General features: G+C 36.8%; 1 protein-coding gene across 1 annotated transcript; it reads right to left on the bottom strand.

Annotated features, from left to right (window-relative positions):
* Positions 1 to 34,521: 34,521 nt before the first annotated feature.
* On the bottom strand, positions 34,522 to 58,364 carry LOC149532530 (uncharacterized). The gene is made up of 17 exons (XM_089804588.1): positions 56,984 to 58,364; positions 56,512 to 56,843; positions 48,464 to 49,219; positions 48,213 to 48,279; positions 48,033 to 48,095; positions 47,860 to 47,923; positions 47,635 to 47,728; positions 47,464 to 47,547; positions 47,248 to 47,337; positions 37,048 to 37,075; positions 36,549 to 36,895; positions 36,125 to 36,410; positions 35,908 to 35,969; positions 35,676 to 35,788; positions 35,456 to 35,543; positions 34,996 to 35,349; positions 34,522 to 34,913 (listed from the first exon to the last, which is right to left on the bottom strand). The coding sequence occupies exons 1-16, from the start codon at positions 57,489 to 57,491 to the stop codon at positions 35,071 to 35,073; spliced, it is 3,261 nt and encodes a 1,086-aa protein (XP_089660714.1). The 5' UTR covers positions 57,492 to 58,364; the 3' UTR covers positions 34,522 to 34,913; positions 34,996 to 35,070.
* Between the last annotated feature and the right edge of the window lie 13,725 nt (positions 58,365 to 72,089).

The raw sequence follows: 72,089 nt of genomic DNA, 5'->3' as shown, positions 1-72,089 counted from the left end.
GACTCTTTCCGTTTTTTCCTTCTTCTCTTCTCACATAATAACTACCCTTGTGGCTACTTATATGGTAGCAAGTCCCACAAAACCACCGAGTGTATCACATAAAACATGTGCTACCTAACCCATTGATCCGACATTTAATATTGGACATTGATTTGTTTTCTCCAGTATTAAATAATTACATCAAATATTATCACAATGATACAATACAACTCATCAAGTATATCTCATGGGAATATTTACATGTTGCCCGTCCATCTAGGTGCAACATTACATAATAAAATAAAATAATACAATATAACAATGATATTATGCAATCCGTGCAACACCCATTATCTCAACAATCTCCCACTTGTTGTATACATTACATAGGTTCAATTTGTAACCACATAAATGAATAAGGGAACAATCCCTCCTAGCACATCCACCATTATAGACCAAAGTACATGAAGTGTTCCATCCTAGTACGCACAAAAAATCAAAGTATACAACATCTCAAACATGAATGATCTCACCTCCTATTATGCCACTGCCACCGAACGTACATAGAAGCCATCCAAAGAAAAAGCCACCCAACCTATCGCATTAAAGATCATGAAATCTTGTACCAACTAAAATACCAAGCATAAAAAATTGATCCAAAGGTAATCACATGTATCCATAGTTGTCAAAATATCCATAACTGAAATAGCACCCATAGCAAGTGCCAAACCCATCCAACTATCCATACCTCCAAAAGTACACCAAGTAAATCTCACATCATCAACATATCCAATCTGTAACCTGCAATCACAAGCCTCAAGAGAAATACCAACCACATATATACCAAGAAGCTCCCATTGCAAAAGATAATGTCAATTTATAACCAATCCACTCACAACATCTCAAAGAAGTGAATCCATGTAGTCTCAAGAACATCCAGAACACATTAACTAATAACCTGCAAGAACAACTCTCATAACAAATCTCCAACAGTCTCCCAAGTTCTCCACAACCAACAGTGGAAAGAGTTAAGAGAATAACCATGTCATCTCTCACATGACATACATGAGCACAAACTAGTGATCACAATCTCAAATCCAATGTAAGCAAAACTGAACATCCAAGAAGATAACCAAGACCAAAGAGAAACCATGCAAATCATAACATGTATCATGTCCTTCTACACATACCTCTAGATTTAAATTGTGTTAGTATGATCTCCTCCATAAAACCCCAACCAAGAAGCCAGAACAACACCCACACCATACCATATAACATATCATAGATGTAAGCCTCTCATAAGAAGATCAAACTCATAAACCATTCCTAATCTAAGGAATATGCCCAATATAAAACCATCTCCCAAACTCAACCAGCATAACAACATATGCAAATGGAGATAACCAATGCTAAACCATCTCTCAAATGAACCCTCTAGAACAAAATCATGTACAATAGCTCAAGATCCATATCCATGAAAGACAAGCATAAACATAATGCACCTAAGAGAAACAATGGACTATACTTCTCAAGTAGCAAACTAACGAGTAGACCAAGAGTGGAGAATGAGAATGCTCATCAAGATATCCAAGTCTCCAACCAAGACTCATCTAAGAACAATCTTCTCTCAAGTCTATATCAAGTGAATGCCCCTCAGAATTCCTATTGAAACCAAATAACTATCCCAACAAATACTTCTCTAATCAAGAGAAATCAGCATCACCACCATCTCCAAGTACCCATGAGCACCTGTAACCAATAAATTTATGCCAACTCTAAATGAAACATAGCAATATCATGAATTATCTAGCTTATGATCAATGTAATCAATACCAAGAAACTATCCAAGGTCAATGTCAAAGTTCCAATCATGGCCTCAGGAACATAAACATGACAACATAATGTAAACCATCTCAACAAAAGAGATAACATGCTCCATATGAACATAGTATAACATATCAAAACTCTAAACATGTATCAAGGGTAAACCATGACATAAAAATGAAACCATCCTATCACCAAGGATAACATGTCAAATGAAAGCATAAACCACACCTTTACCAAGAACTCTACAAGTCCTCAAGATGTAACCATCTCCACACACCATGAAGAAAAGTCATCTCCACATACCATGAAGAACTATCTCCACACAACATGAAGATAACCAAGAACCCCATTAGTCCTCAAGATCTAACCATCTTCACACACCATGAAGATAACCAAGTGCATTATGCAAATTTTAAAAATGCTTTTGTAGCAATAGGATCTAAGACAAATCTCCAACATCTACAAACACTCAATAAATATATCAATGTCAAAAAAATCTCACTCAACTGTGGTACCAAGTCACTTATGGCATCATTAAATCCATAACCTACATGAAGATCCTCCAATTCTATATACACAACCAAAGTCTCAATACCAAGTGAAACTAATATCTACAAACCCCCAAACCAGGAACTAATCCTACATTGTCACCTCACCACTGTCACAAACTCTCACTAAATTGTATATCCAAGCTATCCATAACATCATGATGAAAAACCATCCTCTAACCATGAGAATCAACCAAGGCATCAAACCATCAAAGAACTCAAAGTGCACATTATGAGCTCCTCAAACACAACCAAATAACTATGATCCTCAACCAAGAAGATATACCACCATAACCAAATTAGGAATCCAAACCAATGAACATCAAGGATGTACCTATATATCTAATCATGTCATACCAAAATCCATGGCACCATGATCACATCCATGAACCAAGCATCTGACTCTCAAAGTTTCCAACCTATCAGCATAAAATAGTCGACCACAATCCTCCATCGTGATTGTACCTGGTAACAACATCTCATCCCCTCTACATGAAGAAAAATAAGAAAATTGTGTGTCTTAGGGCATATAAAACCCAAATCCAAGCCACCAATTTGAATATGCATCAATAATGAAAGATCAATGGGCAAAGACAACCCATAACCAAGCTATAAATGCAACCTGTAAGTATAGACCGCTTACAACATTGCACAACTTACAGACCCAACAAGTCATCATACATATCCAAACCAAATACTAATAACCATATCATCATGAGACTAGTATTAAATATGAACTGAGTATACAATGACATCAAATCCAAATCTCAAAAATATACAATGTCATAAACTCACAATGTTACCATAGTCAATATATATCATACACTAATTAGATCAACATATCACCAAATAAATCATGCTAAACATGTACCAAATATGAACCAATGTGTAGAGATTTCTAAGAGCTTTATATTGACTACTCGAAATCCAAAATCTGACTTTGTATGCCCAAGTTATGCCCTAATCTGTACTCAAAATAAACAACTTTTTACTTTTGGGCTCTTAAAACCTTTTAAAAAGTCAAAGTCACAAAACCAAACCTACACCAAGTTGTAGTGCTCTAAATTAGCTTTCCAACATCTATAAGAAATTTAAAATTCGATATCTTGAGAGAAAGTTATGGTTATTTTACCTAAACAGTCTTTTTACCATTTTCGCTATGATTTTATTTTTTCTGTGATGAAAATTTTGACGGGATTAAATTTGATGACCATCACTAAAACCAAAAACTCTTTCATTTCCTCTCAACATGGTCAAACTATGGCATGTTATATATCAAAATTTATGAAAACATCGACCTAGATCCAATGGTGAGGTCTATTTTTTCCTAGGAGGTCATTACCACAAGCCACCCCCTAAAAACCCTCATTTAAATGAAACATCCATTTGTCCAACAATTTCACATTCCCAAAATCTACCAATATCCCATCATAACAGCAAACCCAAAACCCTCAAATCTGTAATTAAAAAAATCATATATCTTGCCTTTACTTTTATCCTCCCATGCATTCCCATGGATTCAATCTAGGGTTACAATAATAAACCATAACTCTGATACCATTTGTAAAGAAACTTGCAATAAAGAATATAATTGTTTCCACATAACCCATAATAGATCTAAAATAAATATGCAACTAAAATTCACATGCAAGAGAATAGACAACATACCCACAAAAATGTGACACAAGATATACCCTAGGAAACCCTCATTAAGGGAAAAACCCTAGCCTCCAAAAGCATCCATCACCATGTATTATTCAGTAAAAAACACCATTGGAATACAACCATAGAAGTCTTCAAAGCCATAGCCACAACGAAGCAATCCATGTGAACAAGCATGAATCCACACATCCCACATGATGCTTCCAACCTTCACAAATGCTCCTTTGGCTAACTTGTCAAGCCTTGTCCCGCCTGACTCTTTCCCTTTTGGCCTTCTCTTCTCACACAATAAATACCCTTGTGGCTGCTTATATAGGAGCAAGTCCCACAAAACCACCAAGTGGTATTACATAAACCATGTGCTACCTAACCCATTGACCCCACATTTAATATTGGACATTGATGTATTTTCCCCAATATTAAATAATTACATCAAATATTATCACAATGTTACAATACAACTCATCAAGTATATCTCATCGAAATCTTTACATGTTGCACGTCCATCTAGGTGCAACATTACATAATAAAATAAAATAATACAATATAACAATGCTATGCAATGTGTGCAACACCCATTATCTCAATAGTATTGGCTACAGATATCTTCGTATGTAGCATAATTTTTGGCAAAGTGTCATTCTATTTCCACTACTCTCTTGTTGCAAATATTATAGATTGTTTCCTTCCATCCTTCTTAAGGAGCCTTCCATCTACAAATTTTACATCGTAAATGATAAGAGTTGATCCTAAGTTGAACAATTAAAATTTTGGTCTTTCCTTTAATTTGCATAGTCTAAATATTATTTATCTCCATAATCGCATGTGTGATTAAATTATTTGATGTAATAAGTTTTTTTCTACCTATTTGATTTGTCTACATGACAGTCATGAATTCCTCTAACACCTATTTCTTTATTTCTATGTTGGTGTTCAGGTACTCCTAAGGATTAATGTTTCATTTGTTCAACCACTTTCTATTTTGTTCCATCCACCTTTTTTTCTACATTCTAGCTCCTCGTCAACCACCAACTTAGACCAACTATGATTATCCATATTTTCCACTTTTTTAAAAATAGTTGTTGAGGCCTCAACCGAAAACATTCCCACTGTGCCAAAGGATCTTGTAAAGAACCCTTTGCTTAACCTTGATTTTAATAATAATAAGATGTTTTTAGATTCTTTCTAGTTGCATACATTTCTGATTTGATATAAATAATAACCTAAACCACAAAAGACCAAAGGGAGTCTTCCTAGTCTTCCAACCCCACAACTCCACTTTCCTAGATCTATTTAGAAGAAGGTGAGAGGTCTTTCATCCCCTCATATTCTTTTTGATATACATGTCTCCCAATTTAATCTATAGATCTGCAATTATGAATTAAATATATAGATTAAGGCCCAAGTACAATTTCCAACTTCAACACCACAATGTCTAGAAAGGCCTATTTTGTGGATGTCCCCCGCTTTGTACTCATTTCATAAAGATATTTATGATTTGGAAAATGGTTGAAGATTCTACATTTATTGTGATAACCCTTCTCCAAAGTTGTAACTGTGTAAGCTATCTTAACCTATAGTTGATGAATGGAGTATTTCCATTGGGCATTAACCACTGAGAATGATGAGGTACAAATGAAATAAAGGTAATCAAAGTTATATTACAACATTTTGTACTCTCATAGTATATACAATAAAATCTTACTAATATATTTATTGGCAAATTTTAGCTAGTTTTTTTCTCATTCAGTGGCTATGGCCTCATCTCCCCACCCTAATAACTTCAAAGACAACTAAAATAAAATTGTTTACTTCAATGGACTAAGTAAATGAGAAAAAAAAATGATCTTAGCATGTTGGCATTAGTATTTTCATATATTGGTAATCCAAAGACATTTATGAAGATGTATGGAGATTGTATAGCAATAAAGAATGGATAAAGTCTGTCATTAATAGTTATGAAAACTTGTTAAATTTGTTAATGTAATAGAAGGTAGTATGCCTTCTAGGTCCTAATAGAAAGGGGTGATTAATAATGCAATGTATCTGAATCATTTTTCAATATTAATTAATAGAGGGAATGCCCTCTAAAAAATCCTAGAGTAAGCAAGGTAATTATACCTCTAATAGGATGACTAGTCATACTCTATATTAGGGATTTTCTTTCGCATTGTTTTTTCCTTGGTTTTTACACTTGAACGAGGTAAAAAAATATAAAAATTGTTTAAGATTATAAAAGATTGTAAACTAAAATGAATAAAATATTCCAAAAGCCTTTTATTGATCAAAACAAAAATAAAATGTTATAGACATCTAAAATCTTGACTTGCTTCAATGGCAAAAAGTATTTAAAAACTTGTGGATGATTTGTAGAATATGGAAACATCCATCAGCTACATTGAATGCATGATCAAATACAAAACTATTAATTCATTGTATGTTCCTTCTTCATAAAATATTAATTGCTACATTTTATTGAATGATATTTTTAGTCATAAAATTTACTTAGGAAATACATTTTTTGTTAATTGTTGAAATGTCTTCATTTGATCTTATGTTTGCAAAATGAAATTTTGGTTGTTAAGTCATTATACTATATATAATTAATTGTTTTTTTAATTGATTTCATGTAAATGAGTATGTGATAGCCCAAAGAAAAATTTGGAAAACAAAGTTGATACATCATGAACAATTACAGTATGAGCAAGATTGGACATAAAATTGTCTCTCAATGAAGACAAAAGTCTACCAATTTGTCAACAAGTAAATGATAGTTTTCTAATTTATGTATATAAAGGATAAAATAGAACTTATTAGTCCTTGAACTAATGTTCTTGTTAGCTCATTAGCATTAAACTAAAATAATAAAAAGATAAAAGATAAACATTAGAAGAAATTCTCAAGAGATAATTATTGAAACTGCTAAAGGTAACATGAGGGAAGGATGGGCCATTAAACGTGTGATAGAAGACATCAAACACTTATTAGTTATTTTAAACAGGTTCGATTTGAATTATATTTTTCAAGAGGGAAACAGTGTGGCAGATGGAATGGCAGTGTTAGGCCTAAAGGCAAAGGGACCGTTGGAGGGAATTAAATGCCTTGCCAAATTGGATAAGAGATTTAGTGATTCAAGATATTAAGCATGAGGAATCCTAGCTAGAGAACTATTTAAAAATTTTGTGACCTACTGCTAAGTTGGTGGATAGGACAACATTATGAAGGACAGATGGCAAGGAGTGATGTAAATGGTACTAGTAATAATAAATTTGCATGTCTCGAAAAAAATAAGAATTTTGAGGTTTGAGATGAAAAGTTTTTTAATGATTTTCTTATGCGTATTCTCATACGCTAGGATAAGAAAAGATTCAAATTTTAAATGGTTAGTGGGTATTGGGAATGATGGAAAAGATTGGGAGAAAGATAGAGGCGGTCGACACATGACATTAATTTCTACAAGGGATACCACTATAATTACTAACAATAATGGTCATTATGTTCGCTTAAGTGATATTATTTTTCTACCTAAGTGTGAAGTCATTCTTAGCAAGTGTTTCTAGGTTTGGAAGGTGAAGAGAGGTTTAGGGAAAATTGTAGAGATGGGTGCCGACCTTATGTGAATTGAGACATCCATGATAGAGGAGAATGCCAAGAAGTTGTTGGTGTGGTACATGCTGAAGGAAGGTGACTTCACTCCATTTATGGAGGTGCTAAATGGGCACAATGAAAACTATTCTTGCAATTTGTCAATTCCTTGGAGGACCGAAGAATTATGATAAATGGTATCTTGTTCCACATCTTTGAGGAAGTCATCTCCCTGGTGATGGGTTTGGCAATGAAGGGAAGGAAATGGAAAAAGGTGACTAGGGTGGCTGATGAAGTGAGTCTACAGTGCTTCCTTTTGGATGGGGAGGAACCAATTTGGCACAGAGGTGGTTTTATCCGAGAGAAGCTCCCTGAGCCATGGAATGAGGTCTTTTTGACGTTGATGAAGTACTTAACTCTGGAAGGGAGGTATGGTGTCTGTTATTACCACCTCTTTCCTCTCCTAAACCATTTTCGCCATCGTGATATTATTTCCATTTTGTTCTTTCTATTGCATGATTTAGTGGATATGATAATTGATGTAAAGGGGAAAATGAGGGTTTTAATGTTACCATTTTACACCAAGGGTTAATGTTTCAGTTGTTACCTTGGACATCTTATCCTCCTCTTCTTGTGTCTTGGGACACATCTCCTTAATCAACTTCAAATGACCAAGTAAAGTTGTGTTGACAGCTTTAGCATTCTCCATAGAGAAACATTGCAACACCTTCTCAACATAATCAGCCTAAGATAGTGTCAATTTTATGTTCATCCTATCTCTGTAAATCTTCATACCAAGGATTAGTTTTGCTGCCCCCAAATCCTTCATAGAAAATGCATGTACTAACTGACATTTGAGCCCCTTAATATGATCCATGTTAGACCCAGCTACAAGCATATAATCAACATATAAACATAAAATAATGTAACTGTCATCATCCAACCTCTTAAAATAAACACAATGATCTAAATGACACCTATTGTATCCATTCTCATGCATAAAACTATCAAATTTCAGATACCATTGCCAAGGTGTTTGCTTCAAGCCATATAAACTTTTCTTCAATTTGCACACTAAGTGCTCCTTACCTTTGACCTCAAATCCATGTGGCTAATCCATATATATCTCTTTATCCAAATCACCATGAAGGAAGGTTGTTTTAATGTCAAGCTACTCCAAATGAAAATCTTTAGTAGCCACAAGACTTAAAATAGTACAAAAAGAAGTCATTTTAACAACAGGAGAAAATATCTCATCAAATTGATTCCTTTTTTCTAGGCAAATCCTTTTAAAATTAACCTAGCTTTAAATCTTTTCTTACCTCCTTCCTCTTCTTTTAACCTGTAAACCCACTTATTTTGTAAACCTCTTTTACCTGCAGGCAACTTGCATAAATCCCATGTCTTATTCTTTACCAAAGAGTCCATTTCATCTTTCATTGCAGACTCCCACTGAATCTTAGTATCCACCTTCACAGCTTCATCATAACATTCAGGTTCACCAGCATCAGTAAGTAAAATAGAATACAAAGAGGGAGAAAATATTTTTGGAGGTCTAATTTGCCTTGTTGACCATCTAATATTCACTGGAGTGTGTCGTATTTGTTGTTGCGGTTGTTGCACATCATGAGGAATGGCTGGAACATCATCTTTTGGAGTATTATCCAGCACTACATAATCATCTTCTTTCTTCTCATGTTGCTGCAACAAATCTTTGTACAACACTTTCTCATTGAATATGACATCCCTAGTTCTTATAATTTTATGATATTCAAAATCCCAAAGCCTATAACCATTCATTAATGTCATATCCAACAAATACACATTTTTTTGACTTAGCTTCTAGCTTGGTTCTATTTTCAAAATCTATGTGAGCAAAAGTTTTACAACTGGAGGTTTTGAGAAAAGAATAGCTCGCCTTCTTACTAGTCCATGCTTCCTCTCAAATACCACAACCCAAAGGAGTAGAGGGACCTCTATTAATCAAATATACAATAGTATTGATAGCCTCCACCCATGTGTGTAAGGGCAACCTAGCATGCAACCTCGTGCTCCTTGCACACTCCATTATAGTCCTATTCATGTGTTCAGCCACTCCCTTTTCCTGTGGAGTTCTTGGAATAGTTTTCTGTCTACAAATACCATTAGTGGAGCAATAATCTTCAAATTCATGACTACAATACTCACCGTCATTATTAGATCTGAGACATTTTAATTGTTTACCAATCTCATTTTCGACCAAGCATTTCTATTTCTTAAAAGTTTGAAATACATCAGATTTCTGTCTAAGGAAATAAACCCATACTTTTCTAGTTGCATCATCAATGAATGTAACATATTAATGAGAGCCACCAAAAGAAGATACCTGAGCCAGTTCTCATACATCTGTATGCACAAGCTCTAATTTCTCCCTTTTGTTTCCTTCCCACTCTTCACAAAACTCACTCTCTTTTGTTTTCCATAAACACAAGTTTCACAAAAATCCATATTAACACATTTCAAACCTAGTAAAACTTTCTTTGAATGAAGTACTTTCATACCTTTCTCACTCATGTGCCCAAGTCTATTGTGCCACAGCACTAAATCAAAATCTATACCAGTTATTTGTTCTCCCTGCTCAAATACAACAATTGTTCCTAAACATTCATTTTTCTCTGAAACAATTAAAGTAGAAGGAACAATATGACCTGTACAAAGATATAAGGTGCCTACTTTCACACCTTTTGCTACTACAAGGGAACCTTTTGAAACCTTAAAAAAATTATCATTAAAAGTAACTACATAATCCTCATCGCCGAGTTACCCTGCTGAAATTGAATTCCTACTCAGCCTTGGAACATGTCTTACCTCATGTAATAGCCAATGATTCCCATTCTGCAACTTAATCTTAATTTTTCCCTTTCCAACAATCTGACAGGGTTCATTAACCCCCAAATAAACAAGTCCAAAATCCCCTTGGACATAATCAATGAAATAACCTCAATGAGCTGTAGCATGAAATGAAGCACCAAAATTTAAAACCCATGAACCATCAACACTTTCTAAAGACAAAAGAAAAGCATCCTCTTCGAATTTTTTACTTACCACATTTGCCTCCTTGTCTCCATTTGGTTTATCTCCTTCATTTCTCTTTTGATTCCAACAATCTTTCTTTTTATGCCTTGGTTTCCCATAGTACTAATAGTCGTTCAGTCCTCTCGATTGAGACCTCCTCCCCTTTCACTTTCCTCTTGATTTCCCATGATTTCTATAATTACTTCCTCTCTTAGTCGTTCTGCTTCTACTTTGTGCATTCAAAGAACTTACTGATGTAGATCCACCTAAGGTTTTCCTACGAGTTTCCTCACTCAAAACAACACTAATTACATCATCATATTTTAGGGCACTACATCCAGGAACAGAATTACTCACAGCCATTCTAGCTTTCAGGCAAAGAACACAAAATCAAGAGAGCCCTAATTTCTTCATCAAAATTGATTCCTACAGAAGATAACTGACTAGTAATAGTATTAAACTCATTTAAATGATCTACAACAGATCCACCTTTTTCCATTTTCATATTAAATAAATGCTTCATGAGAAATACCTTGTTTGAAGCGGAGGGCTTTTCATACAATTTTGCTAGGGTTTGCATCAATTCTCTTGTCATCTTTGTTTTTGTAATATTAAATTCCACTAATGGTTCTAGGCATAATCGAATGCTTCCAAGTGCCTTTCTGTCTAAAAGACCCCATTCATCATTTGACATAGATCCCTAATTCTTGATTTTTCCTTCCAACGGGTTCCATAAATCCTTCTGATATAGATAGTCTTCCATTTGCATCTTCCATAACTGAAAGTTTTTCCCATTAAACCTATCAACCCTCAGCTTACCTTCATTTTCCATCCCTCCCACTTAACTGTGAGACTCCCACTCAACCGTGAAACTTTCCTGCAAAGGATACCTAAAAAAAAACCTCGCTCTAATAACAATTGTTAGGGTTAAACCACAGACAGGAATAACAATTATATGCAAATATAACCAATATCAAAAATTAATAGATCACACAGAAAAGAACACAAGACACTAAGATTTAACGTGGTTCACCCAAACCCTGGGCTACGTCCACCAAATAGCAAGTCCAATATTTTTATGATCCAGCGATTACAACCTGATTACAATCCATAATCCCTTACAACTCAATACCGCCGCAAGGACCAATTTTCACATCACCTTATGAAACAATCCCTAACCCTAAGCCCTTTTATATAAGTATTTTTACCACTTTAGGGTTTTAATTAATAATTACATGTCGGCCCAAAATCTCGATAAAATAGTACTTTCCTAATTAGTCATCACAAACTAACAATCTCCCACGTGGGGACCGATTAGGCTCCACACTAAACAATAGGTCCTAGAGCCTCTACCCCACAGCCTTCACCTAACGGGTCCCTTGTTGAATTGAAGCCCACCCCCTTAGGAAAAAAAGGGAGACGAGATAAAGGGAAAGAGAAGGAACCAAAGGAGTCAAAGGAGGAGGGGAGAGGGGGTAGGAGAGGTCGGGGAGGTTAGCAAAGTCCAATGCTAAGAGGAAGCTGAAAGCTAAGGCCTTACAAGAGGAGGATTCGAATTCAGAGGACACGAGTTGTCCCAAATGAAGGATGAAAGAGAAGGCATCAAATTTTGGGGAGGGGAGAATGGAGGAGGAAGAGGGGGTTTAGGATTCCTCATGGTCTAGTTCAGGAGGAGGGATGAAGGAGAAGAAGGAGATGTCGCATGTTTCGGCCACCATTGGGTTAGGGTGTGTTGACTTAACATGTGACCAGTTCCCTGATACAATGGATAGAGTGCCCTCCCCCATAACGATTTCCTCCCATATTAGGGTTTCTCCCAAGGATAACGCTAACCCCCTGGATGTGCAGGATGTTACTATGGTGCAAGCGATTGGCATTTCTAGCGACATGCAAGAGGTCAACGTGGAGATCAAGAAGACAGTTGGCACTGAGGTGTGCAAAGAATTCGTGCACTAGAAGAAAGGATGTGTCTTTGACAAAGTTCAATGTCAAAGTGACACATGTAGCTACCACCACACTTCACCTGCTTAAAGATATGAAGGGAGATTTGCCAAAGGAGTACTCCAAAATGTTGTTTGACTTCCTTGCGGAGAATTGGGCAAACATCCTCCTGGGGAGGAAAGAGGCCAAGAAACCTTAATGGCTCTCTCCTTCTGGGCTTTTATGTTGTTTATCTATTGGTTGTTGAACTTGGCTGGTTTTAAGGCTATTATGCCTTTGTTTATATATTTGTGTAGCTTTTCTAGTTTTAATACAGCCAATTTGTAAGTTAGGCTTGTTGATACTCTTTTAGTTATGTTTCCGAACTACATGTTTTTGTTTTCCAAGTGGTAGGTGTAATACCCCAAAATTGGCTCATTGCCGTTATACCAATTCTAGTCTATTTTTGATAATTCCAAAGTCCTATTCTAATAGGCAATTCTCATTCTGCTATTCGCTACTTGACTTAATTGTCAGATGCAGAAAAACCCTAATCTGCATTCATCATATTTCTTATTTAATTCCTATAGTACGTACTCATATTAGTTGCATTAAACCTACTTGATTAATATTTAATTTAATTATTAAGTATTTATACTTTAATTTAATTAAATTATATCCTAAGGCTAATATACTATGGAATTAAATTTATTTAATTTAATAAATACGCCTATCTTAATTAATTAAATGTAATTATTTAATTAAATGAGAAAGGTATTTCTAATTAATTAAAAGAAATTATTTAATTAAATAGAGTACTTACTTCTAAATAATTAAACAAAGTTATTTAATTAAATGGGAAGACATTCCTAATTAATTAAATAAAGTTATTTAATTAAACAAAAGTGTCTATAATTAATTAAAGATTATTTAATTAAATAGAAAAAGTAATTATGAGAGCATATTTCATTTTATTAAATTAAATATCTCAACAAAATCTCTCTTCAGTTCAAAAAAGGGGAATTTCTAGTTCACTATTGATCAAAAATGAGTTAACATAGTTAACTCCTTTTTCTACTCAAATTAAAACAGTTAACTCCTTATTTATCTCAAATTAAGTCTGTTAACTCCCTTTAACTTGAGAATCTCCCTTTATGACTAAAACTCATCTTCAATCCTGACCGTTGATCTGAATCGATCTCAACCGTTGATGGATTCCAGGAAACTCTATTTAAGAGACCCTCATCTCTTCATTTGAGAGAGGATGAATTGATTTGCTATCGAATTGCTGTTGAAATTCATGCTCATATTTACTTCCATTTCTTGCACACATTCTCATTTTTAGTTTAATCTCATTTTAGTTTAATCATGCATATGCTTAATCTAGTTTGCTTCATTTGTTCTTAGATTACATTGCATCTTTCATTTTCTTAGATTAATCCGTATACTTATTCTTAGCTTAATTCCATTGTCAAATCCTTCGTTCTTAGAGGGTCTAGTTGCCTACACCTCGATTCTGAGGATATTAACAGGCAAAATCCCTTTAGATAGAAGGCAACAGGTCGCTTTGCAGGGAAAATTTTGGATGTACAATTCAATGTTCATTCCACAATGAATCCGCAAATAAGGACCGTGTTGAAGTGTGTGTGTTAGTATAGGCCGCATTTTCACACATACATTTCTGGCGCTCACCGTGGGGCAGGGAAAATCAATTTTTCTGGCCTCTTTTTGTATTTTTTTAATCTTTTTTTTGTTCTCTGTCCGTACTGTTCCGTACAGGTTCGAATCTTCATGCGAAACTGTTCATTTTCGTGCGAAGATTCTTTCCGCATCGCGCGAGAAAGTTCTTCAACGCGCGAATCTTCGCGCGAGACTTTATTTTTTCATGTGAGCTAAATTTAATCTCGCGCGAGACGGATTTGATTTTGCGCGGGCCGTAAAACTTCTTCACGCGGACTGTCAGGAATTTCACGCGAAACTCTGCTAACAGAGGCAAAAAAAAATTTGCATTGATTTGCGTGTTTTTTTTTTTTTTTTTTCTGCTTACTGTTAGCAATTTCTAGTGTTTCTGTGTTTTGTCTTGATTTTTTTTTAACAGCATAGTAGCGGTTTCAGGAATAATGGGAAAAGCGTGCTAAAGTTGTCAAGAACAGGTAAGAATCTACTAAGCGCGTTGCGAGGATCACCAGGTAATCTTCATCAGCTGATAACATTTCATTTGGATCTAAAACAAACATCTTTTGTGTCGAGCTTGTGTGTTTCCTTCTGTACTTCTGTTTTACAACACATGCATAAACTCATACTAGGGTGTAATCTCTGTTAGTATTCATTTAGCAGGCTTAGTCTTTAGTGATAGATCTGATTAACTATCTTGGGTTATTGGACTCGCTAATCCGCCGGCCCCTCGTTCCACCCTGTGGTTGCAAGCTCAGCGCCACGTTAAATAGGGGAGGGGTCTACAGGACATAAGCATTGAAGGCTCTACAAGGCAACCCTTTTGTGCTTTTTAGAACTCGCTAATTTTTGAGTTGTGGACTCGTTTTGGCTTGTGTGAGGGGTTAAATGTTCCACATCTTTGGACTCACCTCACATTAGTTAAAGCGTTAAGTGTACCACCTTGTGCTTTTTGATTACTTTTAGATAGATTTGCTTTCAAGAATTAACATCTGTACACACATAGTAATTAAGCCCCCATGAACACTATTCGTGGATCTTGAGGGAGTGGGTTCCTAGTGAAACTCCTCTCTAAGACGGATTCCTTATGGGTGGGGAGGATACTTTGAGCATCTCGTAGATAGATGAATCTTCGACTTGTTGATTAAGGCATCCTTTCTCCGGAGAGGTTGATAGATCACAGGAAGATGATATCATAGGTCTTTAAGGGATAATCTTAGTCTAGCGTGTCGGATTAATCTGTTTGCTTTGATTGAGCTAAAGGTGAAAAGGTGTCAGAACCTTGAATTTGGAAGCTAAGTCCCCTTGTGGTATACTATTGTGAGTCGGTCACCTTTAGAGAGGGTTAACCGTAGCAAACAATCCCTCTACAAGGAAAACTATGATGACGGAACCTCAAGCGATAATAGCCATTTTCGCCATGGTAGTGACAATCGCTATATAAATGTCCTTGTGGAAGAAATTTCCACGAGTGTGGTTCATTGTGGGTTGTCAGATCTCCCTAGCAGCTCTTGAAGATTAAGTTCTCAGACTGTGTCAAAACCTCGGTGCGCCGGGATTGGAGGTCACCCCTGTGAGCCATAAGAGTTGTAGAGTCAAACCATTATTAAATGCCTTAGAGAAGCCAACTTTTATTTTTCTAAGGAACATGTGCGATGATTGCAAAACTCTTTGAAAATGTACACAAATAGCTCTCTTATGGATTAAACACAAACTAAGTCACTTGATTGTTCATGCGCAAGGTTGCTTTTTCTCTTGCTCATTGTTTTTGGACGTGCTTGAAATCACTTGCTTGCTGTTCTACGTGCCTGTTTATCTACCTGGTTATTGGATCGATCAAAAATTTTGTCAAAATTAGTCGCTATTGTGAAATTTTTCTGTCCGTTCGCGTGAAATCATTTTGGTTTCGCGCAAAATCATTTTTCTCTCACGCGAAATCATTTGGATCTCGCGCGAAGCCATTTTTCCCTCGCGCGAAATTAAAGTTCTGTTGCGCATCTTTGTGCGATACAGAAACATTCTCGCTCGAAATTAAAAACTGTTACTGATCTTCGTGCGAGACATAAACATCTTTGCCCGGGCCATAAAACTTCTTCGCGCGACCCGTAAAGGTTTTTTGCGCAAAGTTTTGTATCAGCATTTAAAATCTGGGTCTGTTTTAGCTATCTGCAGCCTGCACGCTATCCTTTTTTGCGTCTATTTATCGCTCTCTGTTTGCAAACAGTCTTGGAACAACGACACTTTGCTTAATTGAAAACTTGTGTCTTATACCTTGACTAGTCTCGTCTCATACATCCTCGTCTTAATGCTTGCCATACTTTGTGTGCAGTGGTCATAATCTCTGGCTATTTTAGCCTTTAAATCAGACCATTTGTGCCTTAGTGAACAGCATTCTTGTTACTATCTTGTCCTTTTTGAGACTCAGTCTTAGTATAGTCCTTGTCTAGGTTCTAGCTTCGTGTCCTTGCCTATGACTGTCACAACCAGAAGTGGCAACGTGTTTTATCTTGATAACATTAGACGTGGTCGTGCTAGGGGTTGTAATCGCGGCAGAGGTAGCTTACCTTTCGCTACGCAATCCATATCTAGTTTGGCTAGTGAGGCGTCTTCACGGTCTTCCTCACCTGCAAGGTCATCTCAAGATCAACGAACATTTCCCAATTTGCAACAAATTGGGAATCTTTTTTACCAAAAGGATACTGAGACAAGTAGGAGTCCTGCATTCTCAAACACAATGTATGACCCTTTCTCCACGGACCCTTTTCAAACACAACATACGGAAACTAAACAAGTTCCTATAGTGCCTAATTGTGAACCTGAATGGGGTAGCCATAGTCGATATCAAGAACAAACTAGGGATGACAAGGAGAAAGAGAAAGAAAATGACACTGATGAAGAACAAGAAGAGGTGGAAATCCTTCCTGAACACATAGCAAGATGTCGACGAGACAAAAACTTTCAGAAGGTCGTGAGAATCCTAATCAACGAAGAGAAAGAAAAGTACTTTCTCAAACTCGCCCAAGAGGGAGCTAAACTGCCCACACATTTCGATGTGGAGACCATTATCACACGTGAAGAAGAAACCGAGACCACTAAACTCCAAAAACAACTGAAAATTATGCAAGACCAATTGGCTTAGATGATGCATGAGAAAGAGAAACCTAAAAAGACATACACATTAGACACTCTTTGTTCATTTCCATTTGACAAAAGTATAAACATTCCGCCTTTCCCAAGAGGTGTAGAACTACCCAAATATGACAAGTACTTTGGTACTATTGATCCCCAAGATCACTTGCGGGAATTTGGTGCTTTATCTATGGAGTTTATACACAATCAAACGTACCTCATGCGTTTATTCCCTAGAAGCCTAGGTGGTCAAGCTTTGGAGTGGTTTTCACATTTACCTCCTGGCATTAAGACGTTTGACGAAATTGCTAATTCATTTTTTCAGCAATATTCTCATAACATTCAACACCCTGTAAATATTCGAGATCTATGCAACCTTAAACAGAAGGTGGGTGAGCCTTTTCTCACTTTCCTCCAACGGTGGAGACAGCTTTATACCAAGTACTCCCGTAAAATCCCAGAAACGGAGAAGCTCGACATTTTCACCGATAACCTCTTACCTGATTTCGAGTATAGAGTCCAACTACAAGGTCCGCATACCTTTGAAGACATGATTACACAGGCTATCTGTATCGAAGAATTTATGGTTAAGAAGGGTGAGCTCACTCTTCAGAGAGATTCAAAACAAGGTTCCACTTCCAACAAGGATAAAATCAAACATGTCAACAAGAATCGAGAAATTGTACATGATGGGGTTGTTGATAATGTCACACCAAAACCTGCTAAAGCAGCATTTAATCTCACAGACTGCTTCAAAGCGGCCAAAAGTGCTGAGAAGCCTCCTCCTGACAATAAAATGTTTGGGAATAAACCGAGAAACTCATGGGCAACACGACCCAAGCGAGAGTATACGCCTTTAGGAGAACCTTTGGATATGGTTTACAAAACATTGCTACAACACAAGCTTATCTCAACAATGGATAACCCGCGTCCCTATGATCCACAACCACGTCCACCATGGTGGAATGAGACCTCATTTTGTTAGTATCACCAAAACAAGGGTCATAAAACCATCAACTGTATAAACTTACGTCATAAAGTCCAAGACATGATTGATGCTGGTGAACTTGTGGTAGATGGACATAACAAAAACTCGGACCACAAGGCGTTCAAAGAGCCTTTCCCACCTTATGAAAAAGGAGAGACTTCGAAACCAGAACCCTACAATAAGGTCAACTATACGTATTCCAATGATGACAATGTCATTCACATGGTTGAACCTGTAGATTTTGAATACTGTGACGTTATTACCATAAAGGGGAAACAAGATAACGATAAACCCAAGACACCATTTGTCTTGAGAGGCCCTACTTTCAATAACATGGATAATACATCTTCGCAACACTGTGCTAATGTTGTTACTCGCTCTCATGCGAAATTGGTGCTCAAGGGTCCTACATCTCCTACTTTAAATCTCGAACAACACAAGGACAAAGCCCTTGCTGGTCCATCCGGTAAAGGTGCAAAACACACGACGAACTTGATTGTAACCAGTTATAGTGTTCTAGATCAATTGAAACGAACCAATGCTCACATTTCTATATTTGAGCTGCTTAAAATCTCGCCCGCTCATAAGCAAATTCTGGACAGGGCCCTCACTGAGACAAACGTTCCTCAGGATCTTGATCTTGAACGATTTCAATCCATGGTAGGTCACCTGACCTCACCTCATCTTATGACCTTCTCCGAGGAGGATGACAACTCACTGAATCACCCACACAATCAGCCTCTACACATTGAGGTTATGATCCACCAGACACGTGTTCGTCGGGTACTCATTGACAATGGCGCTGGCCTAAATATTGTTTCTGCAGCTCTGCTTAGACAATTGAGTTATTCTGAGGACTCTATCGATCCTCGATGAAAGATCACTATTAAAGCATACGATGAAGTAGAATGAAAGTCACTAGGTCTTGTGACTTTACCAATTCGTGTCGGTCCTGTCGAAAGGGATGTCACCTGTCAGGTGCTCGACATTCCCTTAGCCTACAACATTCTGTTAGGACGGCCATGGATACATGAGATGTGCGTTGTTCCATCCACATACCACCAATGCATTAAATTCCCATTTCATGGCTCTGAAGTTACTATTCCAACAACTACTAGCTACACTTGCAATATGCTCAAAGCTGCTGAATCTTTCGTCCCTGCTAACCGTGAGTCTACTGATTGTCACAACAATAAGCTGAAACAAATTGAGCAGTCATTTAAATTGAAAGAAACTGGTATGGGAGAGTACCACATGGAACCAGTGTTATCATTAACATCAATTCTAGAATCCCCTCGACATTTTGGGAGACCCTCACTAGCAAAGAAGCCATTCGTATTGACACCTCATACCAAGTTTAATGGTTCTTTTGTCAAAGCTACAGTTCCCTTAGAAGATGAAAGTGAAAACAGAGCCATTTCTACATGGCTTTACAAAGAAGAGTCTCCAGTAGACCTAACAGAACAAGTTCGAGAAATCACTCCTAAGAAGTATGGACCTGGTCTTAAGCTTATGAAGCGTTTTGGCTACAAGGGAATTGGCCCTATTGGGTGCAACAACAATGGTTTAATAGATCCTGTCAAAGCAACAGCTCGAAGAAACAGTGACACAACTGGCCTAGGGTTCAAGAAGGTCCCTTTCCATTTGGGATCCAATAAATTCATACCTGTATCTGAGAGTTCATTTGAAAATGAGTCACAATCTGAATTAGGTACTCAAAAGGAAGAATCTGATGATGAGGATTCTTACCCTGATCCTATTCCTTATGATCTTGCTAAATTCTTTGCTGAGCCAGATGACTTTGTGCCACGTGTTAGCACTCTGGATGATACTAGTGATTCTTCTGAGGACAATACTGAGCAACTCGAATATCATTCAGAAAAGGGAGAATCTAGTCAGTCATGTCATGTTGAGTATTTGTGTAAGAATCCAGAGGCTGAAGGAGAGTATGTCCATATCACTGTTGGGGAGTTCTATAGTCTCTCACCATGTAGCACCGATTCTCATGAATATGAATTTGACAATCTTTTAGAAGCGACTACTGATAAAGACATTGACCAAGTGCATGTCTATGAAAATCAAATCGAAGTGAGTGAAACGTCTAGGGATAGGTCACAGGGGTCTGGTCCAACTAGTGTCTTAGATTCATCAATTACTAATGTTCGTACTCCGAGACGTTTGAATACACCTGTGGGTGAGGTCGCCGTAGGTCTCGAATTGTTGGTCCACGCATTTAATAACTATACTGTGAACGCAATTGAACCAACCACTACTCTCTCACTCGCACATCTCGAGCTTATAGACTAGAACCCCAATGCATCTAACGAAGTCCCCACGTTCCAGAATGACTATACTCTTGCCTATTACCTAAACGCTATCAAACCTGTAATGTCTTCCACCAATGAGCAGAGTGTCAACATGACTGAGGCCGACATCAAATACCTTAGTCACATAATTAAAAAGAAAAATTGCAAGAGGTCCGATGGTGAAAACCACATTGTGGCAGTGTCGGATCCAAAAATAGTAAAAACAAAAGACGTATCCAAGGGTGAAAACCTCTCTGAGGCGCCCGCAAATGAGATATTTGATGTCCTTCCCAGTCATTTTCAAGAGAGATCATCAGTATTAATAGAGCCAACACAGCCGATTAACCTAGGCACAAAAGAACATCCTCGTGTGATACATTTGGCTCAGTCATTGTCAACTGAAGAAAAGGAACAATTCATTGCCTTTTTCAAGGGAAAGAAAATAAATTTTGCCTAGACATATTCTGACATGCCAGGATTGGATCCTGATCTTATTATGCACCAGTTGTCCATAATACCAGGCATAAAACCAGTTAAACAGAAGCTTCGCAAAATGCATCCTCATGTTGCATTGCTAGTCAAAGCTGAATTGGAGAAACTTCTAAAGGCTGGTTTCATTCGTGCAATTGATTATGCTGAATGGATATCCAATATTGTCCCTGTGTCCAAGCATGATAAGTCTATCAGAGTTTGTACAGATTTCTGTGATCTTAACTTGGCATGTCCTAAAGATGACTTCCCACTCCCTAATATTGATATGATTGTGGACATGACAGCTGGCTATGAAATGTACTCACTTATGGATGGTTTTTCTGGATACAATCAGATAAAAATTGCACCAGAAGATCAAGAGAAAATAGCCTTCACATGTGCATGGGGAACCTTTTGTTGGAATGTAATGCCATTTGGTTTAAAGAATACTGGAGCTACATATCAGCGGGTTGTTACTACAATATTCCATGACATGATGCATAGAACTATGGAGGACTATGTTGATGATACTTTGGTCAAAAGCGCTAAACGCAATACCCATTTGCACGATTTGGGACCAATCCTAGATCGTATGGAAAAGTTTAGCCTTCAGCTCAATCCTAAGAAGTGTGCATTTGGTGTCACATCAGGAAAATTGTTAGGATATATTGTTTCTGCAAAGGGAATTGAAGTAGATCTAGAAAAAGTACAAGTGATAATGGACATGCCACCACCTCGAAACATCAATCAAATGAGAGGACTACAAGGAAGGCTTCAATCTATTCGCAGATTTATTTCACAATTGGCGGATAAATCACAACCCTTCACAAAGACTTTACATAAGGGTGTGAAATTCAATTGGAGCCAAGATTGTGAGCAAAGCTTAACACAGATTAAATAGTATCTTGTCAATCCACCAATCCTGATGCCTCCTATGCATGGGAAACCTTTGCTTTTATACATTTCAGCTACTGAAACATCTTTGGGAATCTTGTTGGCTCAGGAAGACAATGATAACAAAGAAAGAGCTATTTATTACTTGAGCCGAACATTGGTCTCTTATGAGAAAAACTACAGTATTATTGAGAAAGCTTGCTTGGCAGTTGTCTTTGCTTCCCAAAAGTTGAGACACTACATGCTTGCCCACACTACACGGCTTGTGGCTAAAATAGATCCCTTAAAGTATTTACTCAGTAAGATAGCTCTCACAAGAAGATTGGCTAAATGGGTCATGATACTAAGTGAGTTCAACATCCAATATGTTGAACGCAAAGCTATAAAGGGACAGGCAATTGCAAACCAGCTAGCTGAGGCACCCATACCGAGTCTCCTACCAATAAACATTGATTTTCCAAATGAATCAATTCTAACACTCACTCACCATACATGGGTTATGTTCTTCGATGGATCCTTCACACAACAAGGATCAAGTGTTGGATTGCTTTTCATCACACCACAAAAATACTCATTGCCCAAAGCATACAAGATTTTGTTTCCTTGTACAAATAACATTGCTGAATATGAAGCTTTGATCAATGGTATGAAAATTGCAGCTGAATGGAGAGTAGATCAATTGGATATCTTCGGTGACTCCCAGCTTGTCATCAACCAAGTAAATGATGTGTATCAAACAAAGGATGAAAAACTAATTCCTTATAAGCACATGGTTGATGACTTGATGAAATATTTTGCACACATCACCTTCCAACAGGTTCCACGTGCAGATAATAAAGCAGCTGATGCCATGGCCACTCTGGCTTCCCTTCCATAAATGCCAGAAAATGATCTCCGACACGAGTTCTTGGTGGAAGCATTACACTACCCAACCTATGACACACCTAATTCCAAGATGATCTGTTCTATTATAGGACAAGAATCATCCTGCTACCATCACATCTATTCCTACCTTCGTAATCAAACCATTCCAGAAGGTCTAACCCAGAATGAGAAACGTTACCTAATCCGTAACGCTTCACATTATGTCATTATTGCTGACGATCTATATAGGAGAAGTCTCAACGGAACACTCCTTAGGTGTTTAGAACCTGACGAGTCCAAACGTGCACTAATTGACGTTCACTAAGGCATTTGCGGATCTCATTCCAATGGCCTAACACTAGCTTGCAAACTCCTTCGTGCTGGTTACTACTGGCCTAAAATGGAGCAAGAAGCTATTAAATATGCTAGGTCCTGCAAACAGTGTCAACTACACGGGAATCTCATTCACGCTCCAGCTAGAGAGTTGATTCCCTCTACTTCAAAGTGGCCATTTCAACAATGGGCCTTTGACTTGGTAGGATAGATTCACCCAACCTCTTCTAATGGACATAAGTTCATTATCACCACTACAGATTATTTCACGAAATGGGTAGAGGCAGTCCCTCTCACAATTGCTGATGGAAAAACTGTAGCGCTTTTTATCACAAACTACATCATCTGTAGATATGGTATACCGTCCTCAATCATTACTGATAATGGAGGACAATTCAAAAATAAAGACCTTAAGGAACTGTGCAAGAAATTTAAAATTACACAACATTGGTCTTCCATTTATCACCCCCAGGGTAATGGGCAAGCTGAGGCATCAAATAAGGCAATTCTCAAAATTCTTCATCGCACAGTCAGTAAGTCAGAGCGAGATTGGCATCTCCAGATCAATCCATCCCTGTGGGCATATAGAACAATCATTAGAACTCCAACAGGCACGACTCCTTTTGCGTTGGTATATGGGGCAGATGCTGTGCTCCCGATAGAGATTGAGATTCCTACCTTGAGAATCTCTATGAAAGGCCTTATCACAGATGATGACTGTAGGATAGCCCGGCTTCAAGAACTTGTGTTGCTGGATGAACGACGACAAGTGGCCTGTGATCATCTATGAGCATATCAACAAAGAATGGCGCGAAGCTACAATAGGAGGATTAGGCCACGTGACTTCCAGCCCGGTGATCTCGTCCTAAGAGAGAATCCTAAGAATCAACAACAACGAATGCAAAAGGGAAAGTTTGAACCAAACTGGCTAGGTCCTTACATCATTACTGCAGTATATGGATCTGGTGCCTATCAACTTTCTACAATTGAAGGAGAAGTGCTTAAAGAGCCTATGAACACTCTCCACCTGAAGCGGTTTTTCAGTTGATTCAATCTCAGCAAGCTCTTTGTACATATCTAAATGTCCTGAAAAAAAATCCTAAAAATCAGAAAAAGTCCTGAAACAATTTTTTTTTTTTTTTTTTTTTTTTAAATCCAAGAAGGTGAGAACCTGGTAAATAGGCGCCTCTTGTTAGTCACTTTCATGCTTTTGCTTTCCTGCTTGTCTTGCTCATGTATCCATGGACTGAGTTTTGTCATAGGTCGAGGGCATTCCCCTCTAGTGTCACTCTTTTCGAGATTTTCCTCATAGAATCTCCTTCGTGACAGTCACCAGTTGTTCTGACTGTGTCTGCCTACTGTCACCAGTGTCACTCATTTCGAGATTTTCCTCATAGAATCTCCTTCGTGACAGTCACCAGTTGTTCTGACTGCGTCTGTCTACTGTCACCAATGTCACTCTTTTCGAGATTTTCCTCATAGAATCTCCTTCGTGACAGTCACCAGTTGTTCTGACTACATCTACCTACTGTCACCAGTGTCACTCTTTTCGAGATTTTCCTCATAGAATCTCCTTCGTGACAGTCACCAGTTGTTTTGACTGCGTCTGACTACTGTCACCAGTGTCACTCTTTTCGAGATTTTCCTCATAGAATCTCCTTCGTGACAGTCACCAGTTTTTCTAACTGCATCTGCCTACTATCACCAGTGTCACTCTTTTCGAGATTTTCCTCATAGAATCTCCTTCGTGACAGTCACCAGTTGTTCTGACTGCATCTGCCTACTATCACCAGTGTCACTCTTTTTGAGATTTTCCTCATAGAATCTCCTTCGTGACAGTCACCAGTTGTTCTGACTGCGTCTGCCTACTGTCACCAGTGTCACTCTTTTCGAGATTTTCCTCATAGAATCTCCTTCGTGACAGTCACCAGTTGTTCTGACTGCATTTGCCTACTGTCACCAGTGTCACTCTTTTCGAGATTTTCCTCATAGAATCTCCTTCGTGACAGTCACCAATTGTTCTGACTGCGTCTGCCTACTGTCACCAGTGTCACTCTTTTCGAGATGTTCCTCATAGAATCTCCTTCGTGACAGTCACCAGTTGTTCTGACTGCGTCTGCCTACTGTTGTCACCCTACTGAAGAGATTTCTTTCTTACATATTCTAGACATTGACACTTGACATCATCCCGAAAACATTAATCTCAATGATATACTTGTTTGGATCTTCTGAGCATTTTCTCTTATTGCTTTGTTTTGCTTTATCATATCTCCTCGAGCAACATCGATGATGTCATCTTCGACTAAAGAAGTAATGACTGAAGGCATGATCTTTTCATATGTTTTCTATTTGCGGTTTAGTTCCAATACATTGATACATTCCTATAAGAGGGGTGTCCACTATAAGAGCCTCCATTCCGTATTGGATGGCCGTGTGTACCTCGACTCCTTTTATACAGATATGTCAACGTTATTAGTTCTTCTCCTTGTTTGTTGGAGTGAACTCTTCATGCTATAGTACATACTGATACTCGTCCTATTAAGTGAACGTACGGGTCACTGCGAGTATATTTAGCACACTTCTGTCTCAAGTTACGAACGCAAGGGTCGTTGCGGACAGCATGAATATTGAATACTTTGCATAAGAGGAATCTCCCATGTGTTTGGTGTGCCTGTCATACAAGAAACATTCAGGTCATCCTAGCATTCATGCTTTGATGCTTATGTTAACTTGTTACATTAAAAGGGACAAATGTTCTGGTCATTCTGGCTTCTTGTGCCTCGAATGCTTACATTTAACCTCGACATTCCAATAACGTATGTTACATTCATATTTTCATGATTACAATGTCAGTGGAAGTTGTGTAACATACGAGCTTTGTTTTATATCCAATGATGATAAATCATCGAGGCTTGGTGACCAGACCTAAGGCTGCATTTATCATAGTCTTGCATACTTCATTGGCATTAGCACGCAATTCGACGGTAATCCTATTCATACTCCACATGCATCAGATTCCTCCACGACTGCACAAGCGTTTGGTTCATCGATTCTCATTCCTAGATGGAATACTTGTGACTGTCAAATAAAAAATGCACAAAACTATGTCAGATGTCAGTTCATACATATACGTTCTATCTAAACATACATCTCATGAACATCAGAGCAAAACAAAACAGACAATGACATGTACACAGGAATACTCGGCTCAAAATCTCGTATATGTATATATCAAAGAATGGGTCAGTACAAATAAAATGGGCACTACTCGAGCGCAATCGATCAAAAATGATACATCTGGTGCTAGCATACCAATCGATACATAGCCAAAGATCAAAATAAAAGTCAGGCATAGAGCATCTAACTCTGTCCCAAACCCTCACCTCCAGGAGGAGCAGGAGGGATAGGGGCAACAGGTGGTGGAGGTGGTGGTGGCATATCTGGCCTGACAGGAGGTCGTGCACCTTCAGACTCTCGTGCGTACTGAGAGAATCGCTGCACCTGCAATGTCTCATCAGGTACTGCACTAGTGTATGCAGCATAATAATATGCGGCTCGAGCAGATTGGAAGCGAATCTCATCCTGTGCCAACTCTAGCCTCCGCTCTGCAGCCTCCGCGTGCTCTCTCTGGCGATCTGTCTCTCTCTGTCTCTCTACCAGCTGCGCATCCCTGACTGCCACTGCAATCTGCAACTCTCCCAACTGTCGGGAGGTTGCACGAACTCGCTCTCGGTACCACCATACCGTGTCCTGTACTCCACCTACCAACTGATCCAACATATCCTCATCGACCATCTCTGGTGCATGCTGAGGTGGAGGTGCTTGCTGCGGTGTAGGTGCCTGCCGCTGTGGGACCTCCTGCTGAAGAACCTGCTCCTCTGTCCTCTGCCTCCTCTGTCGACTGTGTCCTGCTCCACTACCCCCAGCACCTGGGTCTGATCCCATCTGCCGTGGGGGAATAGGCATCTTCTGTACTCGATGTTGGACCTGTGGTGGCACCTGTGGCTGTGCCTGCTGCTGTTGTGATCCCTGTCCCTGCCCCTGTACCTTCCCTGCCATCCCTAATGGATCTGTGAAGCGTGGGAATGGATGGCTCATCAAAAATGCCTGATATGCAAGCGTCATCCCAGCATCTACTACCTCTGGCAGGTAGTCCCATTGAACTGCAACCAAACTACGAATATCTATCATGGATCGTCCTGGATCCATCCGTGGAGGCCATCCTCGCTCTATATCCTTCTGTACCCTGACATAAGCACAGTACTCAATCGCAATGTCCTGTGGTCTACCATACTGTCGCCACACTCGAGAGATGACAAATCTCTCTATGACAGATGTCGTCCTGCCTGCCAGCGGTCGAGAACTAAACATCCACGGCAGCTCTCTTGGGGCATCATCCCAATCCTCTGTCTCTCTCCAGGGTCGCCATATAACAGACACCAGGTCATCGAGATGTGCCCGCCAATGCTCAGTCTTACCCAGGTGGGCCTGGGTAATATGCCCTCGATATCTGCAAATATAGGGCTCCATGGGCTCCCGAGAATCCTCAAAAATTGGTCTACATACAGGGAGATGCTCCCAGGCCCAGATCTGTAACACATAAACACCTGCTGCCATGGTCTTCTTCTCATGGAAGACGACCTCATGCATCTCATGAAAAAGATGGGCCAACATACACTGACCCCACCCAAAGATCTCAGGTGCCTCAACCATCCTACGGAGCATGACACCCCATCCACACTCCAACCCATGCTGTCCCCTGTCAGGACATAGGAAGCAGCTCAAGAAAATACCCAAAACAGATGCTAACCTGTGTGTAGGTCCATAAGTATGCATCAGCTCATCCCAGCTGATGGCCCTGCCCCTTGGTAGCTCTCTCTCAAAAACAATGGATAGTGCCTCTGTCCCTAATCGAGGCACTGTATCATATACAACCCGGGCACCGTGAAAGGGAATCCTCAAGATCCTCCATATGTCCTCTGGTGTGATGGTCATCTCACCCATCGGCAAATGAAATGTGTTCGTCTCCGAATGGAAACGCTCTACCAATGCAGTCAGTAAACCGTGATTCACCATCACGGCTGGAATCCGGCATAGTGAAGACAAACCCAATCGGGCAATGTGTTCCCGATCTGCGTCATCCAAACTCCGCAATAACTCTCCATAAGGCGGATAATGAGATCTAAATGATACGTCTCTGAATACCTCTTGCACGCACAACAAAAAAAATGATAAACAAACGATCAATATCAAGTCGAATCGAAGCATCAAAACAAAATACAATGCGATTTCTAAATGCAAAAATTACAAAAATGGCACAGAATTTCGCGCGAGATTGTTGAAATCTCGCACGAAATAAGTTCTCTCCTCGCGCGAAGAAACTCTCCTTCGCGTGAAAATAGATCTCCTCGCGCGAAGATAGATCATCTCGCGCAAGAAAAGAGGTTCTCGCGCGAAACAGGATTTGCCACGCGCGAAGAATCTACATCTTCGTGCGAAGCCAAAATCGCCTCGCGCGAAGATATTCCGACCGTGCGCGAAGAAACAGCACATCCTATTTCTTCACGCGAAGAAAGAATATCTTTGCACGAGAAGAGATCAGTCTCGCGCGAAGAAAGAATTGCACATCCTAAAACATGCTAAAAATGTGCATAAATGATCTTGAAAAATGTGTAATCGAAAGTACGAAGATGGGAGATCGATGACTCACCGGTGGTCCGTAGTCTGCTGGCCGGCTGTGTCGTCTGGAGCGCTCAAAACGATGATATCTCAAGTTCACTGCCATGTCTATATCAGAGCTCAAAATCACTAAAAGACAAAAGCACAAATGAATTGAAAATGACCCTTCAAGCCATTATATAGGTGTTGACCAAATTTTTCAAAGTGCTCGGATTTGCGCAAAAATCGCACCCTTGGCTAATTGGACCATTCTGGATCCATTTTCGGGATCAAATCTGAGATCTGACACACCCAAAAGCCTTAAAAATGCGTTTTAAAATTTTAGGGACCAATGTGATCGAACGCTTGTGCAGTCAATCTTTCTGATACTTTATAATTCTTGGAATCTTTTCAACTTTACATTCTCCATATTTTCAAAATTCATTCTGAAAATAGTCAACTGAAGTCAACTTTACTGCTTCAAATCATATTTCTGGTGTGTCATCTTTCGATTTTGCTCCCGAGGGGGCATGATGATTACATCATTAAATACTTATTGCTCAGGGCATTTAGTTCCCATCTTATGTCCTAGTCACTTGGGGCATCTCGTCACTTGGGGCATCTCATCACTTGGGGCTTTTTGTTCCCTTCTATCTGACATTTCTGCCATCTATTTTATCTTTTCATCAATTGATCAACCTTATAACAACTCTTCTCAGAGTTCAATGGACAGGTATTGGGACAGTCTAAACCTCGACTCTTGAGGATCAAACCTCGTTCTGGGGATGATTCTATGACTCTAATGAGACCTTGTTATCTTTTATCAATTTCGGGTATCTAGGTGTTCTATCTGGATCCTTGAAGGTTAAGCTTCATTCTGGAGATAACTTTCTAAATGCTATTAATTTCGGGTATCTAGGTGTTTTATCTGGATCCTTGAAGGTTAAGCTTCGTTCTGGAGATAACTTTCTAAATGCTATTAATTTCGGGTATCTAGGTGTTCTATCTGGATCCTTGAAGGTTAAGCTTCGTCCTGGAGATAACTTTCTAAATGCTATTAATTTCGGGTATCTAGGTGTTCTATCTGGATCCTTGAAGGTTAAGCTTCGTTCTAGAGATAATCTTCTAAATACTATCAATTTCAGGTATCTAGGTGTTCTATCTAGATCCTTAAAGGTTAAACTTCGTTATGAAGAAACTTTTTAAATGCTTATCAATTTTAGGTATCTAGACATTTTGTCTAGATCCTTAAAGATTACGCTTCGTTCTGAAGATAGTCTTTTAAATGCTATCGATCTTAGGTATCTAAGTGCTCTACTTGAATTCCTTAGGATTAAGCTCTGCTCTAGAGAAGGTCCTTAAAAAGCTTATCAATTGGTCTCCGTGTCATCACCTTCGGAACCAATCTCATGTTCACATCATGCTTTCTGATTATCTTTGAATTGAACGTGTTGCTCGCACAATCATTCAAAGAGGGGCAAAATGTAATACCCCAAAATTGGCTCATTGTCGTTATACCAATTCTAGTCTATTTCTGATAATTCCAAAGTCCTATTCTAATAGGCAATTCTCATTCTGCTATTCACTACTTGACTTAATTGTCAGATGCAGAAAAACCCTAATCTGCATTCATCATATTTCTTATTTAATTCCTATAGTACGTACTCATATTAGTTGCATTAAACCTACATGATTAATATTTAATTTAATTATTAAGTATTTATACTTTAATTAAATTAAATTATATCCTAAGGCTAATATACTATGGAATTAAATTTATTTAATTTAATAAATACGCCTATCTTAATTAATTAAATGTAATTATTTAATTAAATGAAAAAGTTATTTCTAATTAATTAAAAGAAATTATTTAATTAAATAGAGTACTTACTTCTAAATAATTAAACAAAGTTATTTAATTAAATGGGAAGACATTCCTAATTAATTAAATAAAGTTATTTAATTAAACAAAAGTGTCTCTAATTAATTAAAGATTATTTAATTAAATAGAAAAAGTAATTATGAGAGCATATTTCATTTTATTAAATTAAATATCTCAACAAAATCTCTCTTCAGTTCAAAAAAGGGGAATTTCCAGTTCACTATTGATCAAAAATGAGTTAACACAGTTAACTCCTTTTTCTACTCAAATTAAAACAGTTAACTCCTTATTTATCTCAAATTAAGTATGTTAACTCCCTTTAACTTGAGAATCTCCCTTTATGACTGAAACTCATCTTCAATCCTGACCGTTGATCTGAATCGATCTCAACCGTTGATGGATTCCAGGAAACTCTATTTAAGAGACCCTCATCTCTTCATTTGAGAGAGGATGAATTGATTTGCTATCGAATTGTTGTTGAAATTCATGCTCATATTTACTTCCATTTCTTGCACACATTCTCATTTTTAGTTTAATGTCATTTTAGTTTAATCATGCATATGCTTAATCTAGTTTGCTTCATTTGTTCTTAGATTACATTACATCTTTCATTTTCTTAGATTAATCTGTATACTTATTCTTAGCTTAATTCCATTGTCAAATCCTTCGTTCTTAGAGGGTCTGGTTGCCTACACCTCAATTCTGAGGATATTAACAGGCAAAATCCCTTTAGATAGAAGGCAACAGGTCGCTTTGCAGGGCAAATTTCGGATGTACAATTCAATGTTCATTCTGCGATGAATCCGCAAATAAGGACTGTGTTGAAGTGTGTGTGTTAGTATAGGCCGCATTTTCACGCATACAGTAGGGAGTAGTTTTAGTTGTTGGTAATCCACTGGTAGTTGACCAGTTTGACTATTTAAGGGCCACCTCCCTAGTTTTGGCTGCTTTTAATTCAAAAACATTTTATATGTATTTGCCTTCATGTATTAAAAATATTGATACTCAATAATCATGAACTCTTCTCCCAACACTCATTATATAACATAACGCAATATACATGTCATATTTTCATGTCTTCTTTGGAATATAGCTAGGTAGGTCATCTTCATGTTGCTCCCACAAACATCAATCCAATATTTTAGTAGTTGTCTTCCATTTCATTTTCCTTCTACATATTAGAGTTGTGAGGTTGAGATTCTAGCTCCATGAGAGCTCCTGTATATTTACACTAGATAATAGTTTTCTTGTTATATTAAGAATTTAATTATAAATTGAAATATCTCCATTTTACTTGAAAGAAATTACTTCAAAATAATTTTTAAACTTTTACATTATTCTAATTTAAATTCATTAAAATCTTAAATTAAAACTTCCCATTTATTAATTCTTGTAGAAAATTTGTAATTTTATTATTTTAATTTAAATTCATTCAAATCTTAAATTAAAACTTCCCATTTATTAATTCTTGTAGAAAATTTGTAATTTTATTTTTCTTAATTATACTTTGTTTATAGTTTACTACATTTTCTATATTTTAGAAATAACTTTAACCTTTATGTTTCTATTTCATATTTAGATTTTATATTTTTAATTTTATATAAAAATTTGTATTTGAAATTTGAAATTTGAAATTTGAAATTTGAAATTTGAAATTTTGTTGACTAAAAATTGGAAGTTAATTTTTAATAAATATTATTATGTTTTATTTGATTTCAAAATTGGACATGTACATTGTATATACAATATAAGATTTTTTATTTTTTATTTGTATTGTGTCTAATATTGTAAATCTAAATAATTGTCTTTTTATAATGCAATTTTATATTTCAAATGAAAAAATAAAGAAATAAGAAATAAATATATTAGAATATTTATTTTTAAAATTATAATAGTATTTATATTTATATGATAAATTAATAACAAGTATTAATTTTAAAATATTAAATATAATAATTAAACTAATATTATTATATCTATTAAAAAACAATGCATATTATTAAAACATAAATTAAAAGTATTATAATCAAAATGGTTAACATACCTAAATCATAAACATGATAATATTTTTTTAACATCTCCATCATTTGGATGCAACATGACTCCATCATGATAAATGTCAATAATGGTGGACAAATTGAAAAAACAATAACTTCCATGATATTAATGAAGTCTAGTAATCCACTGAACTCCTTGCTTGATCTAGCTACAAGAAGCATTCGACACAACACTTAAATTGTAGAACTTGATTAAAGATAAACCGTTAAAAGCCTCCCTTCCTCGACCTTGAAATCCAAGACCCAATCCTTAAATAGTATGTTTCTTCAAAGCACAAGCTGAGTTTCTTTTCTCATAAACAACATAATTAGATATAGAGAAATAAAAGGGTTTTAATTTACTATAAGAGACCATAGAAGTGTCATTAATCAACATGCTTTAATTTCTCCAAATTGTTCCTTTTATTGTAGATTTGCATTAGAATGATAGCCATCCTCTATAATTTTGTTTCCTCAAAAGTTCCTTCATGTTACTTACCTACAAGTTGTCCTCATATTGGCTACGAATATCTTTTTATGCAACAAAGTATTTGACAAAGTGATGTTCCATTTCCACCACTCCTTTGTTACAAATAGTACAAATTCTTTTCTCCCACCCTTTTTCAAGAACCTTCCATCTTACCAATTTCACATAGAAAATAATGAGATATGGTTCTAGTTAAGCAATTAATTTTTTTTTTTAATTATTAATTGCAATCATGAATTTCTCTAACACCCAATTCTTTATCTCTATTGGTGTTCATTTGTTCATTTGTTCAACCGCTTAAAATGAATGTTCATTTGTTCAACCGCTTGATATTTTATTTTATCCACATTCTTTTTCTACATACTAGCTCCTCATCAACCACCAATTTAGACCAGCTATGCTTACCCTATTATTATTTTTTTTATAATAGCTTAACAGTCAAATAATTGTTGAGACCTCAACTGAAAACATTCTTATCTCGGTCAAAGATCTTGTAAGGAACTGTTGACTTGACCTTTAGTTTAATAATAATAAATATATTTTTTAATTCTTTCTACTTACCACAATTTACAATTTCAGAGGCTCCTCCTCCAAACCTCACATCCATAAACATAACCACCAAAAAATGAAAGGTCTTCCTAGACTTCCAATCCCACAACTTCACTTCCCTGCATGTGAGGCATTCTATCTTATATTATATTTTATCTGCATATCTCCCCTTGGACTGCAGTTAGCAATTAACAATTAGATCTGCAAGCAAGGCCCAAGTTCAATTTCCAACTTAACACCAGGATGTCTAGATAGGCCTATTTTGTGGACGTTCCCCGCTTCGTATACATTTCATAAAGACATTTATGATTCGGCAAATGGCTGAAGATTCTACATTTATTGGGATAACCCTGCTCCAAAGCTGTAACTGTGTAAGCCGTCTTAACCTACAGTTAACGAGTGGAGTATTTCCACTGGACATTAACCAGTGAGAATGGTGAAGTGCAAACGAAATAAAGGTGATCAATGTTACGACATTTCGTTCTCTCGTGGTATATGCAATAGAAACTGACTAATATATTTATTGGCTAATTTCGGTTAGTTGCTTTCCCATTCAGCAGCTATGGCCTCATCTCCTCACCCACGTAACTTTAAACACAACTGAAATGAAATTGCTTACATCAATGCATTAGGTAAATGGGACAAAAAGTGGTTCCATGCATAAGTTTACAGAAATTGTAGATTTTTGAATGGACTAAAATTTATTTATCTTTGAATGTAATACTATGGTTACAAGAGTTGCTTTCATGCTTGTCAACGACCTCCTGGAGGTGCAGGGATGAATGGCCTTGGAAAAGCAAACTGGGAAGTACAGTTTACCACTTTGCATAGTACGCACAACTATGCTCTTGTCAAATTATATGATTCAAAAAAAATTGAACACTTGCCGGAATGGTGTTATCAAGTTCCAACTACACCACAGCGGTATCACTCATTAGCCTTCTGGAACGGAGATGACAGAATCTTTGCTCATTGCATAAAAATGGAAGCTGGTAGAGAAATCAAGTATGATACATGATATTAATATACAAAGGCTATAGCTTCCCACTGACTAATCTTGCAATCACCTGTAACAATAATTTGAAATATATTCAGAATACTGATAAACTATATGCCACAAATAATGGAAAATGAACTCATGAATTCTACCTTTATCTTAAACTGGATAAGATTTGAAGCATTGTATTCTGTAGAAAATCTTGGATGGGAAGCAAACTGCCTTTTTCAACATCCACTATCAAGAGTCTGGATAGAAGTTAAGTCGGTCAAAACAGATTCCCTGCTTGAAGACCTCGTCTTCTTTAAAACTTCATAACAAGGAGAGAAAAATTCATGGTCAAGAGCTTGATCTGCATCGATCCTTTGCCTAGGATTTACACACAAGCACTTATCAACAAGGTCATAGAGCGATTTTGGAATACTATCAAGGAACTCGGGCCTTTTAGTATTGTTCTTGCACCACTCTTCTATTGAAACATACCCAGACTCAGTTTTATAGAGATCCTGCAATCATTGCAACACTTCAGGAAGAACTTGCATGGAAATCCAGTAACTTTTAACCAAAATAGCAATAGCATTTTTTACTAATTCGTATCACATAGATTTATACCGCAGGCAAAGAGCTCTCCCTATCATGTAGCTTAGCTATCTCCCAAATCTCTTCCTTGCCCCGAATTTTTGAAATGTCTCTGATGGCTCTGCAATTTAGGAAGTCATAGATTTACTAAAAGAAGTCACAGGGAAGAAATAGGAATCAAAAAGGCAATAGCACTGTATATCCGATTGATATGGAAACCATGCTTGAACAAACAATACAAAATACTACATACTGATCAGGGCTGCCTGCTTGGAATGGAATTTTCCCAGCCATAAAATAGAGCAAGGTTACACCAGCTGACCACATATCAAGCTTGCAACCCTGGTGTAAAGATCTCAATAAAACCTGGCAATAAACTAATCAATGGTGAGCTACAAAATTTCTTTAAGCAGAGCATGTGCAGATTCTAGAACAGGGAGGCTTCCAAAAAGAAATGAAATTCAATTGACCAACTGTGTCATTACCTCAGGAGCTCGATAACCCCTTGTCCCAACACATGGTCCATCTCTTTTAAACTTCTGATTGTCTGAAATGAAACGAGGTACCAGTTAAAATTATAAACTTCAATCAAATATTATACCAATGAAAATATTCGTAACTTGCAATTTTTCCTTCTCCACACAATAATTCAATATTGATGCAAATACCAATTTGCATTTAAATCATATAGCAGTAAATGACCTTTATTCCTTTGAATATCGTTGAAGCCATATGTGCCTGTAGCGGGTTTTGGCTGAAATGGCATAGGAGACACATGGATAATCCCACCATTATCTCTTTTAAATCTATCCTGGGGTGCAGCTACACGTTTTCGCTGAGAAAGAGGAATCATGGGTGTTTGCTGTTCTGGGCTGTGCTGTGCTAGGTGTATCAAGTTGAGCAGTTCCTTCCTACCTTGGCTGGGTAAGGGCTCCCTTCTATTGCCTCCGGAAGGTGTGCGTGCACTTGTTATGTCTTTTGATGCTGACTAAATTAGCACATGGTAGAAACCAAGAGATTAATACACAAATGGGAGAACCTTAGAATTATGCATACAGACAATCAAACCTAACAGTCTACTTTTTAACATAACTTATCAGTGCATATGCAATAAAAGCAAAGATACCTTACACAAATGCAGACCAGAAACTTTTACAGCTGCTCTCTCATTAATCCTGACATTGTGGTTTGCATTCATTCTATCTGGAGAAAGATTAGTTTGTGTTCTGTGATTATTGGAATCATGCTGTTTTGTCTCGGTTGTCTGTACTTTCCTTTTTAAATTGAAAGCATTGCCAGATGGCTTGACATGAACCTGCTTTGTTTGTTTTGCTTGATTAGATGTATCTGCAGCTGCAATTAAGGCTTTGTGTCGGACGTTAGCAATATCTCTCCTGCCGCTATAGAAAGGCGGCTTGTGAGCAGCAGCTGCTGCAATACTTCTCTTATCAATCTGGGGCATCTTAAGTTTAGCTGAACATAAACAACAATGTATGTAATAATATCAGTCTTTTCTCAATATATATATTTGTATTCAAATTTCAAACTAATTAAAATTTTAATAGATTTAATCAGACACAATCAGATATGGTCATTGTACATATGGTCATGGGACAAAATCTTACATCTTCCAGCATTTGGATCGTACTGATCCTGCATAAAAAGTGAAGCACAGAAAGCATTAGAATATATTTACAGTATTAAAAGCTTCGTATGTTATTCTCATTGCAAGTTTGTCAGCTTAAGACAGTTGGAAATCAACCATGGTTATGTAGGGGGCGATAACAAGCATGCCAAACACAACCCATAACCAGTGCACACATTCTCCCTTTGTTTTGTATTGTGCAGTTTTTATTGTAACTATACATATTTTTGATACACAAACATATCTTATAACCAACAATATCTTTGTAACAGGATATTCTGCATCTGCATCCTTTGCAATCTAATCTCCCACAATGGGACAATCATATAAAATTGTAACAAAACTTACTCTTAACATCCACCTCAATAAATGCATAGTTTTTTTTATAATGCTGTATCACTGCCACACAGCATGAATTAGATTTGAACGTTTTTTCCAGGAAGGCAACAGCTGTAGTTATTTAGTCTGCAAAAAATATCACAAAATTTGGGACGCCTAAATCTTAACAAAGCAGGTAAAACATATCCAAGATGATCTAGAGAAGATGGCATAACCAAAGAGAATGTAGGAATATGACTATTACTTATGCCTTTCTCAATCAGATCAATTGATAGCATTGTGGAGGTTCCATTCTTAATTGAAGGCCTCTTCTCGTGCTAAACACTTGAGCTGTTAAGAAAAACAGTAAAAGATGGAGGAGCCATCAAAGAAAACATAGAAACGTAATTAAACTAATGAAGAAAGGTCTTTCAAAAACAATGATAGTGGTACAGCTAAAAACAGATAAAATAGGGCATAGGTCTAAAAAGAGCATCAAATTCATTAAGAAAACTAAAGATAGTCAACACCTTTCCTTCAAGGGGTTTGCAATCCAGGAAGAAAGCATCCTGCTTCTATAAAAGTACCAGTCAAGCTCTTATTTTTTTATGTGATCAGTAAACTTCTCAAATTGGTGAGAGTATTAAGAGCAATGTAACACCAGTGCTGGGGTACGTTGGGCAACGAGTGTTGTGACAGGGCAAAAATGGGCCTCATTTTTGGGACGGCAGAGGAACGGCCAGTAGAGGATGGGAACGGGAGGGGTGTCGTATAGTATACATATAAAACTTGAAATGTTTGTTATGAAATGACGTTTCAGTAGAACATACAAAATTAGAATACTTGAACATAGAAAAATTGCAACATCAACTAGAACCATTGAACATTCAACATAGTAACATTCAAAAATCAAAATTCAAATAGAAATTTAAGTACCCGTCCCAGCAGCAACATGAATGCAGAATGGCGGAGGTCAGGGTACTTGGGTACACAAGTACTTGGTGTGGGCACGTCTTGGAGACAGGTACTTCAGGGTTTGGGAGGGAGGTGCAAGCCCCCATGTTACACTTGATTAAGAGAGATCAATGTTGATGAAAATCAGGAAATACTATGCTAAATATAAAAACACTAAACCACAAATTCAAAGATTTTACCCTGGAAACACCAAGAAGAGAAAACCAGCTTGCTTATGCTAATTTCTTATCTCCCATTACTATGCTAAAAATAAAAGTACTAAACCACAAATTCAAAGATTTTACCCCGGAAACACCAAGAAGAGAAAACCAGCTTGCTTATGCTAATTTCTTGTCTCCCTTGATATCAAAAAATTATTGTATCCAATAACTAGTCCGGATATTGGATACAGTAATACTTGTTCCTTAACTATTCTGTCAAGCATCTACAAAATATGAACTGCTGAAACATTCCTTTCTTCCTTGGCACAATATATGACACAGTGCAAGGCAGGAGAATCCCCAAAGGAAATGTCCAAACCCCTAGCAAGCAACCTCAAAGCAGAAATACAATAGCAAAGCAACAAGAACGCAAGATCTGATACCAAATCACAACTCTTTATTTACAACTGTTTGCATGCAATATGCCCGATTGTAAAGCCTTCCGGGTTAGGGCCAAATACAAACAGCAATTACAAAATCAGTTCTACAAGATCCAGCAAGATCCACTTACAAACTCGATTCCAACTAGTCCAAATCCACAACTAGATAAGAACACCAAGAAGATCCACACTTGTACCCTCAAGTCCACCAAGCAATCTTCTGGTTCCGAAGTTGCAGCCCTAGCTCTTCAAAGTTCGCATCTATACTCCATCCCCTTCTCCAAGCTGGAATGAACAACCACCGCCTAAAGACTCCACAAAACCTCTTACTTATACCCAACTAAGCCACAAGTCAGCCCAACTCATTACAAACTAAATTAAATCCCTTACATTAAATATAGATTGAGCCACAAGTCAGCTACAACATTAAATTAAGCACCCATGCATAAATTAAATGCCAAAAGTCGGCTTCACAGACAACTTGGCACGAACAGAACCAAGACGAATACTAGCACTCAACACATACAAGAACACTCGACATCCACTAGAAAACTCGGCACCAACAGGTTCACTCGGCACATGAAGGAACACTCTGTCAACATAAGATTGCTACAGTAACTTGGCATCCTCTAGGAGCTACAGTAACTTGGCATCCACTAAGAGCTACAGTAACTCGGCATCCATTAGAGCTACAATAACTCAACATCCACTAGAGCTATAGTAACTCGGTTTGGCATCCATTAGAGCTACAGTAACTCGACATCCACTAGAGCTACAATAACTCAGCATGCACTAGAGCTACAGTAACTCGACATGCACTAGAGCTACAATAACTCGCAATACACTAAACAGCTCGACGGCAATAGAGAATTGGAAACCACTAGCACTCTGGCTCCAATATGCAGGATTGCAAGCAAGCCTAGGACGCTCCTGCATCAATATATTGACTCTAATACCAAAAACATGTAATCTAAATTGCTGAGTCATTCTTCTTGTGCCTTGGAAAATTCCTCCTTGTGTTGGAAGTGGAAAAGTCAGCTCTTCCTTTCGTATTATGATTGTCATGTGCAAGTCTGTCCCCATACAAATTTGTTGATGCAGGTGTAGCTGCATCATGCTTGAGGCAGATTTGTCCTGCCTATTTCTGTCAGTCTCTGTCACTGTTATTTTACAGGCATTGACTCACAACTCACAGCTCACACTCACATGATGTTTTCAGGCCTTAGAGCAACTTTTGGTTCCACAAGGATTAATGAGAGACTAAATGCAGGAAAACTTCTCCCACTTTATCTCTGGATTACCATTTTGCTTGATTCAATTTTTGGCCTTTAAGTCTCACTTTCCAAGTATTCCTGAAATTTTTTCCTATTCCCCACTTGTCTTTTCCTGCAAATCTGCATCCTTCAAGAATATGTTTGTTTTGTTCCATCTATACCCAAATCATTCAAGAAGAGTGGGTCTTGTCCATCATCTTCTTCATCCAACAAAGAAGAGTTACAAAAATGCAAATACTCACAATTTAATGATAATGTGTCTTCATGAAAGTGGTGGATTAATACTGAAAGCATTTTCACCCATGGCCTCAAAATAACATAAGGTTCATATCTGAGGAGATTCATGGGAAGAATTTGAAAGACCTATATGTTCAAGGGGTTCTAAAAAGTGGAGAAAGCTCATATCCCAAAGCTATACATAATTACTATTGACTTGGAAAGTGGCGACCTAAATAGTTTACATACCACAACATAATGCCTAGTTTTCTATATTTGACCATCAGATGAACTTGTTGTAAGAATGTCATCCATTTATTTGCTTCTAGAAGTTTGTCATCCATTTATTTGCTTCTAGAAGTTTACTTTGTGTGTGCAGACATAGTAGGGATTTCCAATCAATATGCACATTACTTTGTCCATTGATTAAGAAATGCATCCATTTCTTAGTAGCCTGAACTAGTGCATATAATTCTCTATCATAAAATAGATATCCCCCAACTATTTAAAAAATTTTGAGAACAAACAAGCTTACTGTTGATGCCAGTTTTGAGACCTCTCCAACATGCAGAAAAAAATACTGAGTATCCTCTTCTCTCTTGAACAAGGAAACCTTATATGCTAAACAATATAGTAATTGTGTGATCAAAAAAGATATCCCCAAGGTTTACACTACAAACTAGAAACTTTGCGTCGGATGTAACTCAATGAATGTTATATGGTTTGCCAGTAGCCATGGGAGGACTTACACTATTCATTTAATGGGGCATCAACTTTTTAAATGCAAATAATTTGGCAATTTGAGCTCTTCATCTATTTCTAATAAGATAGTGCAAAAAGGATTGGATTTACGAAGCTAAACTAATTCTCTCTAACCTTGCAAATTCAAGATACTATTGATGATGAAGTGAAAGTAAACCAATCCTTGTTTCACCAACTTAGACAACTATGCAATGGAAGATGCAATTTTCTAAGAGTGTGTGGATGATTTCAAATTGCTAACATTTATTCAGATACCCAATTTTGGCACAATCCAAATAAACATTGCCAATTGAAGTTAGTACTTGCAATGAGTTCAGCTGAACCTTGCACTATTACTTGCAATCCACAAGTACCAAAAGGTATGAACATTAAATTTCACTATGAATCACCAACAACAATATCTTTCATCTTCTAATCAACTACTTATAACTTCTACTCAACGTAAACAAATCCTATCTAAAGTGAAAAGTAGGAACCATGTAACACTCCAAAATAACACAAGTAGTTCACATTGAAATCACATTGAAACAACAATGAATCTGTGATTACTTTGGCAGAATTTAAACCAAAAAAATTCCAAAATCTCCCTTTACAAATGATTTTAGCAAGCCTTTGATGGCAGTGGGTCAGCGTTCCTCACTAGATTTGCAACATTGTTTGAAATAAAGGAGGGGTGAAAATTTATTCAAGCTAAAAGAGAAACAAGAACAAATAGAGAAAGGTCATTAGACAGCCCTATCAAGATCAACCAAGTGATCAAGTTGATGGGACAAGTCCATCGAAAGTTTAGTCTTATCAACAATGTTCCAATTACACATATGGTCAGAAGCCCACTTTGCTAAACAATCAGCAACACTATTCCATTCCCTGGGAATATGAGCAAAAGTAACAGACTCCAAAGAAGTACACAAATTATGAATCTGGTCTGCAATCAAAGCTAACTTCCAACTAACAACTTCAAAATGTTGCTGATTCAAAAACCATATCACCACATGTGAGTCAAATTCACAAATAAACCTTCTCCAACCAAGGTCACAAGCATTCTTCACTGCATACAAAATAGTTATGGCCTCCATCAAGTTGTTAGTGTGATGACCTTTATAAACAGAAAACACAAATTGGACATCCCTCTTACTATCTCTACAAACACCACCAATGCTAGCAAGGCCTGGATTTCTCTTGGAAGACCCATCCGTGTTGATTTTAAGAATACCCTGCGAAGGGGCACTCCACTTCCTCACACTATTTATCTTTTGCAAGGGATGTCTACAAATCTTTCTTAGCAATTTTCCATGTGAGGGGGGGCTATTCAGACGATTATTGAAAATATCCTCCCCTGGTTCCATGGCCTCAGAAGTGTCAAATTTTGCAAAAACAGTTTGCTCCAAAGAATGGAGAATTTTCCACCACAAGTGAGGAACCTCTAAAAACTCATCCTTAAAGATACGACGGTTCCTTTCCAACCAGATATGCCAAATAATAAAGGAGGGTCCAAGAGTCCAAGCAATTTGAAGAAATGAAGTCTTGATAGGAGCCTTACCCCAATGAACGAACAATTCCGCCAATGAGGAAACATGCCAACAGGATTGGTTCCACACATTCCACCAAGAGTGCCAAATATGTCTAGTGAAAGAGCATTGGAAAAAGAGATGAAAGATATTTTCTTCACTAGTCCGACATAGAACACACATTGAGGATCCCTGGAAGCCATGCTTGCATACATTATCCCACACAAGACATCAACTATGGACCACCAACCACATAAAAAAATTACATTTGGGACAAGAAAACTTGTACCAAACTTGCTTCCACCAAGGCATCTAAATGTCCCCCAACATCTGCCGAAGAAGCTCAACATATCCTGTACATCGAAAATTTTCCAGATAAATCTTCACTATCCCAAGCAAGAACATCATTACCCACCAAAGTAGTACACTCACGGGACTGCAAAATCTGAAACAACTCCTTCCTATCCTCCTCAGATCCTCTTGAAGGCCATTCAGAAGGGTGTTTCCAACGAAAGGAAGGAACCAAACCTCTAACACACCCTATCTTATAAAAATCAACTATGTCCCAACTAGCAGCACTAAAATTTTGATAGAGGGCATATAGCTGAGGATGAGTGGTAAGAATAGGAGGGTACCCATCCCAAGAGTAAAGCCAAAATAAAGCTTGTGATTCCGAATGCAAATCCAAATGAGACCATCTTTAACCAACTGAGCTCCAAACTTTAGCGTATTCCAAATCATGGATCCTCTCCCTTCCAAAGGAAAGCGGTGAACTTCAACCACATCAATATCTAGAAAATACTTATGGGTGAGAATACGAGCCCAAAGTTGATGTTGGGTAGTACACCAACACCAATGAAGTTTTGCAATGAGAACCTATCCATTTAAAATAGCTGATCGTAAGCCAAGGCCACCCTCCTTCTGAGGTCTACACATTGTTTCCCATTTAACCAAATGCCATTTAGAAGTTGAAAGGTTCCCAATCCGAAGGAATTCACGAGACAAAGCATCAAATTCCTGAAGAAAATACATAGGAGCAGCCTGAGCAAAACACCTATAAATAGGAAGGGCTTGAATAATCGATATTAAGAGTCAGGCGAGCAGTAGTTGATCGCCATCAATGAATCCAATGATTAACCTTTTGCCGTAGTTTACCATGCAAAACTTGCCAGGAAGATCTATGATGTCTACCAATAGTAAGAGGAATACCCAAATAAACAAAGGGAAGAGACCCAATCTGAAACCTCAAAATAGCAGCAATACGCCTCTAAATAGCCTGGGTAGTATTGAAGAAAAAAAATGGAGGATTTGTTCTCATTAACTTTCTGTCCCAAAGCTACAAAATACAAGAAAAAAATGGAGGATTTGTTCTCATTAAGTTTTTGTCCCAAAGCTGCAAAATACACATCCAAAGCATGCCTAGAAGAACTGGCTTTCTAAAGACGAGCCTGTCCCATAAATAAAGTATCATCCACAAATTGAAGATGTGAAATAGGAGGCAAGCCAACTAGATTTGCAACATTGTTTAACAGCCCCATGTGTCTTCTATAAGTCTAGAGATTGCATCGGGCATTAACAAGTTGCCTTTTGGTGAAACAGCAACCTTAGCAAATAATAAGTAGTATCAAAGCTTGGTCATAGGTTTGAATCCTTATAGGTTTTGGCAAGTAACGCTGGGAAGGGGATTGTTAGCAGTAGATTAGTGTCCCTTGTTAAATTTGCGACATGGTTTAACAACCTCTTATGTCTTCTAAAAGTCTAGTGGTTGTATTGAGCATTAACAAATCAATCTTTTGGTACAACAACAACCCTTGTGGTTAACAAACTTATATAGAGACCTCAAGTACAATGGGTGGCTTGGATTGATTCAAGATTAACAACACACATTATTTCAAATTAAACCTAATTAGGGTTTGCCCTATATATCACTTACAAGCATTAAATTCTGACCAATGAAAAACTTACATTTCATCGAATACATATCTTCTTAAGGATTGACCTATGAGAAATTAAATAGGCGTAAAGCATTAAATGCACTCCACATGCTTGTTATAATACTTGATAATTTGATATTAAACAATGGAGACAAAGTTTCCTTAAATAGAAAATACAAGACAAATTTTCTAAATGAAACAATTGTTAACTCAATACGAAAATAGAAACTAACTTAAAACTAAACTCTCTAAAAATGATTATAGAAATATTATATTATTATTTAAATACCCTACCTTAATGGTCATCATACTACTAACCTACAAAAGACAATCTACAAGTCTTTTTGTCATGGATGCATTGAAGGTTGCCTCCTCATGAAAACACTGTAACATGAGTCTGCTTCTAAGACCCTCCTTGAATCTACAAAATTTCTAGAGATGAACAAGATAATCAAAACCGTCCAACCTAATGTTGGGAAGCAAATGTATCACTTTGTAGCCAAAGATGTTGATATGAAACTAAAACCATGATTTTGAACAAAAGTTTGGCAAACCTTTGTGCAAACCATTGCCCTACCAACTCTAGGTATGACCCAAAATAGCTAGGAGAAACCACAATTTTTGTGGAAAAAACAACAATACCCTCCAATGAATTTTTTCTGAAAAAAAAAAAAAGCCTAAGATCAGCGATATCAATCATGATTTTAAAAAAACAAAAAATGTTTTTTGAAGATTAAATTGAATAAACCAAACATGATTTTCTAGAAGAAAATTTATCAAAACCCAAAATAATTTGTTCAAGACAAAATTCGATTAAAAGAAAACTAACATATTAGCAAGTAGCTATTACAAAATCAGAGGTAAGGATCAGCAAATTTTAGGCAAAAGAAATGTATGGAACCCACAATAATTTCTATCAAAACAAAATATTATAAAATCCTCCCAAAAGTTAAGATAACATTTATAAAAACTTGACCAGATATTTTTAGGGGAACAATTATTAAAACCCAACACTATTGTTTAAACAAAAAATTTATAACCTGCCAACCATTTTTATATAGACAGAAATTAGAAAACCCATCACCATGACTTTTTGTGAAAAAAAGTCAAAAAACCTACCAACATGAATTTTTGAAGGAAAAAATCAAAAAACTCACCACTACGAAACCATTACAATAATTTTTTGTGGAAAAAAAATCAAAAACCCACTTTTTAGGACATAATGGTGCAAAAACCTCGCAATTTCAAAAACCAGGCCACAGTTGCAGCAAACAAAACAACCCATCACAAAATCCTTACACAATGAAACATCAAAGTTTGCACAGTAATACCCCAAAAAATGGCCAAACTTCATTACACGGTAAACCAAGAAAACACTTCATGCATAAAACAACACATGCAAGACACATAATCTTATGGCCTACCATGGGAGAGTTAGACCTAGACCTACACTAATACCATGTTATAAAACTTGATAGTTTGATGTTAAACAATGGAGGCAAAGTCTCCTTAAATACAAAAAAAAAAAAGACAATGTTTATAAACAAAACAATTATTAACTAAATACAAAAAAAGAAACTAACAAATAAAACTAGACACGCTAAAGATGACCATTAGAAACATTACATTATTATTTTAATAATGTCCACTTGGGATTATATGATTAGTTGGACTTTGACATGTCAAGTTGGAATCTTCTAATTGGTGGAGATGAGCAGGTGGCACTCTAACATACTTATCTTGTAATCTTTGCTTCGTCCTCCAAAGCTTGGAAATTTTCTCAGGTAATCTTGAATTTGTACTTGTCTTGATACCCTGGGCTTGATCACTCTTTTGACCTGAACTTCTTTATCTCCATCGTCCCTCATTTGGGCTTAAATGTGATATTGTTACTTGCATTGTTCATTCACCAATATCTTCAATGCAATCGCTTTGTCCTTGAACTTTGTTTGCGTCTTGACATTCCTTATTCCATGAGATGCATAGATTTATACCAATCGTCACCCTCCATTGATATTTCTAAAAAAATAAGATATACAACACTGATCATCACATCAATGGTACCTTCTTCACATTGCTTTGACATTGCCATGATTTTTGCCTCAATCCCTACTTGTTCCTTTTCAATCTTGGGGGTTAGGAAAGTACCTATCAAGTTTATTAGCATTTGCATAATGTCCTCTTACTATTAATATATGCTTAAATTGTGGGAACTTAGTCTTGCACAATGTGTCATATTTTATTAGGAAAAGTTTGTAAGTGCACTACATTCCTTGATTATTTTATCCATCATATTTAAGACAATAATCCTAACTACCAAGACCAATAAGTAAAAAACACACATAAAAGATAGCTCCATTTGTTCTTTCATATAAGCATATTGTGCTCTTATTGTTAATATGTATTTACACTGGGGGAATACATATGGTGTCAAAACTCCTTAGCATAAGAATCTAACTTTGTTATTTGTTTCTTAAACAATTCTAAAGCACAACGATTGCTATTAAAAATACACTAGAAAAGAAAAAGAGTATACTAATTGTGTAAATCAATAAAATTTCATATGCATGAGAAAAAGTAGGCTTAAGAAGACATTGATAAAGAAAACCTTACCAATGCTAAGTTGAAATCAATGAGATACCCTCTATTTGATTTCCTAGAAAAAAGGAAGTTTCCAGGCTTAACATCTCTATGTATTATTCCCTATCAAAGACGACAAAAGATTCAAATAAATATAAATTTTTGGAGTGGCAGTGAATAAAATCACCAATCAGGAGAAAATGTTATCAATTGTAGAATTTGTAACTCACAAAATTATATTGCAATTACCTGCTTATGCAATGCTTGTAGTGCTTTGAACATACAGTAACCATACCAACGAAGCTGTGATACATTTAGTTCTTTCCTCAAAACCTGTCAACACAACCATTATAGCATTCTAGTGTCTGTTCAATTAGAATACATATGTATAAAGCAGTTCAATAGAGAAAACAATGTTACCTCTGGTTTGTCATGTTCAACATGTTGAAGAATAAGACAGTCACAATCATTCTCATTGAAAGCACCTTCATATTTTATGATGAAGTTTTTTCCACTGAAACCAGCCCATTTCTCAAAATCAATTACCATGATTAGGATGTCTTTCTACAGTTTCAATTCAAAATTTAAAAATAAATTTACAAAAGCTAATGTTAAATTAAGGAGTAATTTGCATCTTAACCTTACCCAAATCTTTCTAACATCTTTATCTCATTAGTCACATAATTGCTGGAAGTTTTTTCAAGAGGACCTGCATCAGAAAATTACATAAATAAAATTTTATACATGTTCCAAAGATTTTAAACTTAGAATGGCACATTTCATTTACTCAGAAAAGAAAACAGAAACTATTCCCATACATTTTATCGCAAATAACTTATCATCTTGCTTCCTTCGAGCCTTGTACACAGTTCCATATCCACCTGTATGCATTCAATTCATTGCAATTATACATCCAATGATCTCAGTCCCTGTTAATCATTCGATAATTATAAAAACTTGTTTAAAGTGCAACTTGCCAGATAAGAAAATTCACTTACCTGAGCCTTCCTCTTCCTCGACAATAAATGACTCAAACTGAGGAATTCGCTTTAACCCCACATTATTCTGCAAAACATTTTGAAAACCAAAGCATCCATACCATTAGGAAAAAAATTATATAATGCATATATTCCACAAGCAAACTCTATGAGATGCATGCAGTAGAAGGTGATATTCTACTAAACAATGTTTTGTTTTGTTGTTACTTGTATAAAACCAATACAAAACAAATTCACAAAGTACAAATTACCAAATTAGAAGCTGGAACTGCAGAATCCATTTCTTCATTAGCATTAGCCTTTCCACATTTTTTTATTTTCTGTTTTGCATTACCCATTTTCTCATAATTAGCACAAGTTTGTTCTCTTTTGCGTACTTTATTAATCTGAAAATCACTAGCCTTCTCAGATGGCAATTCGGACTTTGATTTGGACTTCAAGATATGAGCACCTTTCTTTTCACATTTTCCATCACTACCCTTGAAAATGCCATCAATTACTGAACCTTCTGGAGAAATATGTGTAATAGAACAATTTATGATTTTGTCATTTGTAGGAACCCCCTTTTGGGGGATCTGATCAATCTCTGTACAGGGGATGCATGCCTGTAATGACACCACAGCGTCTCCCACAATATGGACGTCTTTATGTTTCATTCCTTCATCTTCTAGCTTCAAATTTTGAATCCCGTCATGCTTTATGCCAGCTTGTACTTGTGATACAATAGAACATGTTTTAAAATCCATCTTACAAGCATCGGAATGAAAAGCATCGTTATCCATACAATCTGAATGGGTTTCAGACAGCTCTACTGTTCGTCTTTTATTTCTCTGGAAATGTTCATTCTTACCATCACAGTTCTCATCTATACTTCCACAAGACTGTATGGGCTTCACTGGAGATTTACAGTTTTCTGAATGGATAATTGCATCAGCTAAATTGATGTCTACTGCTCCTGTCTCGGCACCACCTTCCATTCTGACAAGTTCCAAAGGAAATGAACTTCCCTATTTATAATCATCCAAAGTAACAACATTTTCAGTCATTTATTTACACAAGAAGATGATGATTACACTGAAGGAAAAGAAATCGTGTATCATGGCAAAACTTTCAAGAACAATACAGCTCTGTAAGCTGATAGTTCTCTGTAAGACACAAAACAAAATATAGATTTTTAAGGAAAATTTGCCTTCTGTCTATTTATCCTATCATTAGAGAATGAAGGGGATAAGATTTGGTCAATAAATCTACATAACTCGCACATTCGTCTCAAACCAAAATGGGCCAAAGTCTACGTCAAATTCTTATTTGAAAATACAACTACTCATAGTACATGAAACTGAAATAAGACAAGCAGATTCAATAGTAACAATGGAGTAGTACCAGAATCAGGAAGGAACATAGTTATAAAGTTGAGTTTTCTAAGTCTTGAGGAGGATGTAATAATCAGCAAAGAAATGGAGCAAAAACAAGCCATGAAAGGCAAAAGAACTCTCTAAATTCTTCTGCAGAGTCAAAGTGTTCTTTGCTTAGTTATTAATCTGCAAATAAAGTTTTTCTCTATGTTACCAAATTCTTCCCTGGCAAGTTCGAAGTCCGGTCCCATTCTTGCAAAAGTCTGGTCCTTATCATATTCTTGCAAAAGTCTGCCCAAATTCTGTTAGATGAACCCAATACAAATTTTGTTGTTTTTATGCCAAATTTCCAAATCTGCAGCAGAATCCAGACTGAATTTTGCCAAAAAATGTACTTTCTATACTGTTAAAGCTTTTTTTGGTCTTTCTTGGAACATCCAACCCTCAAACACTAAAATAGACTACCAAAAAGCCAAAAAGCAAGAACATATGCCATTTGGACTAAACCATTAATATGTATATGGTGGTGTATTTTGCTATGTTGCTTTGCCACTAGCATAGTGGTGTATGAACTTTTTCTGCTGTATACACACACACGCACATGCATGCATCTATCTGTCATATGTTTTTGTACGGACAAGCCCAAAAAAGAAAATTGAACCCACCCCAAAAAAATCTTGAACAAATCTCGAACCCATGTCGAAACCACCAACTTAGGCTTTTCTCTATGATTATAATCTTTGAGCTGGAGGCTGATAAAGTCTACTAATGAAGGTTTTCTTTAACAAGTAAACTCTCGCATTGGTGATTCTGTTGATAAAATAAACAGTATGTGTAATTTGAAGAAAATGATATTCTCTGTATTTTTAACTTTTGGCTCCAAAGCTGATCAAGTCAGTGTTCAGGATACTTTCTTAGACAGTCTATAACAACCATCTTGAAGTCACAATCCATCCGACCCTTCTCATTTTCCCCTATTTTTCAATTGGCTTCCAAAATTGCATGCATGTGAACAATTACATTGAATTTAGTTACAATAACCCCAACCACCTGATGAGTTGGTAAATTTGTCATATACATTATTTCTTCTAATAAAAAAAAGCCTTAACAAGCTCACTATATAATAATGCATTGTCCCTTCCAAATGACCTCTCACATCACTGTGTATTGATCACATCTGGCTCAAAAAATGATGGAGTCAGTTCTCCCTACACATTTGATGTCTAACCGTGGTGACTACAATGATAACCAAAACAATGTGTCTGTGTGTGTGCACCTTTATGAGTATCAAGTAAATAGCTTTCTCCTAAAGTTTAATTCCAAGCACAAAATAACAAAATGGAGTACACAATATATACTTTAATATCTATATCATATGAGCATGTGTAAGAGTCTCCTCATTTTGCAGTTAGCTTTCAAGGTTATAAGCATGCAATCGGTTAAACAGAATTTAGTTACAATTACCAAACCACTTGATTAATTGATTACGTTTTCATATACAATATTTTTCCCTGCTAAAAAACCATGCTTACCAAGTTCATGATATAATGTGTTGTCCCTTCCAAACAGCATCTCACATCACTATGCTATAATTAATCATATCATATATGCATGTTACTTATTCTGCTACATCTCATAACAGAAAATCCAGACATATTCCAAGTAGAATTTCATATCATACCATATCCCTCACTCTATCAAGTAGCAGTTCCTGAGACATTATCTCCCCCATAGTGAGTACTTCCTACTCAAGCCATGTACAAGATTTCAAATTATATGAGGTACCTGACAATCACATTAGTAAATACTCGACTTTTTGCCAAGATTATAAGGTTGCTCAATGTATTACCAATTTACCAGCTTTCTCAATCTCCTTCCATTGCCCCTGACCTAAACATTTGTTGAACAATTTCTTATCATACCATATCCCTCACTCCACCAAGCAGCAGTTCTCAAGACAACTTCTCCCACTTAGCGAGTACTTCCTACTCAAGTCATGTGCAAGATTTCATAATTGTATGGTGTACCTGACAATCACATAACTAAATACTCTATTGTTTTAGTCAAGATTGTATCACTCACTCCACCAAGCAGCAGTTCTCAAGACAAATCCTCCCACTTAGTGAGTACTTCCTACTCAAGTCATGTGCAAGATTTCATAATTGTATGGTGTACCTGACAATCACATAACTAAATACTCTATTGTTTTAGTCAAGGTTGCTTGATGCATTACCAGCTTTCTCAACCTCCTTGCACATGTGACTGTTGTCATTGCCAGTGTCCAGTACATTTCTTGGACATGAACACTTAAACAAATCAATATTTGATAATTTGTAATTGTTCAAGCTTCTACAGAAGCAAGTGCTGTGGTATCACTAGTCTGCAATGCATACTCCACAAGCTTCAACACAGTTATAATAGTTCTTCAAGTCTGAAAAATTAATTCAACATGACAATCCACAACCAAATTCACATATTTGTTCAACCAACCAAAATGATAAAATGTTAAATATTAGTGTGTTATTAAGCCATCCTACTTCACTGTTAAACATAAAGTCAAATTACACTAACTTCTAAGATCAGGTATCGTAACACACCCTGTCCTTGATTACGAATGAATGCCCCCTCTCACCATCCTGGTCACTTCTCTGCACCACTGATGTAACTATTTTCTTTTCATGTTTGCAGATGTCGTTATTCTATTCCTTGAGTTGTGTTTGGTGTTCTTAATTGCTATAGCTGGACTACATCTTCTACAATGCTATCAAAAACTTCATCTCTGAGTAAAAAATGAAATTTTGGTGGTTTTGTGGTTTCAATTCAAACATGAACTTCTAAGAGAATTGAATTCACTATTATCAATTTTCACTTTGTTGGAATATGTTTGAGAGAAAGCCAGAAAGCTAAATATTTTACTGTAAATCATCAAGGATCCTGCAATATTTCTTAAAAACATGTTCATCTATGAAATTGGCCAAGTGTAATGCCTCTTCTGAAATTTCCATCTCTAATAAATTAAAAATCTAGCCTCCTTACAAAATGAGACGCAAAATGAAAACGTAATGATTTTACAAGAATGGTTAATTAGTCACCATATGAGAATGTACAAAGTAATAGAAGCAACAAGGTGGATCTCTCATTTTCATGTATAACGAAGACTGAAATTCATGACAACTTACTTATAACCTCCAAAACGTATTCTAAGAAAAATATATCAAGTATTCAAATTCTTTATGCATTTTCGTGCTAATAGTTGAATACACAATATAATATCATAGTAGTGAATGAAATGAAATGAAAGAGTTTTAATGACGTCCATGAGACTCTAATGGACCAAAAGAAGACCCATTAAACAAGTTGTCCCTTTTGCTATGGATCGACATTAGCAAGATGACCACCTTGTGAAGTCTTGGCCCCTCAAAAAGTTCTTTTATGTTGTTCACCCTTAAAGTGTCCTTGTATTGGTTGCAGATATCCTCATATGTGTTACAACCTTTGACATAATGTCATTCCATTTCCCCCACCCCCTCGTTGCAAAACCTACAAATTCTTTCCTCCCACCCTTCTTTAGGGACCTTTCATCTACCAATTTCAAATATCATATGGTGCAATCAAGACCTCAATTAAGCGATTAAATTTGTTGCCTTTCCTTTGATATCAGCTCTTATGTATTCTTTATCGCCATGTTTGCATGTGGGGTTAAATTCTTTGACATAATAAGTTTTTTTCCTCCCTATCTAATTCGTCCACTTGGCAGTCTTGATTTTTTCTAATGACAATTTTTTATCTCTAAGTTGGTTTTTAAGCACTCTAGGTAGTCAATGTTCCATTTGTTGAACAATTTGTTATTTTGTTTCTTTCCACGTTTTATTTCGACGGTCTAGCTCCTCGTTAACCATCATCCTAGACCACCAATGTATATCCATCTTACCACTTTTTTTAAATAGCTTAACAAACAAATAGTTGTTGAGGCCTCTACCGAGAGCATGTCTGTCTCCACCAAAAGAATCTCGTAGAGAACTGTTGACTTGACTTTGAGGTTAGTGGTAATGAAATGTTTTTGTACTCTTTCTATTTATCACCATTTATGATTTGATACACTGCTCCCCCATACCTCACTTCCATAAAGAATAATCAGAATCACCAATCCAAAGAGGATTTTCCTAGTCTTCCAATCCCACAACTCCGTTTACCTACACCTGTTCTGAAGAAGGTAAGAGGTCTTCCAACCCCCATGTATTATTTTTAATCATGTCTCCCAACCTAGCTAATAATGGAGATTGATCCCCAAATACTTGTATTCTTCCACAATTTCTAATGCGTTGTCCTTAAATATGAAAGTAAGTTGCTGCTTTCTTTTCTTCAAGGAAAAGACCATGATCCTAGTCTTTAGAGGTGTTGACTTCCATCCCTACCTCCGTGCAAAAGGTCTCTAAATTATTCAAATGTTCCCTCAACCCATGGGCAGTTTTAGTAATGAGGATAAGGTCATCAGCATATAGAAGTAGTCTAATCACATAATTAGCTAGCCAGATTCCTTCTCCATTGGCTTTCTTTAGCCACTCCTCGAACTTATCAATATAAAGACCAAACAAGGTAGGGGACACTGAACATCCCTATTTGACCCCCACGTTGCTCCCAAAGCATTTTGACATGGCCTCTTTAGTTCTGATTTTTGTTTTAGCCTATTAATAACGCTTATGAACAAAAGCCTTGTACCCTATTGGAACTTCCAATTCTTCCATTCTATTCCATAATTTATCCCTAGGGACGATATCAAAAGCTTTCTTAAAGTCAACAAAACAGCAAAAAGCCTCCTCTCCTTGTTTCTCCTACACTATCCCAATGAGATATCTTAGAGTAATGCAATGATGGAGTGTTTTGGTTTGAAACCCGCCTACCCTTTTGCTCTTTTTTCCTCTTTTTTTTCTACCCAACTGCTGATTCTACGTTCTAACATACTCCCGTAAAGCTTACCCAAAAGAGGATTCACCATGATGGTATAGTTATTGGAAGGGTTGTTGACATCCCCGCTCTTATGAAGAGGGATAACTACAAGTGGTCCAATTAGTGGGAAAGCAGCCTTGTGTGACCTTGTTAAAAAGGCTCTTGATGTGTGGAGCCAACAAATCTGCCCCCCACCTTAGAAAATTTCCTTGCAGCCCATCAATATCTTGAGTTTTGCTGCTCACTAACCTCCTTATCCCCAAGTTAACACCTTCAACGGAAAATAATTCAATCAAGCTGCCAGTTATAGGAGGGGAAGCCTCACCTTCCAGTCTCTCATATAATAGTTTTGCATGTTCCAGCCATTGAGAATCTAGAATTTTGTTTTCAACATATTTTCTGACCTATTGTAACTCCCTCCAAAAACCCTTAGGATTATGCTTTCCTAACATGGTTAACTCCTTCCTTCGGTTGATCACATATTCATCTTTTTTAGATTTAATCAACTGTTTGTATTTAGTCATAAGCTTGTGACTAAAAATATTGTATGGCTAGATTAATCCCAAAACAGACTAATTAAAGTAAAAACCATTTTGTTAAATATTGAGAGAACCGTGTTGGAACGCATCTTGGGATGATCAAATTGAAAATCACTTTATGATCTCACTACAATAGCACCTTAACAAACTTGATATTTGTAGAGGTCTTAACTATGTTGTAGGAACTTAAAATTGATTACTTATTCTTTTGAAATCTTAGATTTTTCAAAAGGAATTAAATGATGTCGTTAAAGGAAATTTTGTTTGATATTGCAAGAGCAATACCTTGGCAAGACCATAAAACTGCATAAAGACTCCAAATTAAGTGTTGCTTCTTCAAATATATGTGATTTTTCAAGAGCGGCATAATGATAAAAGTATCATCAAGATCCTGATGCAATCTGATATTATGTAATTGGTATCATGTCGTTCACCTTACGGTCTAATAAGAACAATAACTTGCTAGGCTCAAATAATGGGCCAACTTACAAGACATAACATGGTCAACAGAATGATAATGGAGTATCATCATGTATCGCTAATAGAAATACCACATTGAATGCCTAAGTATGAGAATATCAATATATCTCATGCCAAAAGTTAGGTCATGTCTTATCCATCAACTGAACCTTCACAAGGGCCATGTTGTGAACACTTCCAAAAGTTGAATTGCAGACTGCATGTCATACATCACGCGTTTATGTTTTTAACACACAACCAGATGCCAAATTTGACATGCGTCTCATTTCATTCATCTTTAATTGTATATCTTGGGAAGTTCTATTTCAACCTTCAAAAACCTGTAATTGTTGGAGGGTGATTCATTTCATACTTAGTCATTTTCTCAAAGCATATCGAGGACAGCTTTAGGAATTGTGAAGAAGCTGTCAAAATGAGGGAAGCTTGCATGGACATAAGCACAGCTCACAGAAAAGATTGCCAAACAGTCCAAAACTCTAGATCTGTGTTTATTTGTCTTATCAATTTGAAAGTGACTGTACAAGAATGGCATGTTTAGACATTTTTTGCCAAATTCTTGGCGTATTGGATTGTTTGAAATTAAAAAAATATGAAAAATCTCATGCTTATCTGTTTCCATGTATCGATGTTTTGATTCCACACACACATCTTAGATAGTGTAGAATGCTGGCATAAGAACAAGAGTCATGGCTCAAATCAAAGAAGTTGTGATAATAGTATATTGAAAAATGTATTATTCTAAGCTTTAGAATCCATGTATTAGATAGAAAAAAAGTTAGGTACTGTCCTGCATTGGAAGTAAAATAATCTGAAAATAGCAGTGAGTGCATTGAAATCAAAGAAGGAAAGCACAAATAAACAATTCTGGATCGGTGAAACTCATGTTGCAAACTATGAAGTATATAAGTAAAGGAAATTGAAGAAATCCATTGGATTTGTGACTAACTCAAGCTCACAAAGAATGTAAAGTTGTTGAACCTTATTGTCACCAGTAGGCACTTCTTTCTCAATTTCAGCAGCTACATCATCTTTAGTAACTCTATCAGCAGCTCCAGGATCTCCTTTGCATTGCGCATCCTTGTCGCCAGCTTCACGAACTAGTTTGCATTGAGCATTCCTATCGCCAGCTTCAGGAACTCCATTGCCTTGAGCCCCTCCACTGCCAACTCCAAGAACTCCTTCATCAGTAGTTCCATTACCTCCAGAATATCCATTTTGAATTCTGAGAGATTCTGCGCATTTAGTGGCTCCATGCAAAAGTGCAGTAGCTCCATTAACTTCGGGAACCCCGTCACTAACTGCAACTCCCACTAAATCACAAAATAGAGAGAAAACGCAAGGTCAATTGCCATTGAGAACTTACTAAAGTCAAAATTATGAAATGAAAATCAAACGCCCATCAAAATTTCTAACTCTTGTAAAACTGAAAAATCCCAGAACAGAAACATACCCAAATTTGTGGGAACATTCGAATCCCGACCTAATGGCGAAGGTTCTTGAGGATGCCGCCGGTTCTTTAAGGCAGAAATTGTACCTGGTTTGCAGACCCTCTTTGCTTGTCTGAAAGAACCAGTTTTTACCACCTCCTCGTGAAGCCTTTTTCTTGAACCTTTTAAAGGAAGCTCATTTACCGTTTCTTTGGTACTAGTACACGTTGAATCTAATACTGAGTTGTTACAAAAATTCTCAAAAGTATGTACTGCTAGTGGAGAGTAGGTTATGAGACCATCTACATTGCAGAAAGGTGAACTAGGGATACAACAAAGATGCAAAACTTCAGCCGGGGTTACAGAGATAAACCTGCATCTCGCTGAAATTTCTTCTGGTGTGCTTGGCCTGCCTACCCTGGCCAAAATTGTAAGAATATACCACGACTTTTCCTCTGCGGGGTCATAACTTGTATCGCTGACATTTATGCCTGTGCCAGGGACCTCTAATCTCACCTCCTGGAGTTCCATCAGTTTCAATGACTCCAAACCCTCAAAGCATTAAAGCTTGTATATATTTCGAAAAAGATGGTGCTGATGAAAGAAACTTAGGTTTCATATCTTGACATCTCATACAGGGGGGCAAAAGAGTCCTTCAATTGGAAGTCACTTACTCAAACGGAAAATAATTAAAGCTTCGTTTATTGTTCAATTTAGTTCAATATGTAAGCAAGTCATCTCTTCATTCAAACCTCTATCTCAAAAACACCCTCGTTTTGCTTTATATGTAAAAAAATTCAAGCAGGTAAAAGATCAAACCCTCAAATGTTCGGCGTCAGCTCTCCAAAGCCGAAATAGTACCTCTCACGATGTCTAGAAAAACGCTAAATTGCAATATTTGATCTGAGAAACTATTGTGTGTGATTTCTTGTCTTCCGAATTCATCATTTTAAAATCAAGATTATGTGCTTATTTACTAGAGTCCTTCCTCTCCACTGAAAATAAAGTATTGTTCAGCAATATTCTACCTGTGGTCTGATGAAAGAGAAATTTCTCCAACAGCATACTTGAAATCACCACACACTATCAAAACTCGCAGATCTGAACAGAGATCTGCTAAAATTAATGATCTATTAAAAAAAATCGTTCCTTCGGTATTTCTTCAAAGAAACAACTGATTCTAAGCTCGTTTTCACAGGGAAAAAAAATCACGCACGATTACTTGCAGACATATATGAAAAACTGTGACGGATTTGATCCTGATCCCTGATCCTAGCGTCGAATACGGGCATTAGGCGAAAATGGAGTTCAAAAATCTGGTTCGAAAATAGTACTTCCGTATTCAAAGAGAAGGTTTAAGCTCGTGGCGCCAATGCCCGATTTGGCTTAAAATGGCCAAAAGGCGGGATCGAATATGAGCCGTAAGATGAAATGGGAATGGACGGTCAGTCAACGATAACTTCAACAATTTGGAACATTTGAACTTGCGCGGAATTAGAAGTTTGAGTTTGAGAGCTTTTTGTATATTTTTTTAATTGTTTGCACACCACGACCTTTGATATGATATGATATGATAGATTTTAATGACGTCTATGAGACTAAAGTAGTCTATGGGACCCGTGCAATCACCCTCCCGAGTCAGGAGCCAAACTAGTCAGTTGCAAAGTTTTGGTTAACTTGTCTCTTCTTCTCTGAATTTTGATAATCAAATCCGCTGTTCTCTTCACTTGATCTTCCTTGAATAAATAGTTGAAGTCCTTGTTCTGCAGAATTTTTGTATAATCAAATCTGATGTCGCTATAAGCCAGGCATTCCTTGACAAAGTGTTGCTCTGTCTCAACTGTTCCCGTATGCCAGAATAAACATGTTCTGTCTGCCCACTCTTCCTTTGGAACTTGCCATCTACCAGTTTCACATCGCAACTAATGTGAACTAGTTCTAATTTGTGTGATCAACATTTTTGCTTTCCAATTAATAGGTGCCCTTATATAGGCCTTTTCATCATGACTAGAAGTGGGATTAAATTATTTAATGTAATAAGATTTTTTTCGCCCTATGTGTCTTGTCCACAGAATATTGCGAAATTTTTCATTAACAAACTTTTTTATTTCTTTAATGTTATTCGGGCAAGTTTGGATGTTGATATCCCATTTTTGCATTTGTCATTTTGTTTCATCCATGTGCTTTTCCGCCTCATAAGTTTTTCCTCTATTACCAACTTGGGCCAACAATGTGTTTCCAGACCTTGGGTTTTCTTTAAATAGCTTAGCATTCGGATCAATGTGACGGCTTCTAATGGAAAGGAACCCACCTCCGCCAAAAGGATTTCATACGGAACTATGGTCTTGACTTTAAGATTGCATGTGATGAAGTGTTTTTGAATTCTTTCTACTTGCTGCCATTTATGTTTGGACATACTACCGCCCCACACTTCACATCCGTATAGAATTATCGTAGTGACCAGCAAACCAAACAGAGTTTTCATGGTCGTCCAATCCCATAATTGTACGTTCCTGCACTTGTTTTGTAAAGAGTATAACACCTTCCAGCCCCCTTGGATCCTTTTTGATCTGCAAGTATCCCAGTTGAGTTTGTTATGAAAATCGATGCCCAAGTATTTGTACTCTTCCACAATCTCAAGGGGGCTATTTTCAAACAAAAACTTGTCTTGTAAGCCCCTATTCTTCTTTAGTGAGAAGATCATAATTTTGGTTTTGCTAGTGTTAACTTGCATTCCTACATCATGACAAAAAAAATTTAGTGCTTTCAAGTGCTCTTTCAAACCTTTAGCTGTTCTAGCAAGAATTATGAGATCATCTGCATGTAAGAGCAATCTTATCACGAAGTGGGCCGGCTGCACCCCCTCACCATTGGTCTTGTTTATCCACTCTTCTAACTTGTCAATATAGAGCCCGAATAATGTTGGAGAAAGTGGACACCCTTGCTTAACCCCGATGTTGCTGTCAAAATCGTCTGATATCCCTTCTGTCGTTTTGATTTTAGCTTTGACCTGCTCATATAATCTGTAAACCGTTGACCTAAGTTCTTTAGGGACTTCCAGATCTACCATTCTATCCCATAGTTTATTACGTGCCATTGTGTCGAAAGCTTTTTTAAAGTCCACGAAACAACAAAAAGCCTCGTTCCCCAGAGTGTCCCAAACTTTCTCTATCAAATGTCTGAGAGTGATGCCGTAATCTATAGTAGAGTGTTTCGGTCTAAAGCATGCTTGCCCTTTTGCACGTTTGCCTTCAGTTTCAGCCCTGTTGCTGATTTTTTGTTCTACCAAGCTGCCAAATAACTTGCCAAATAGTGGATTGATCATGATGGTTCGGTAATTAGAAGGATTGTTTATATCTCCACTTTTGTGGAGTGGGATCACCACACTTGTAGTCCATTTTACAGGGAAACCTTCTCTATTGACACTGTTGAAAATCTTAGTGATGTGTGGTGTGAGGATTTCAACACCCCATTTTAAGTGTTCTGCTTGTAGCCCATCTATATCTTTCGCTTTACCAACAGCTAACCTCCTTATGCCTTGAATAATATCATTTTTGCTAAATAACTCCCCTATAGTCTCTGTTTCCATGGTACTATGTTCTCCTAGATCACATTCGTAGAGAGTCTTGGCATATTCCAGCCATTTGGTTCCTGTTATGTTATTCTCTATCTGAATTTTTCTTTGCTGAAGCTCTTTCCAAAATTTTATGGGGTTGTTTTTACCAAGATTAATCAACTCTATTCTTCTCTTGTTCACATACTCTTCTTTTTTCTTTTTAATCAATTGAGCATACTCCTTTCTACTTTCTCTGTTCATGTTCTTTTTCCAATTCCTTTTTGCCATTTTGCACTCCTCATCAAACCAAGGATTGGCCGGAAAAGTGTTCTTGGCTTCTTTTGTGGTCCTCAATCTTTTACACTCTTCTAATGCTTTAATGATAGTAAGAACAAGATTATCCTTGTCCATGAAATGATGTTTTTCAGACTCAAGATGGTTTCTCAGAACCCTAGACAGCCGCAAAAGAGAGTCTTGAAAAGTATCATGGTTTTCTTGTGTCATTAAAACTTTGCCAGTCGGAATCATCTTCCTCTTCTGTAAAGGTTTTGGGACAATATGTTGATCTTTAAAGTGAGTGGCCACCCTTATCAAGATGGGGTTATGATCGGATTTTAACTCTATGGGGCAATCTTCTATCTCAAAGTTAATTATCTTTGCGACATAATCTTGCGAGCATATAACATAATCAACAACACTTTGTCCATTGTATCTTTTGCATGTGATTCCACCTAATTTAGGCCACTTTTCCATACCATTGCATATAACCATGTTGTATAGGCAGCATAAGCCTAGCAATTCAACACCAAAATGATTAATCTTTCCCATGCTATCCTATGAAAATCTTTCCCATTTTTGTGTCCCTTCTTCTTCAAGCCAAACTAGATCTCTGCTTTCATTGTAACTCTCCTTAAGATTGAGAGTCTGGTTGTTTGTTGTTCTAGCATTGAAATCCCCTATTATCATTATTTCTCCTAAAGAGCTAAAGGTTGCTATGTCTTTTTTTAGTGCAACGAACGGGTCTTCTCGATCCAATCTATGTTTTTTATATATTTTTGAGCCTTTTGGAGCAAAGTAACATATAGCCACCCTTGTAGAAATCTGATTCTCTGTTATTTTTATCCAAATATATTGCTTGTTCACATCTTCTTTCTCTAAGTTTACAAATCTGCTCCAAGTTTCTTTTATTAGAACGGTGATGCCTCCATGCCCCTTACCATTATCTATCTTTTCATTCCATAGTGATACCTTCTTATACCCTTCAAAATCTAGAACCCTACATCCATCATGCTCATGAGTCTCGGTAAGCATAATGATGTCATTATCTTTAGCTATCGGCCCTAACTCAGGTCCTCTTCTCCAAGGATAACCTCTACACTTTCAGCTAACTATAGTTAAATGCTCCTGGATGGGCCCGAGTTCCTATTTATTGTGTGTGATTTTGTTGCTGATTTGGGCTTTGCCATTTTGTAGCCATGCCCACTTGTCGTTTCCTCTTGTTGTTTTCACTTTTTCCCATTCCTTCCTCCTTTCTTCTTGCTAAGTTACGATGAGGTCATCATCAAGATATATGTGCGTGCCTCTAAGAAACTTCTTCTTGTTGAAAATGATATTTTTATCCCCTATATTCCTCATTGTCACTCTAACATGTCTATCTTTGCCTCCTCTAATCCATTTTTGGATTCTTTGAGCTTGTATGGTTGTTCCATGCCAGTCTAATTGGTCTTTAAAGAAGTCTTTAACTAAATCCGTTGTTTTCTCCTGTTCTCCATAGTCTCCTAGCCCTTTGACAGCGATATTTGTTGCTTTCTCATTTCTTTCTTTTTCCTCTCTAATCTATCTCCGAACTTGTTTTTCTATGTTGTCAATAGGAGTGTTTGCTGGCCCCTTTACTATGTTAGCCCATGATCTAACTTCTTCGATCTGTTCTCTAAGTTGATTCTCTTTTATTTCCATATTGGCCATGGCATCTTGTATATTTTTCATTTGCAGGTTTTTGTCTGCTTCCGTAGCCTCTCCTTCTCCCGTAGTACTTACTGTTGTCCTCTTTTCCCCTACTTCTTTCTTTAACAATATTAATTCATACTCTCCTTTTTCCATATTAAATTGTAATTTTTGAATTTGTTCTCTAAGTGACTTGACCTCCGATGCTAGCTTCCAATTATCCTCAATAACTCTTTTCATTGTGATACTTTCTATTTGGCTCCTCTCTTCAAGTGCCCACACCCTTTCCTTCATAGCTACTAAATCGTTCACAAAGATGTTTGGATACCACATCATAGGTGTCCTTGTGGGGCTGTAATTATTTGGTAGCCCATCCTCCACTGTGTCTATCACCTGAGAATTATCTGGCTTCCCTTTACCGTTAATATCTTTGATATTATCAAACTGCTTAATTGTTTTAGAAATTTCAGTCGGCCTCAGACTTTGTTCTCCCTCCCTTGCACTGTCTGGGGTTTGTGGAATTGGTTTCGGAAGTAAAGCTGCTAACTTCCCTCTTTTTGCATTTTTAAACTTTTGTATCTGTCTCCACCTAATTATTCTTTTATATTGTTTGGCATTTACATAGATGTAGTTTCCTCCTGTGGGTGGTCCGCTGGCTTGTGATAAGCTCAGAGTGTTTGTAAGTAAATTACCATTTGTCCCTCCAAGATTGAATGAACTTGTGTGTCCGGCTGAGGGTCCTGGAAGAACGAGGAAGCTCCCTTGATTCCACTTTATGATGTTGTTGTGCATTAAACTATCCCTGTTTATCAGGACCAAGCCACTATTGCCAGAGATGTCATTGTGTTTCGTAGCTTCTTCCAGACTAGTTTGTTGTTCTACTGTTATGGGTGCCCTGACTATCTGATTCTCTGCCACCCTGTTAGTATCAAATCCTGTGTTATGCAAGGTGGACCCATCAAGTTCTGACTGTTCCTCTCTTATCTTAGGTTGATCAGTCAATGATACTTTTACAAGTATCTTCTCTGCAGATGTTTCTGTGATTTTCTTGTTTGTTCCGTCCATGAGGACCATATCGATCCCATTGGTGCCTTGTTATATGTTTTTAATGGTGTTTTACCATTGTAAATTTACCAATGCCAGGAGAAGTAACAAAGGAAGCCTGAACAGGTGCAAAATTAGATGCAAGAAAAAGGGAAAAGGTGTACCTGGGATCTGCCTGTCCGCCTATTGGAGGCACATAATGTTGTCTTCAAATGGAACCGAGCTGGAGCCCACTGAAAGAGAGGAACACCATATCAAGCAAAATCATCATCTAGAAGCCCGCCAATATCAAAGCCTTCAGTATTGGATGGTCCCACCGGTTGCTAAGATTATCGACCAAACCCTTAAATCTGCCCCTGCACTGATCCCGTGCCTTTGCACTGATCTTGTGCCTTTTAACACAACGTTTCCTATTTTAAATTAGGGAAACACTACTAAGCGTTGCAACCAATGTTTAATCATCTCAAATTGTAAGATTACTTTTTACAAAGTTTACAATTAAAAGTAGTATAATTTATTTAAAATTATAATTTAATGAAGTAATTTTGTAATGGTATTGGAGGATCATTTCGTTAGGGATTATTTATTGCTGAGAATTCTAAAAAGAGGATTGGGAAACTTTCTATTATTATAAGCATCTTCAATAATCAATAGAACTATTTTTTTTTTGTTGAAGTGGTGGGAACATTATAGATATTTTTGATATTTCATTTTATTTGTGTTTTTTGTATTAGAGTGTTATTGTGGTCTAGGGGTCCATTTCTAAGTAGCATCGTCAATCTTAGAAATTTTATTGAACTAGTAATACTTAATGTGTGTGTATTGAAATATAACCATATTGTAAACCCATCAAAAATATAACTATGAGCTTATAATCTACAAGTAAATCAATAAAACTAATAGAGCTCCAAATCAAATGCATGCAAATGAAACAAAGCATGCCTTCACACTCATAATAGGGTCGATAACATTCTTCTTTCATATTATTGATAATAACATTTGCTCTCACCATAAAGCATTTGTGTGACATAGCATAAAAGAATCCATTGTGGTTGATTGATGATGGAAGTATGATATCAATGAAATAATGATAATTTAGTGGGCTATGTGAAGCTCTAAGAAAGTCTTCTCCAAGCATAATAGATGTCTCGTGAATTTTCCTCGATAGGCAAAACTAGATGAAATAATCTCTTTTTATAAAAAAAAATCCCCAAGAGAATCAAGGGTTTTAGATTAGGAAGTTAAAAGATGAGTGGCCATGATTAAGAAGTTGTAATAACCCTCTAGTGCTTTTCTTTTTAGTGTTGATGTTAGAAGGTTTTAACCCACTTTTCATGTGTGTTTTGGTTGTTTTCATGATGGTTGCATATTAGTTATGGTGTTATTTATGGTTATGAATTACATACCATATACTTGCATGTGTATAGTGTTTGTGTGTGTATGTTTTACATTTCTACTTGACGTGTTTGATATGGTTTAGGGAAGTAATCGTAGTCATATGTGAGTTGGGATCTACGCAATGTACCAATTCCTGCCATTATTTGTTATATAGATATATATTTATACATGCTCGTCTTTGATGCAGGTATCGGGCATCGACTTCCTTAAATTGTCAAGATGAGGGTGCCTTATCGTAATATCTCAATGGTAAGAGGGAGATAACATACAAACTCAAATCATATCCTAAGCCATCATTTCCCTAAAATATGGATCAGTATCTAACAAACTATCCATCTCAATTCGTCAAAGGGATGTGAATTCATGAACCTAACTTTGACCATGATAGTCTTTTGAGTTATTTTTATGCAGTTTAATCATGTGAATTGTATCATGTGTTTACTTGATAAACTAAATCTATTAAGTTATATTAAATCTTATGGTTATTGGAATATCAAATGTTAGAGCATTTAAGTGTAAGAAATTAATTTAATATCTTTCTTTAATCAAAAGACTTAATTAAAAGTCTAATTACAAAATTAAATGAATTAATTAATTATTAAACAAATATCCAAAACAAGTTGCACCAATAATATGAAATAATTTTAAAAAACAAGCTGCATATTATACTCGACTCAAATGATTAATTATAATTTAATCATAATTCTAATCAAAATTGATGGCTCCCTCTGCTCCTCTTCATCGAAATCTTGCTCAAAAGGTTTCTTTTCCAATCCCTTGAACCTTGTTTACAACAGTTGAAAATCAATCTATGTTCTTCAAGAGGGGAGTAATTGATGGTCTCCTTCTCCTCCCTTCCATTTTGCTTATAGGGCAACTAAAGGTTTGACATTGATATTCCTATCTACCCTAGGTTGAATCAAGTTGATAGTTATATGGCTTGAGGCAATAAAAGAAAGTGGTCCTCTATAAATTTGCCCACTTTGGCAATTCTTGGGGATGCTCCTTTACATAATGAGGGATGGCATCGGGTTTAAAGGATTTGATAAGAACAAATCGACAGATCCCATAGAACACTTGTATGCAAGAACCTGTCATAGAGAGGCAAAAGACAAGAGAAGGCAAGGATTTGGCTCTAAAATGTGCAAGAATATATTATCAGATAAAAAGAAGAGTAAATTATACAATGGATCAATCCTTATAGAAGGATGTTGTAAAACCTAAAAAGGGAACCCTAAGAGGTAATTTAATAATTAATATGTAATTATTAAAAGGAAATGCATGTGCATAATGTGAAACCTTAAGTAGGGAGTAAAGGTAATCTAATAAATGTAATTAAATTAATCCCTTACTCTAACATCCCCTTAAGGTGAGCAACAATGCAACTACAAACAATGCATGAAAAGGTAAGGAAACTATAATGTTGAAAGCATAAATGGGTCCCGACAACATGACATGATGAGGTACCCAACACAACTGAATCTCTGAAAAAATGGAGAAATAGGGAAAACCACGTGGGAAAAATCCTACTAAAAAAAGACATAGAAGAATGCTAAAGCAAAAAGAAGGAATGAAGGACTCATCACTAAGACCCTCGAGGACAACTTCCTTCACCCCAAGCATAGAACGCAGCTGAAGATACCGCTAGGATACAAATGGTTTACTAAAGATGTTTGCAACCTACTCAATAGTGGGAATATAATCCAAGCTAATAGAGTCATCCTAAATCAAATGCCTTATGATGCAGTGCAAGGTTGGAGAATCCCCAAAGGAGATGTCCAAACCCCCAACAAATAATCATATAGTAGAAACACAATAACAAAACAATAATAATGCAATATCTGATACCAAATCACAACTCTTTATTCATAAATATAATTGATTACATACAATATGCCCAATTGTAAGGCTTTTTGAGTTAGGGCCAAATATTACAATATCAGTTCTACAAGATCCACTTACAAACTCGACCTCAGCTAGTCCATATCCACAACTAAATAAGAAAACCAAGAAAATCCACACTTGCACCCTCAAGTCCACCAAGCAATCCTCTGGTTCTTAAGTTGCAGCCATAGCTCTTTAAAATTTGTATCTGCTCAATCCCTTTCACTCCTCCTCTGAATGAATTCTCCAACTATGCTAAAGATTCTACAAAACTCTTTGCTTATACTCAACTAAGCCACAAGTCATCATAGTGCATTACAAACTAAATTAAATCCCTCACATTAAATATACGTTTAGCCACAAGTCAACCACAAGACAAATTAAATACCCATACATAAATTAAATTCCAAAAGTTGGCTCACAGACAATTCGGCACAAATAGAACCAAAACCAATATTGGCACTCGGCACATGAAGGAACACTCGGTCAACATAAGATTGCTACAATAACTTGACATCCCCTAGGAGCTATAGTAACTTGACATCCATTAGGAGCTAAAGTAACTTGACATCCATTAGGAGTTATAATAACTCAACATCCACTAGAAACTACAGTAAGTCGGAGTCCACTAGGAGCTACAATAACTTAACATCCACTAGGAGCTACAGTAATTCAACATCCACTAAGAGCTACATTAACTCAAAACCCACTAGGAGCTATAGTAACTCGACACCCACTAGGAGCTATAGTAACTCGGCACCCACTGAACAGCTCGATAGCAACAGAGAATTGGAAACTGCTAGCACTCAGCTCCAACATGCAAGATAGCAAGAAAGCCTAGGATGCTCCTGCATCAAACACCCTAGGTTTGAAAAGATGTTCTAGTAACTAGAAGAAAAACTTTTGAGATTCAACACATAAATCCCAAATTGGTTCTTCACATACATATCCTCCAAATCTTCAACTTGTACACTCTTTCCCTTGTTCTTATTCTACTTCTTCACATCCATCTTAGGTGTGCTACAAGTCTACTTTCCACACTGATCTCCAACCTTCTCAAAATTTGCCAACTCAACTTGGCTACCAATACTTAGGTTCCTCCTACTAAGCTCTTCATTCTACAAAGGAATTAAGGAAAATTTCCTACCACCTTTCTCAATAGTAAACACATCCTTGACATAATCATGCATAACCCTGCAATCATACCGCCAAGGTCTACCAAGCAACACGTGGAAATTGTTCATGTCCACAATATCACTTAACACTTTATCATTATACTTCCCAATCTGAAAATCAACAAGACATTGCTCCCTCACTTCTAAAGCATGTTCACCTTGCAACTAGCCAATCCTATAAGGATAAGGATGTCTTACTCCCTTCAAACCAAGTTTTTGAACCATCTCCTCAGTAATAAGGCTATTGGTATTACCACCATCCACAATCACCTTGTAGACTTTACCACCAGATTCACAACAAGTCCTAAACAAACTAGTCCTCTGACAAGAATCCAGTGTCCCTTCACCAACTAATACTCATCAAGCTAGCAAACTTTCTCCTTGCTCAGGCTGACTATCCTGGACTACAACATCATTCACAATAGCAGTTGTCCTACCAATCAGACATAAAAAGATATATGCCCTTCTTTACCACATCTGAAATAATTACCTCTAAACTCACCTCTACCTGTCCTCCTTTTTGATTAGCAGGTTTTGGTTCACCTTCGGCACTTGGTTTAGCTTGTGCTAAGCTATACCACTTCTCCTTCCCTCTAGTATTACCTTGACTTTTCCTCTTCAACTTATGTACTGCCTTTAGGGCACACTGATAAGCATCCTCAACTGAAGACATATTCAACATACCAACCTCATGTTGAATATTGAATCTCAAACCGTTAATGTACCGAGCTACCTTTTCCTTTGACAATTCTTTATGACCAGATCGAATAGTCAACTCATAGAACTCCTTTATATAGTCTTTCATAGACATATCCTTTTGTTTTAGATTTTGCAATCTCTTAAACAACTCAAGTTCATAATCAACAGTAATGAACTTATCCTTCAACTTAGTCACCATCAATCTCCATCTACAGATCTTCATTTCACCTTCCTCTTCTTTGTCTCTTTGTAATTCTTTCCACCAAAGAACAACATGTCCTTTCAACTTAGTTTGTGCCAACCTCACTTTGAGTGGATCCTCAATATCCTCAAGCTCAAAGTAGTCTTTCAATTCACCAATCGAATCGATTAGGTCTTCATGAGTCAAAGTACGTAAGAAATTAGAAACCTCCATCTTATGCTTTAGCTTTAATTGAGATCCAGGTCTAGCAAACTGACCAACCCTAGTTTCAATAGGTCTCTCCATGCGATTAGTTCTATCCTCACCACTAGATCCAACAACTTCAAAGTCTTCAACAACTTCTTCATAACTCCCTTTAGTACCCACGTGCCTAGGTATGCCACCTAAAGCACTCACAATTTCAACAATCATGTCACTCTTGATCAATTCAATCTCAAATCTAAACTCTACTCTTATCTTCTCTGAGATCCTTTATTCCATAGCATCATTAAGATCATCAATTTCCCTGGGGTCCAATCTTCTTGGAGGCATCTTCCAAAATTTTAGCAAACCCTAAGCAACAGATCCACCAAGATAAAAGATCAATTAGCTCCACAAGATCAGCCTTCTTTGCAAGTCCTAGTATAAACTGCCTCAACTTTGTTGATTTGTCTACACACTTAGGAACAACCTTTTCTCCAATACCATCTAATGCAATGCAAGGCAGGAGAATACCAAAAGGAGATGTCCAAACCCCCAACAAATAATCACACAACGAAAACACAATATAAAAACAAGAATAATGCAAGATCTGATACCAAATCACAACTCTTTATTCATAGATATAACTGATTGCATGCAATATGCCCAGTTGTAAGGCATTCCTGGTTAGGGCCAAATATTACAATATTAGTTTTGCAAAATCCAACAAGATCCACTTGCAAACTCGACCTTAGCTAGTCTAGATCCACAACTAGATAAGAACACCAAGAAAATCCACACTTGTACCCTCATGTCCACCAAGCAATCCTCTGGTTCTTAAGTCATAGCCCTAGCTCTTCAAAATTCACATCCACTCGATCCCTTTCACTCCTCTAAATGAATGAATTCTCCAGCTATGCTAAAGACTCCACAAAACTCTTTACTTATACCCAACTAAGCCACGAGATGACCTAGTGCATTAAAAACTAAATTAAATCCCTCACATTAAATATATGTTGAGACATAATTCAACCACAATGAAAATTAAATACCCATACATAAATTAAATTCCAAAAGTCAACTCACAAAAAATTCAACATGAACAAAACCAAACCAATATTGGCACTCGGCACCAACAGGAACACTCAGCACCAATAGGTTCACTCAACATGTGAAGGAACACTCGATCAATGTAAGATTACTATAGTAGCTCAACATCTACCAGGAGCTATAGTAACTCGACATCCACTAGGAGCAACAATAACTCAGCATCCGCTAGAAGCTACAGTAACTCAACATCTAAGAGAAGCTACAATAACTCGACATCCACTACTAGCTACAGTAACTCGACATCCACTAGGAGCTACAATAACTTGGCATCCACTAAGAGCTACAATAACTTGGAACCCACTAGGAGCTATAGTAACTTGACACCCACTAGGAGCTACACTAACTTGGCACCCACTAAACAACTTGGCAACAACAAAGAATTGGAAACCACTGGAACTCGACTCCAACATGCAGGATAGCAAGAAATCCTAGGATGTTCCTACATGAAAATGCCTAATGAAGTGCATGTGAAGCTTAATGTGCTTGGTTCGTTAGTGCTCAAATGTGTTTCGAAAAATGTGTATAGCACTTTGATTTTCACTCCAAAGAAAGGTGGAACTATCAGGGGGAAAACCAAAATCTGTCATCAATTGTCAAAGCCATAAAACCTCTTGACTAGCTAGCACAACTGCCTTGTATTATGTCTATGTAGATGATAATGTGTAACTATGTTGCTTCTTGTAAGACCATGTGATAGGACCATAACCAAGATAGAAAACAAAGTCAAAAGTAGACCTTTGATAATCAATATCACCAACCCAATTTGAGTTTGTATAACCAACAATATGATGATCCCTTGATGTACAGTGAATGTCATAACATGTTGTACCCTGAATGTCCCTCAAAATACATTTGGCAGCTTACCAATGACCCTCATGAGGATCACGTGAGAATCTAGAGACTGTTAATCTCAATGCCTAAGTTTCCTATTAGTGTTCGAACAGTTAGTCATTTAAGTTTGAACGGTCATCATTGTGACTGAATCATCCAGTAAAGGGTAAGTATATAAGGACTTGTTTATTTTACATTACATGCAAAGCACCCCCAGTAGAGATCGAGTGCATATATATATGTTGAGCTTGCACAGTTGAGGTCGAGTAAATTGTAAGATAGTTTTTATCGAGTGAACATAATAGATCAAGTGTGTAGAAGTTGAGTACCAACATGAATATTAGTTATGATTGAGCATCAGAACATTTAAATGTTGAACAAACCAATTTAGTCATATGAGTTTGTAATCGCACAAACACCTATATAAACCATTTTTGGCCGACTTCTATACAATATTTAATAATTGTAGAGATAGTTAAGATGAAGTTTACGTGTCTTTATAGAAGGTAATGATCCCGAGGAAAGTATATCAACCAATTAGAAAATTAGAAGGGAAACAACAAAAGGGATGAATTGTGAACCGTTGTTTATGTCCCAGAACTTTCAAAGATAGTCTATTTAAAGAGGGTTCTAACATTAGGATCATAAGTGTGTACGAAGGGAGTAAAGAACAAATGGATGAGTAATGAATGGGTGAATGCGTAAGTGAAGGAGTGAATATGGATAAAATAGAGAAAGAAAGGCTAAGTCTAAAAGGAGATTAGAAAGAGCAATCCAAGTAGTGAAGGACAAGAATAGAGATATCAGATTGAAACATTGAAAAGAGGAGATCCAAAATCACCTTTAAGAGAAACTAGGGGTTAGGTACTGAATCATTTTTAACAGATTGAGTCAGGGTAAATCTGTTAACAGAGTTATCTTAACATATCACTGTAAATCTCCTAACAGAGTCCTCATTTGATTGTAAGTATAAAATCCTTTAATAGGGTAAAACCTAATAGTCCTAAAGCTTTTAATAGGTCAAACCCCTCACAGGGTAGATCATCTATTATGATAAAATATTGTAACCTTGACAGGTTAACTTTATTGTTGCAATAGTGAAGATT

The sequence above is a fragment of the Cupressus sempervirens genome, chromosome 10 (assembly GCF_028749045.1).
Source record: "Cupressus sempervirens isolate cs-2001-9-10 chromosome 10, ASM2874904v1, whole genome shotgun sequence".
NCBI lineage: Eukaryota > Viridiplantae > Streptophyta > Pinopsida > Cupressales > Cupressaceae > Cupressus > Cupressus sempervirens.
Note: the sequence above shows the minus strand (reverse complement) of the source record. Positions and strands in the feature narration are given on the sequence as shown.

Excerpts from the sequence above, each read along its gene's own strand:
- LOC149532530 (XM_089804588.1), bottom strand. The coding sequence starts at position 57,491 with ATGGAACTCCAGGAGGTGAGATTAGAGGTCCCTGGCACAGGCATAAAT. Across the intron at positions 48,280-48,463 it reads CAGTTCCAGCTTCTAATTTG|AATAATGTGGGGTTAAAGCG; the intron begins GTAATTTGTACT and ends AATGTTTTGCAG. Across the intron at positions 47,338-47,463 it reads TACAAGCATTGCATAAGCAG|GGAATAATACATAGAGATGT; the intron begins GTAATTGCAATA and ends CGTCTTTGATAG.